We start from the raw sequence: 60,948 nt of genomic DNA on the forward strand, positions 1-60,948 counted from the left end.
TGTACTTTTTGAAACTTTTGCAGATTGTGCAATGGTGAAACTTGTACTCTCTATCTCTACCTCTTGTGTGATGTCCACATCACGGCGTCTTTCAGCTGGTCTGATACAGACCCCTTGGCTAATTTTTTTTAAACCTTTGTGCAATGGTAGCACTTGTACTCTCTATCTCTACCTTTTGTAATAACTGCTCAATGTATTGTGAGGTCCCCATCACGGCCTCGGTCAAATTTCTACTCTCAATCTCTATATATTCTATTATTATAATTTTTTTTAATTTTGTTGCCCTTCTTATGGTCTCTTTAAGCGTGTATCTGGTAGCCTGATATTGATTTTGGGGTCTGCACTTGGACATTTTGGAACATGAATGTATTATCATGCTCCACACAATTCTTCAGGTTTCAGCCTTACACAGAATAGTAATGAGTAATGAAACATGCTCTCTATATATACGCTGCTAGTTCAAACATCTTTCCCACACATCCCTTTATAAAGGGAAAATCAACATAATACCTCTGTTAGCATATTCCATATACTGCTCATATATGCAGCCCCTTGTAAGTGTGCGGAACCCCTGGGTACAAAATCTGTGTCTGACGGTGAAACCACTGGCCCTTCCCCTGTGTTACGTCCTTCCCAATCTGCTCTCCAGGAAGGAGGCACTGATCCCTCCTGTCCACAACCTGCAGTTGCACAGACACAACAGTCAGCAAGCACGTCTAATTTGTTGTCCCAGTGCAGCGTTCAGTTGTCCCTTGTCATCATATATGTCTGTTCACAAATCGTTAGTTAGATAGGGCATACAGTGGGTACGGAAAAGTATTCATAACAATTTAAAGTTTTCACTCTTTGTTTCATTGCAGCCATTTGGTAAATTCAAAAAAGTTCATGTTTTCTCACATTAATGTACTCTCTGCACCCCATCTTGACTGAAAAATACAGAAATGTAGACATTTTTGCAAATTTAATAAAAAAGAAAAAATGAAATATCACATGGTCATAAGTATTCAGACCCTTTGCTCAGACACTCATATTTAAGTCACATGCTGTCCATTTCCTTGTGATCCTCCTTGAGATGTTTCTACCCCTTCATTGGAGTCCAGCTGTGTTTAATTAAACTGATAGGACTTGATTTGGAAAGGCACACACCTGCCTATATCAGACCTCACAGCTAACAGTGCATGTCAGACCAAATAAGAATCGGTCAAAGGAACTGGCAAAGGAGCACAGAGACAGAATTGTTGCAAGTCACAGATCTGGCCAAGGTTACAACAGAATTTCTGCAGTACTCAAGGTTCCTAAGAGCACAGTGGCCTCCATAATCCTTAAATGGAAGAAGTTTGGGACAACAACAAGTCTTCCTAGACCTGGCTGTCCAGCCAAACTGAGCAATCGTGGGAGAGGAGCCTTGGTGAGAGAGGTAAAGAAGAACCCCAAGATCACTGCGGCTGAGCTCCAGAAGGGAGATGGGAGAAAGTTCCACAAAGTCAACTATCACTGCAGCCCTCCACCAGTCGGGCCTTTATGACAGAGTGGCCCGACGGAAGAATCTCCTCAGTGCAAGATATATGGAAGCCGTATAGAGACTGGTGTCTCTTTATTAAACTTTCGTTTCCCTTACATTTTCTAAATTCGGGTCCTTACAAACAAATGGTGGTGGGGTATGGGCCAGTTTATGTACATTTGAAGCAGGTCTAAGAGACTGGGATTATATGCTCCACAGACCTATTCAGGCCGCAGCTTTATACATATTGGAACATGGTAATTGCCACAAGGCCTTTACCTGAGCTCTGCAGCACTGCCTGTCTCACGAGTAATACACTCCACAGACCTCCACTCTCTCTGGGACATATCCTGGAATTAAAAGATTGTTGCTCAAAACCATGCAAAATGTTATGATAAGGTAATTCAGTACCACAATGGACATAGAGGTCAGAGCACATACAGTGACCTGACAATAACCCAAAAACATAGAACGAGCTCTGAGACGTGGGAACTCTGCTGACCGCAATTCCTAATCCTCTCCAACCACACTAGAGGCAGCCGTGGATTGCGCCTAACGCTCCCTATGCAACTCGGCACAGCCTGAGAAACTAGCTAGCCTGAAGATAGAAAATAAGCCTACCTTGCCTTAGAGAAATACCCCAAAGGAAAAGGCAGCCCCCACATATAATGACTGTGAGTTAAGATGAAAAGACAAACGTAGAGATGAAATAGATTTAGCAAAGTGAGGCCTGACTTTCTGAACAGAGCGAGGATAGGAAAGGTAACTTTGCGGTCAACACAAAACCCTACAAAAACCACGCAAAGGGGGCAAAAAGACCCTCCGTACCGAACTAACGGCACGGAGGTACACCCTCTGAGTCCCAGAGCTACCAGCAAGCAAGAAAACAATATTAAGCAAGCTGGACAGAAAAAATAGCAAACAAAATAGCAAAAGCGGAACTTAGCTATGCAGAGCAGCAGGCCACAGGAACGATCCAGGAGGAAACAGGTCCAATACTAGAACATTGACTGGAGGCCAGGATCAAAGCACTAGGTGGAGTTAAATAGAGCAGCACCTAACGACATCACCACATCACCTGAGGAAGGAAACTCAGAAGCCGCAGTACCACTCTCCTCCACCAACGGAAGCTCACAGAGAGAATCAGCCGAAGTACCACTTGTGACCACAGGAGGGAGCTCTGCCACAGAATTCACAACAGCAAAAGTTACATTCTGCCTGGTTGGGTAGTTTCTAGAAGGAGTACGTAGGCTTGTGCACATTGGTCAATGGCACTCCTGTCTCTTTCCCTTGAGGAGGCTGCTTCCAAGTAACATGAGGCTTGTACATGTTCCTGACATGGGTTTCAGGCCTGACAGACTGAGCACAATACAGGCCCTTGCTTGCATAGACTGTATTCTGAATTTTATTCTAATGCTTTTGTTGTCTGGTAGAATCCAATTTACTGACATTGATCATACAGCTCCCCCAACTCCTGTATTATATTCACCTTACAGCGGCTTCACCCGCTATGACAGTGGTTCCTTTGGGATCCATGGGCAAAAATGAACTGTGGCCCTTACAAAACTCAGGTATCACGGCACCTGCTGGCCCTCTGAAAATGTGAAGCAAGAGCCGCATAATGACATGGCGGTGTATGTGTTGGTGTACATGTAATTATGAAGGAAAAAATGTTTCTTAGCATTTTTCCCTTCAAAAAAAATTGGGTTGGTTTGGTAGGTCTTTTTAAAAATCCGTAAAACCAATAGTCTGACAACATTATTCCCAGATACCATATGTAAGTCAGAAAGACATGCAGGCATTTTCTCCATGATGTTCCCATTTAGTTTTAGCTCTTTCTCATCCATTTTAGCTATTTTCCCATGCCCTCAGACCTGTTTGTTTGGTCCAACAGAAAAATATTCGGCTTTCCCATTGACTTGTATTGGATTGGTTATTCAGTACGAATACACGGATATTAGAAATTATTTGTGACAATTTTCCAGAATCTAAATATTTCACTATTCGATCACCACTAGTTTCCTATGTTAAAGAATTTCAATCTATCTATAAAAAATTGATGCTGATGTTTCGTATGAGGTCTGTTTTTTTCTGCACATCCATAGACTTTAATGGGCAAGTCTGACCTGACAAATAAATAACATTGGTCCTAGTGCTCTCCGTGGCTTCTTGGATAACATTGGACTGAAAATAAACCTATATGAACCTACGCTAAGCATCATTCACACAGTTCGGTCTTTATAATAGTGTGTACACAGAAATTCTTGCGTGCAGCAAAGTATTCTGATAAAATGTCACTAGTCACATGGCGTTTTTGGGTAAGCAATATACTTATCAAAATGCAGCACTTTTTGGGTGAGTTTTCTGGAAAGGTTTTTCTATAGAACTTAAAGAGAATCAAGTTTTTGCCATGTAATCTGAGAGCAGAATATTGTAGGAAATGAGACCCTAATCCCAGTGATAGATCACTTACTAGGCCTCATTCAGACACCCGTGTTGTACGAGCGTGTTGTATTCGTTTTTGTCCACAGATACAACATATTCCCATTATAATCTACAGCGCTGTTCATGGATCCCACGATGGGGTTCTTGGCACCAGACCCTTCGGTTCTCGTCAGGGATGTCACGGTGGCTTGACCTGGTCCGTGCCCTTTGAGGGGCGTCCAATAAAAGGACAAACGGTTATAGGATAATGTTCGTGACGCCACCTGTGGTATTCAGTCAGGGTGACCGACGCTGCTTAGGGGTCCACTGGGGTGATGTTATGGCAGCTAGATGGTATACCTTCCCACAGGTGAAGTATGTCCCCAGGGCTTCCCAGAGTGTAGATGGTGGATGATGTAAAGCGCAGTGAATAACGAGGACACAAGGTTGCAGTCTCTTTATCTTTACTGAAGGCTTCAGCATCCACAGTCCAGGGTAGGGACCACAGGGTAGGCAGAGTCCGGCCGGTCTGAAGGCAAATCCAGAGACCCCTTATCCAGGTGGAATTCAATAGCCTTCCTCTAGCGCCTGAGTGTTGTAGTACCTCCCTGCTGAGCTCCTCGGTGAGGTCCTCACAACTATCATAGGTGTTAAGTCTCTTTCTCTCTGTCCCTCTGACGGATAGGACAAACCCGTATGACTGATGGCCTGAGGCTTTTTACAGGGACCCTAGAGACGCCCCAGCCCCCACAAGTTGCCACCGTGCCTCCTGGATATATGGTCGGGCAGCCAACGTGGAATCAACTGTCCTGCCAGTCTCTGAAGTAAAGCATAGATATCCTTACTCCCTCGGTGTTCTGGCTACCGGTACTGCGCTTCAGAAGGAGGCAGCCTGCTTCTAGCTGGTCTCCCCCTGATGTTCCTCTCCTTTTGCTATGACTTTGTTTCTCACTCACTGCAACACAATTCCTTTCAATGTCTCTTTCTTTGGATGCTGCCGCACGTGGGGCAGGCGCAGCTCCGTGAACCCTCGTTCTCCCACAGACCTCCGTCTGCTCTCCTCTCCTCCTTCTAATGTTCTGCTTCAGACTACCAGTTTTACCTAATTGTGAGGAGTGCCCTAATAGATAGAAGCATAGCTCCCCCTGGCGGCCTGGAGTGTGAAGTGTGTTTTGTGGTAGTGATACCTGAACAGAAGATCTCCTTCATTGCCTTCAGACGTAACATCACTCCCCCTAGTGGAAGAATAACATTACTGCAACGACCAGGACTCTGGGGCTCTGCATTCACATGTCCATGATTTTCACAGACTGTGTGTTGGTGCAAAACACAGGGAGACATTTCAGGTTTTTTTTGTTTACGGCAGCACAGATGAAAAGGCCCAATACAAGTCTATGGGTCCGTGAAAACCATGTACAGCACACAGATGGCTTCTGTGTATATGTCCTGTCTGTACTTAACCTTTCAAAGGATACGAGAAACCTTGTAATGTATTCATCCATGAAAAACATGGATGGCACACTGATGGTAAATACGGACACACTGATGGTGAAAATGAACACACCAATTACACACTGATGGTAAAAACAGACACACTGATTACACACTAATGTTAAAACTGGACACATGGATGACACTGATGTTAAAGCAAACCTGTCAGCAGGATTGTGCACAGTAACCTACAGTGTCAGGTCGACGCCGTTATACTGATTACAATGATACCTGGGTGATGAAATCCATCTTGTGGTTGTTTAATCTTGATTTTCAGTTTTGTGTTAATGATATTCTCATACCCTGAGGCCGGTTTCACACGTCAGTGGCTCCGGTACATGAGGTGACAGTTTCCTCACGTACCGGAGCCACTGACACATGTAGACACATTAAAATCAATGCATCTGTGCAGATGTCATTGATTTTTTGCGGACCGTGTCTCCGTGTGCCAAACACGGAGACATCAGTGTTCGTGGGAGCGCACGGATTACACGGACCCATTAAAGTCAATGGGTCCGTGTAAAACACGTACCGCACACGGACGTTGTCCGTGTGCAGTCCGTGTGCCGTGCAGGAGACCACGCTACGGTAAGCGCTGTCCCCCCCACTGGTGCTGAAGCCGCCATTGATATCTTCTCTGCAGCAGCGTTTGCTGTAGAGAAGATATGAATATTCTTTTTTTTTTAAGTTTCTCGTGTTTAAAATAAAGCTCCATGTCCCCACCCCCTCCCACTCCCTGTGCGCCCCCCCCCCCCCCCCGCTGTTCTTAAAATACTCACCCGGCTTGCTCCCTCGCTGGCGCTGCTTCCTGTCTTGGCCGCACCTTCTACTGTATGAGCGGTCACGTCGGGCCGCCAATTACATTCATGAATATGCGGCTCCACCTCCCATAGGGGTGGAGCCGCATATTCATTACTGTAAATTACTGTAAATGAGCGGCCCCACGTGACCGCATACAGTAGAAGGTGCGGCCAGGACAGGAACAGGCGCCAGCCAGCGAGGGAGCAAGCCGGGTGAGTATTTTAAGAACAGCGGGGGGTCGCACAGGGGGTGGGAGGGGGGTGGGGACATGGAGCTTTATTTTAAACACGAGAAACTTAAAAAAAAAAAGGAATATTCATATCTTCTCTACAGCAAACGCTGCTGCAGGGAAGATATCAATGGCGGCTTCAGCACCAGATGCTGGTGCGTGTGGTACCCAGTGGGCACACAGAAACGCACGGGCACACGGACACGGATAATTCCGATACCGGAATTATCTGGACGTGTGAGACTGCCCTAAGGCCGGGTTGGTGTATGTGGTGCTCCAATTATACAGTCATAGTGCAGACTGCTGACAGGTAACTGATCCCTCACTGACCTGCCCCCTAGTTTGCATAATGAATATCTGTGTACACTTTAAAAAAAAAAACCTTCTGCAGGCAGGTGGAGGATTTTTTATTCTTCGCCAGTAATATACGGTCAGCGCATGCGCAGTAGCAGCTATCGGATCACATCTATAGACACTGATAGCAGCTACTGCGCAGGTGCGGTAGGCGCCATTTTCAAATTGATTTTTTTTTCCTCCAAGCTGAATAAGATGAAGAAAATGCTTTCTTGGCACATAAAACATGCGATTATGCTGCGGCACAGGTGCCATGCCCGGCACCTGCCTGACGAAGGTTTTTTTTTGTTTTTTTTTACACAGATATTCATTATGCAAACTAGGGGGCAGGTCAGTGAGGGATCAGTGATCAGCACGACCATATCATTAACTCCAAATTGAAAATAAAGATTAAACAACAACCATAAGGCCCCGTTCAGTATGTCTGTGATCAGTATTTTACCTCACTATGTGTAAACTAAAATCAGGAGTGGAACAATCAGAGGAAAAGTATAATAGAAACATATGCACCACTTCTGTATTTATCACCCACTCCTGGTTTTGGCTTACAAATACTGAGGTAAAATACTGACCAAATACTGATAGTGTGACCGTGGCCTAAGATGGATTCCATCAACCAAGGTATCATTTTAATCAGTACAACGGCTACAACCTGGCTGTAGGGTACTGTGCACAATCCTGCTGACAGGTTCCCTTTAAAAATGGACACACTGATAGTTAAAGGAACACAAGGATGACACACTTTTTCCCCACACTAATGACACCAGTACTATTTTTTCATGTACATGTTTAAACACAGACGTGTGAATGAGGCTTTACCGTTTCAATAAAATCAGTGTTTTATCAGCAGGAGATGATCACTAAAGGACTAGGCCCTTCATATGTGTAAGAAGAGACACCAGACCGGGGGTACCTTTCTCGCGTTGGGGCCAGAACTGTCGGGACTGTCACCTTTGTTGTCTGGGGGAAAGCTTAGAGATCCAGACCGACCTTTACACTCGACAGAGTAGCTAGGACAACGGGAGGCAGACATGGCGGGAAGATGCAGCGCGCAGCAGGGAGAGTTTGGTGCTCCGTCCTCTGAGCACCGTGACAGCGCAGGTCCGCACTACATTGTCTGTGCTGCCACTTACAAGGACTGTTATCAGAGAACCGTATTCAACCCGTTGTCCCTCACTGCTCAAGGTACTCAACGCCATGGGCCAGTGAATAATGACCGCGTGCAGCCTAAGAGATACCGGTTGACTTACCGAGAACTTTACCCTTTCTCATCCGTATACTTCTGCTGAGCTCTGTCAAGCCCCGACAGTATTAGAGACTGCTCTTCACTCTGCAGCCCAGAATCCCATGCCAGACATCGATTACGCATCGACACTGCCAGGAAGCAGAGCATCAACGTCTGCAGGACGACACCGGATACATCACGTCCTGGCCGCGTTGCACCACCGTGGGAATCTAAGACTCTGCACTCGGGAAGCCGTCAGACTGATAAGTTTAATCTCAGTGAACAGTTGTTATACCTTTCGCCCTCATTACCTCCTTCAGCACACCGATTGTGCTAATATTACCTGGCCATACTTTGCCCCTTCCTGCGTGGAGTATACCGGAAAATACTAAAACCCTATGTGACATATTTGTCTATACCTATGCCTATGGTAGATTTTACCTATGCCTATGGTAGATTTTACCTATGCCTATGGTAGATTTTTTTAGTCATATTTGTCTGTATCTATGCCTATGTATTTGTCTATACCTATGGTAGATTTTTTTAGTCATATTTGTCTATACCAATGGTAGATTTTTTACAGTGTGCGGGAAATCAGCGATTCCGCAAAATTAATGAACATGTTTTTTTTTGCGGAAAAAAATCGCAACATTTGCACAAGTTTTGCGGATTTACATTGAAATGATTGGGAACCATATGTAAGCGTTTTTTTCACGTTTTTACTGAACGTGTGCACATAGCCTTACAACTCCCTTCTCTGTGTACCTGAACTGAGAGAGGGAGGGGGATATTTTGAATGAGATAATATTAAGGCTAGATTCTCATTTCGTTTTCGGGTGAGCGCTAACAGACAGCGTTGCACGGCGAAATTAACGCCGTGCAACGCGTCCGTTAGCGCTCCCATTGCCAGCAATGTTAAAGCGCATTGCTAGCGCGTGCCATTTTCGGCACGCGCTAGCGATGTGCCGTTCTTTTGTGGCGCGCCTCGGACGCTGCTTGCAGCTAGCGCTAGCGGGGACGTTTAACGCGACCCCTAAAAAGACATTGCGTTAGCGCAATCCGCTAGCGCTTAGCGCTAAACGGATTGCCGTAACGCAATGAGAACCTAGCCTAATATTGTTTACCTTGAGATAGTTTATAAACCCTCCTCTTACACATCCAGTACCCTAGCAACCACAGAATGCAGAGTAAGTGGACATGCTAGCTGGGGCATATCTGAAGTCAAGCTGCAACACCAGGCTCTCCCATCATCACTTTGGTAAGTATTACGAATAACGGTTTTGAGCTCCATTTTTTTAATTGGAATTAGTTCATATTAGTACAACAACGTTATCTTCCAAGTTTCATTAAGATCTTTTTAGGGATTCAGTCTTCATGCGCCATATTCTTCCATACCTATGCCTAGTGTGTTATCACGGTTGGAAATGGAAAAACGGTTTTGAGCTCCGTTGTTTTTATTGGAATTAGTTCATATTAGTACAACAACGTTATCTTCCAAGTTTCATTAGGATCTTTTTAGGGATTCAGTCTTTATGCGCCATATTCTTCCATACCTATGCCTAGTGTGTTATCACGGTTAGAAACGGAATAACGGTTTTAAGCTCCGTTTTTTTATTGGAATAAGTTCATATTAGTACAACAACGTTATCTTCCGAGTTTCATTAAGATCTTTTTAGGGATTCAGTCTTTATGCGCCATATTCTGCCATACCTATGCCTAGTGTGTTATCACGGTTAGAAACGGAAAAACGGTTTTGAGTTCCGTTTTTTTTATTGCAATTAGTTCACATTAGTACAACAACGTTATCTTCCAAGTTTCATTAAGATCTTTTTAGGGATTCAGTCTTTATGCGCCATATTCTGTCATACCTATGCCTACAGTGTTATCATGGTTGGAAACGGAAAAACGGTTTTGAGCTCCGTTTTTTTATTGGAATTAGTTCATATTAGTACAACAACGTTATCTTCCGAGTTTCATTAAGATCTTTTTAGGGATTCAGTCTTTATGCGCCATATTCTGCCATACCTATGCCTAGTGTGTTATCACGGTTGGAAACGGAATAACGGTTTTGAGCTCCGTTTTTTTTATTGGAATATGTTCATATTAGTACAACAACGTTATCTTCCAAGTTTCATTAAGATCTTTTTAGGGATTCAGTCTTTATGCGCCATTTTCTGCCATACCTATGCCTAGTGTGTTATCACGGTTGGAAACGGAAAAACGGTTTTGAGCTCCGTTTTTTTTATTGGAATTAGTTCATATTAGTACAACAACGTTATCTTCCGAGTTTCATTAAGATCTTTTCAGGGATTCAGTCTTTATGCGCCATTTTCTGCCATACCTATGCCTAGTGTGTTATCACGGTTAGAAACGGAATAACGGTTTTAAGCTCCATTTTTTTATTGGAATAAGTTCATATTAGTACAACAACGTTATCTTCCAAGTTTCATTAGGATATTTTTAGGGATTCAGTCTTTATGCGCCATATTCTGCCATACCTATGCCTAGTGTGTTATCACGGTTGGAAACGGAAAAACGGTTTTGAGTTCCGTTTTTTTTATTGCAATTAGTTCACATTAGTACAACAACGTTATCTTCCAAGTTTCATTAAGATCTTTTTAGGGATTCAGTCTTTATGCGCCATATTCTGTCATACCTATGCCTACAGTGTTATCATGGTTGGAAACGGAAAAACGGTTTTGAGCTCCGTTTTTTTATTGGAATTAGTTCATATTAGTACAACAACGTTATCTTCCAAGTTTCATTAGGATCTTTTTAGGGATTCAGTCTTTATGCGCCATATTCTGCCATACCTATGCCTAGTGTGTTATCACGGTTGGAAACGGAATAACGGTTTTGAGCTCCGTTTTTTTTATTGGAATATGTTCATATTAGTACAACAACGTTATCTTCCAAGTTTCATTAAGATCTTTTTAGGGATTCAGTCTTTATGCGCCATTTTCTGCCATACCTATGCCTAGTGTGTTATCACGGTTGGAAACGGAAAAACGGTTTTGAGCTCCGTTTTTTTTATTGGAATTAGTTCATATTAGTACAACAACGTTATCTTCCGAGTTTCATTAAGATCTTTTTAGGGATTCAGTCTTTATGCGCCATATTCTGCCATACCTATGCCTAGTGTGTTATCACGGTTGGAAACGGAAAAACGGTTTTGAGTTCCGTTTTTTTTATTGCAATTAGTTCACATTAGTACAACAACGTTATCTTCCAAGTTTCATTAAGATCTTTTTAGGGATTCAGTCTTTATGCGCCATATTCTGTCATACCTATGCCTACAGTGTTATCATGGTTGGAAACAGAATAACGGTTTTGAGCTCCGTTTTTTTTATTGGAATATGTTCATATTAGTACAACAACGTTATCTTCCAAGTTTCATTAAGATCTTTTTAGGGATTCAGTCTTTATGCGCCATTTTCTGCCATACCTATGCCTAGTGTGTTATCACGGTTGGAAACGGAAAAACGGTTTTGAGCTCCGTTTTTTTTATTGGAATTAGTTCATATTAGTACAACAACGTTATCTTCCAAGTTTCATTAAGATCTTTTTAGGGATTCAGTCTTTATGCGCCATTTTCTGCCATACCTATGCCTACAGTGTTATCATGGTTGGAAACGGAAAAACGGTTTTAAGCTCCGTTTTTTTATTGCAATTAGTTCATATTAGTACAACAACGTTATCTTCCAAGTTTCATTAAGATCTTTTTAGGGATTCAGTCTTTATGCGCCATATTCTGCCATACCTATGCCTAGTGTGTTATCACGTTTGGAAACGAAAAACGGTTTTGAGCTCCGTTTTTTTATTGCAATTAGTTCATATTAGTACAACAACGTTATCTTCCAAGTTTCATTAAGATCTTTTTAGGGATTCAGTCTTTATGCGCCATTTTCTGCCATACCTATGCCTACAGTGTTATCATGGTTGGAAACGGAAAAACGGTTTTGAGCTCCGTTTTTTTATTGGAATATGTTCATATTAGTACAGCAACATTATCTTCCAAGTTTCATTAAGATCTTTTTAGGGATTCAGTCTTTATGCGCCATATTCTGCCATACCTATGCCTAGTGTGTTATAATGGTTGGAAACGGAAAAACGGTTTTGAGCTCCGTTTTTTTTTATTGGAATATGTTCATATTAGTACAACAACGTTATCTTCCAAGTTTCATTAAGATCTTTTTAGGGATTCAGTCTTTATGCGTCATATTCTGCCATACCTATGCCTAGTGTGTTATCATGGTTGGAAACGGAATAACGGTTTTGAGCTCCGTTTTTTTTATTGGAATATGTTCATATTAGTACAACAACATAATCTTCCAAGTTTCATTAGGATCTTTTTAGGGATTCAGTCTTTATGCGCCATATTCTGCCATAACTATGACTAGTGTGTTATCAAGGTTGGAAACGGAAAAACGTTTTTGAGCTCCGTTTTTTTTATTGGAGTATGTTCATATTAGTACAACAACTTTATCTTCCAAGTTTCATTAGGATCTTTTCAGGGATTCAGTCTTTATGCGCCATATTCTGCCATAACTATGACTAGTGTGTTATCAAGGTTGGAAACGGAAAAACGTTTTTGAGCTCCGTTTTTTTTATTGGAGTATGTTCATATTAGTAGAACAACGTTATCTTCCAAGTTTCATTAGGATCTTTTTAGGGATTCAGTCTTTATGCGCCATATTCTGCCATACCTATGCCTAGTGTGTTATCATGGTTGGAAACGGAATAACGGTTTTGAGCTCCGTTTTTTTTATTGGAATTTGTTCATATTAGTACAACAACGTTATCTTCCAAGTTTCATTAGGATCTTTTTAGGGATTCAGTCTTTATGCGCCATATTCTGCCATACCTATGCCTAGTGTGTTATCATGGTTGGAAACGGAATAACGGTTTTGAGCTCCGTTTTTTTTGTTGGAATTTGTTCATATTAGTACAACAACGTTATCTTCCAAGTTTCATTAGGATCTTTTTAGGGATTCAGTCTTTATGCGCCATATTCTGTCATACCTATGCCTAGTGTGTTATCATGGTTGGAAACGGAATAACGGTTTTGAGCTCCGTTTTTTTTATTGGAATTTGTTCATATTAGTACAACAACGTTATCTTCCAAGTTTCATTAGGATCTTTTTTGGGATTCAGTCTTTATGCGCCATATTCTGCCATGCCTATGCATATGGTAGTTTTTTTTCTAAAGTTGAATTTTTTGAATCTATTTTTCCTTTCCACTTCACTCTATTTAAAAATAAAATAGCGGAGGTTAAACTTTAATTGCATTTTCAACAAGGCAAACCCATACATTTCTATATATATACTGGACCCGTTGAAGCACATACCGTGCGAAACGGCCGTCGTCCACACTCCACCTCCGCACCCTCCTGCAGACCTGATGTCCTAACGGATGTTTTATATATTTTTCTCCAATAAAGAGCATGATTACACAGCTTCAAAAGGGTGAGTGCTGCACTGTGGTCTTTTCTTGTTTCATTTAATTTACTGTGGATTGCTTATCAGTGCAGAGCACCGCACACCCAGAGCAGTCGTGCCACCTGTGTGTTTTTCGGATATCCTTCAAAGAGTCAAGGTCCATACTGATTTGTGCTTCTCTAGTGCCGTCCACTGTTCATTCTGTGTCTTGGTTGTAAAATTTCTATATAGTAACTTTAAATTTGAAATAAACACTGAATCCCTAAGAAGAACTTGATGCAACTTTGAAAATAAGTTTGTCATTAATATGAACTTTTTCCAGCAAGAAAAACAAAGCTTAAAAATGTAATTCTGTTTTCAACAATGTTAATTCATACATTCCTATATAATAACTTTACATTTCAAATAAACAGTGAATCCCTAAGTTTATCTTTATCGAAAATTTTTGCCTTAGGCCGGCGTCACACTAGCGTGTTTTACGGACGTATGAGCGGTGCAGAAAATATGGATTGCACACGGTACAATGATTCTCTGTGGCCCAGCTCCTATCTGCCGTATTTTACTGATCCGTATTATACGGTCTTCTACGGCCGTAGAAAATCGCAGCATGCTGCGTTTGTCACCGTATTGCGCAAATAAAACGCCAATGAAAGTCTATGGAAGCCCCAAAAATACGGATTACACACGGACCAGCAGTGTGACTTGCGAGAAATACGCAGCGCTGTTAGAGAGAAAAGCCGGAAATTCAGTGCGGTGTACAGTAAAATCACACGGACACCTTACAATAGAATAGGTAGAATAAACGTGTACACATAGAATAGGGGTATATATATATATGTCAGTGAGACACATATATGTATATATATTATTACTTCATACAGCGCTAGATAGCTTTAAAGCCGGTAATTCAATTACCGGATTTTGCTATCTCCTTCCTAAACCCGACATGATATGAGACATGGTTTACATACAGTAAACCATCTCATATCCCCATTTGTTTTGCATATTCCACACTACTAATGTTAGTAGTGTGTATATGCAAAATTTGGCCGTTCTAGCTATTAAATTAAAGGGTTAAATGGCGGAAAAAATTGGTGTGGGCTCCCGCGCAATTTTCTCCGCCAGAGTAGTAAAGCCAGTGACTGAGGGCAGATATTAATAGCCTGGAGAGGGTCCACGGTTATTGCCCCCCCCCCCCCGGCTAAAAACACCTGCCCCCAGCCACCCCAGAAAAGGCACATCTGGAAGATGCGCCTATTCTGGCACTTGGCCACTCTCTTCCCATTCCCATGTAGCGGTGGGATATGGGGTAATGAAGGGTTAATGCCACCTTGCTATTGTAAGGTGATATTAAGCCAAATTAATAATGGAGAGGCGTCAATTATGACACCTATCCATTATTAATCCAATAGTAGTAAAGGGTTAAAAAAAACACAAACACATTATTAAAAATTATTTTAATGAAAAAAATCACAAAGGTTGTTGTAATATTTTATTCTACGCTCAATCCACTCACTGGAGACCCTCGATCTGTAACAAAAAAAATAAACCAACAATATCCATACCTTCCGAAGATCTGTAACGTCCAACGATGTAAATCCATCTGAAGGGGTTAAAATATTTTGCAGCCACGAGCTCTGCTAATGCAGCGTTGTTCGTGGCTGCAAAACCCCGGAGAATGAAGGTAAAGTAGGTCAATGACCTATATTTACCTTCATTTGCGGTGAGGCGCCCTCTGCTGGTTGTCCTCATATGAACTCGAGCCTGGGAGCTTTCTAGGAAAGTTCCCACAATCTAGGGACAACCAGCAGAGGGCGCCTCACCACAAATGAAGGTAAATATAGGTCATTGACCTACTTTACCTTCATTCTCCGGGGTTTTGCAGCCACGAACAACGCTGCATTAGCAGAGCTCGTGGCTGCAAAATATTTTAACCTCTTCAGATGGATTTACATCGTTGAACGTTACAGATCATCGGAAGGTATGGATATTGTTGGTTTATTTTATTTTTTTTGTTACAGATCGAGGGTCTTCAGTGAGTGGATTGAGCGTAGAATAAAATATTACAACAACCTTTGTGATTTTTTCATTAAAATAATTTTTAATAATGTGTGTTTTTTTTAAACCCTTTACTAGTATTGGATTAATAATGGATAGGTGTCATAATTGACACCTCTCCATTATTAATTTGGCTTAATGTCACCTTACAATAGCAAGGTGGCATTAACCCTTCATTACCCCATATCCCACCGCTACACGGGAATGGGAAGAGAGTGGCCAAGTGCCAGAATAGGCGCATCTTCCAGATGTGCCTTTTCTGGGGTGGCTGGGGGCAGGTGTTTTTAGCCAGGGGGGGGGGGGGCGGCAATAACCATGGACCCTCTCCAGGCTATTAATATCTGCCCTCAGTCACTGGCTTTACTACTCTGGCGGAGAAAATTGCGCGGGAGCCCACGCCAATTTTTTCTGACATTTAAACCTTTAATTTAATAGCTAGAACGGCCAAATTTTGCATATACACACTACTAACATTAGTAGTGTGCAATATGCAAAAAAAATAGGGATATGAGATGGTTTACTGTATGTAAACCAGGTCTCATATCATGTCGGGTTTAGGAAGGAGATAGCAAAAGCCGGTAATTCAATTACCGGCTTTAAAGCTATCTCGCGCTGTATGAAAGATTAATATATATACATATATGTGTCTACTGACATATATATATATATATATATATATATATATATATACAGTATATATGTATTTTTTTTTTTTTTTTTACACATGGATACCTTGTATAGCCGTATGTCGGTTTTGCAAGCCTGCGAGAAAACCACGCAGTACGGATGCCATACGGATTACATACGGAGGATGCCATGCGCAAAACACGCTGACACACCCTGCCTACGGAGGAGCTACGGACCACTATTTTGGGGACTTTTCAGCGTATTACGGCCGTAATATACGGACTGTATTATCTTAAGCTGAGTGTGACGCCGGCCTAAAGCTCTGTTTTTCTTGCTGGAAAAAGTTCATATTAATGACAAAATTATTTTCAAAGTTTCATCAAGATCTTCTTAGGGATTCAGTGTTTATTTCAAATTTAAAGTTACCATATAGAAATGTATGGGTTTGCCTTGTTGAAAACGCAATTAAAGTTTAACCTCCGCTAATTTATTTTTAAATAGAGTGAAGTGGAAAGGAAAAATAGATTCAAAAAATTCAACTTTAGAAAAAAAACTACCATATGCATAGGTATGGCAGAATATGGCGCATAAAGACTGAATCCCTAAAAAGATCCTAATGAAACTTGGGAGATAACGTTGTTGTACTAATATGAACATATTCCAATAAAAAAAACGGAGCTCAAAACCGTTTTTCCGTTTCCAACCGTGATAACACTGTAGGCATAGGTATGGCAGAATATGGCGCATAAAGACTGAATCCCTAAAAAGATCTTAATGAAACTTGGAATATAACGTTGTTGTACTAATATGAACATATTCCAATAAAAAAAACGGAGCTCAAAACCGTTATTCCGTTTCCAAAAAATGTAACCCCTACATTCATGTATTGCAACTTTATGTCAAATAAATACATATGTAAATAAATTGGTTACTCTGCTTCAAATGGAGTGAAGTGGAAAGGAAAACTAAATTAAGAAAATGAAACGGTAAAAAAAAAATCTAAAATAGGCCATAGGTATAGATGAATAGACTAAAATATCTACCATAGGCATAGGTTAATTTGGCACATAGGGTTTTAGTATGCACCGAGCATTCCCCTGTTTCAGCAAAGTTAACCTTAACCCTTGCTCTGCCTCCTGTCTGTTACTGCATCCCCCAACCTGCTCACATATGAACACTAATTCCTTTCCTTGTGTAAAGATCCGCAAATAATGTAACTATACCGGAAATACATTACTCCGGTCATTGGGTTCATTCTCCACTAACAATGCCAAGTGTTCTGAACCATTAGCATGTGATATGCATGGAGGAGAACATTGCTTCATACTCTCCCTGAGTCAGCGATTCTCATGCTAGTGTGTGGACCAAGCCAAGTGATTAACCCTTTCCCACAAGCATTTCTCATGTGATCCTTGCTTATTGCTGCACACGAGGAATGCATCATTTGGTGCTTGCACTGCCACTGGGTGCAGATAATGGGAACAGCAGCTGACAGGGAGGTCAGGCATGGAGGACTCCTCAGAGCACAGCTTCTTCTGTCTGGTGTCTGTAGGACGTAGTGTTCAGGACTCTGCTCGTTTCCACTGTAGCATCAGTTTTCTTGACTTTTAAAATCTTGCGTGACCAAAATGACATTTCACTGCTGAGTGCTGGCATATATAATAAAATATCCCTTGGATATTGTTGCCAGAGCCTTCTAATAAATGCAATGGGCCAAAGTCAGTGGCGTAATTAGAGTCTTATGGGCTCCAGGGCAAAATTTAGACCTGCCCCACACCATTACACACACACTAGCATGTAGGTCAAATGCGTGGACCCCAATGGAGTTGATCGTGTTTGTGTATAAATGTGACAGAAAATCACTGCTACAAGATAATTTTCTAAATAATACAGTTTTGGCAAGGCGCTTCCGAGGACGTACCTCCAATTGCAAATAAACACGAGCCCGGCCTCATCTCTGACCGTGATCGTTACGCCACTGGTCATAGTAAACAACCTCTAATCTGACATGTCCTAAAGTTTAGATTTCCCCATTTTCTGATAAGTGCACACTGTTACCCTAACTGATGTCAGAAGTGTTCCATGTGCTTAAGGTGAAACAGCAGAAGGCTCATTGGATATACCGGTAGTATTTATAGTGTTTCAAGCTATTATCGAAAGCCATCTAAAGTGGTCAGAGTAGGTTGGCAGACTCAAGACTTAAAGGGACACTGTCACCTGAATTTGGAGGGAACACTCTTCAGCCATGGAGGCGGGGTTTTTGGGTGTTTGATTCACCCTTTCCTTACTAGTGTGTACTATGGAGGACAGAGAATGAACTTCAATCTAATATTGCAGCCAGCATGCAGCCAGCGGGTAAGGAAAGGGTGAATCAAACACCCAAAAACCCCGCCTCCATGGCTGAAGATTGTTCCCTCCAAATTCAGGTGACAGTGTCCCTTTAAAGAGAACCTTACACCCAATACATGCTACCCAATCCATGGGCACCATGTATCAGACACTGGCTGTATGAACAAAGCCTATATGTGTAACTCGGAAACACTATGGTACGGACTGGGCACCATGCATCAGACACTGGCTGTATGAACACAGCCTGGTATGTGTGACTCGGACATGCTATGGTACGGACTGGGCACCATGCATCAGACACTGGCTGTATGAACACAGCCTGATATGTGTAACTCGGAAACACTATGGTACGGACTGGGCACCATGCATCAGGCACTGACTGTATGAACACAGCCTGGTATGTGTAACTCGGACATGCTATGGCACGGACTAGGCAGCATGCATCAGGCACTGACTGTATGAACACAGCCTGATATGTGTAACTCTGAAACACTATGGTACGGACTTGGCACCAGGCATCAGACACTGGCTGTATGAACACAGCCTGATATGTGTAACTCTGACATGCTATGGCACGGACTAGGCAGCATGCATCAGGCACTGACTGTATGAACACAGCCTGATATGTGTAACTCGGAAACACTATGGTACGGACTGGGCACCATGCATCAGACACTGGCTGTATGAACACAGCCTGATATGTGTAACTAAGAAACACTATGGTATGGACTTGGCACCATGCATCAGACACTGGCTGTATGAACACAGCCTGGTATGTGTAACTCGGAAACACTATGGTACGGACTGGGCACCATGCATCAGACACTGGCTGTATGAACACAGCCTGATATGTGTAACTTGGACATGCTATGGCACGGACTAGGCAGCATGCATCAGGCACTGACTGTATGAACACAGCCTGGTATGTGTAACTCGGAAACACTATGGTACGGACTGGGCACCATGCATCAGGCACTGACTGTATGAACACAGCCTGGTATGTGTAACTCGGAAACACTATGGTACGGACTGGGCACCATGCATCAGACACTGGCTGTATGAACACAGCCTGATATGTGTAACTTGGACATGCTATGGCACGGACTAGGCAGCATGCATCAGGCACTGACTGTATGAACACAGCCTGATATGTGTAACTCTGAAACACTATGGTACGGACTTGGCACCAGGCATCAGGCACTGACTGTATGAACACAGCCTGGTATGTGTAACTCGGAAACACTATGGTACGGACTTGGCACCAGGCATCAGACACTGGCTGTATGAACACAGCCTGATATGTGTAACTCGGACATGCTATGGCACGGACTAGGCAGCATGCATCAGGCACTGACTGTATGAACACAGCCTGGTATGTGTAACTCTGAAACACTATGGTACGGACTTGGCACCAGGCATCAGACACTGGCTGTATGAACACAGCCTGATATGTGTAACTCGGACATTCTATGGCACGGACTAGGCAGCATGCATCAGGCACTGACTGTATGAACACAGCCTGATATGTGTAACTCGGAAACACTATGGTACGGACTGGGCACCATGCATCAGGCACTGACTGTATGAACACAGCCTGATATGTGTAACTCTGAAACACTAAGGTACGGACTTGGCACCAGGCATCAGACACTGGCTGTATGAACACAGCCTGATATGTGTAACTCGGACATTCTATGGCACGGACTAGGCAGCATGCATCAGGCACTGACTGTATGAACACAGCCTGATATGTGTAACTCTGAAACACTATGGTACGGACTTGGCACCAGGCATCAGGCACTGACTGTATGAACACAGCCTGATATGTGTAACTCGGAAACACTATGGTACGGACAGGGCACCATGCGTCAGACACTGACTGTATGAACACAGCCTGATATGTGTAACTCGGACATGCTATGGCACGGACTAGGCAGCATGCATCAGGCACTGACTGTATGAACACAGCCTGGTATGTGTAACTCTGAAACACTATGGTACGGACTTGGCACCAGGCATCAGACACTGGCTGTATGAACACAGCCTGATATGTGTAACTCGGACATGCTATGGCACGGACTAGGCAGCATGCATCAGGCACTGACTGTATGAACACAGCCTGGTATGTGTAACTCTGAAACACTATGGTACGGACTTGGCACCAGGCATCAGACACTGGCTGTATGAACACAGCCTGATATGTGTAACTCGGACATGCTATGGCACGGACTAGGCAGCATGCATCAGGCACTGACTGTATGAACACAGCCTGGTATGTGTAACTCTGAAACACTATGGTACGGACTTGGCACCAGGCATCAGACACTGACTGTATGAACACAGCCTGGTATGTGTAACTCGGAAACACTATGGTACGGACTTGGCACCAGGCATCAGACACTGGCTGTATGAACACAGCCTGATATGTGTAACTCGGACATGCTATGGCACGGACTAGGCAGCATGCATCAGGCACTGACTGTATGAACACAGCCTGGTATGTGTAACTCGGAAACACTATGGTACGGACTGGGCACCATGCATCAGACACTGGCTGTATGAACACAGCCTGATATGTGTAACTTGGACATGCTATGGCACGGACTAGGCAGCATGCATCAGGCACTGACTGTATGAACACAGCCTGATATGTGTAACTCTGAAACACTATGGTACGGACTTGGCACCAGGCATCAGGCACTGACTGTATGAACACAGCCTGGTATGTGTAACTCGGAAACACTATGGTACGGACTTGGCACCAGGCATCAGACACTGGCTGTATGAACACAGCCTGATATGTGTAACTCGGACATGCTATGGCACGGACTAGGCAGCATGCATCAGGCACTGACTGTATGAACACAAGCCTGGTATGTGTAACTCTGAAACACTATGGTACGGACTTGGCACCAGGCATCAGACACTGGCTGTATGAACACAGCCTGATATGTGTAACTCGGACATTCTTTGGCACGGACTAGGCAGCATGCATCAGGCACTGACTGTATGAACACAGCCTGATATGTGTAACTCTGAAACACTATGGTACGGACTTGGCACCAGGCATCAGGCACTGACTGTATGAACACAGCCTGATATGTGTAACTCGGAAACACTATGGTACGGACAGGGCACCATGCATCAGACACTGACTGTATGAACACAGCCTGATATGTGTAACTCGGAAACACTATGGTACGGACTTGGCACCAGGCATCAGACACTGACTGTATGAACACAACCTGGTATGTGTATCTCGGAAACACTATGGTACGGACTTGGCACCAGGCATCAGACACTGGCTGTATGAACACAGCCTGATATGTGTAACTCGGACATTCTATGGCACGGACTAGGCAGCATGCATCAGGCACTGACTGTATGAACACAGCCTGATATGTGTAACTCGGAAACACTATGGTACGGACTGGGCACCATGCATCAGGCACTGACTGTATGAACACAGCCTGATATGTGTAACTCTGAAACACTATGGTACGGACTTGGCACCAGGCATCAGACACTGGCTGTATGAACACAGCCTGATATGTGTAACTCGGACATTCTATGGCACGGACTAGGCAGCATGCATCAGGCACTGACTGTATGAACACAGCCTGATATGTGTAACTCTGAAACACTATGGTACGGACTTGGCACCAGGCATCAGGCACTGACTGTATGAACACAGCCTGATATGTGTAACTCGGAAACACTATGGTACGGACAGGGCACCATGCATCAGACACTGACTGTATGAACACAGCCTGATATGTGTAACTCGGACATGCTATGGCACGGACTAGGCAGCATGCATCAGGCACTGACTGTATGAACACAGCCTGGTATGTGTAACTCTGAAACACTATGGTACGGACTTGGCACCAGGCATCAGACACTGGCTGTATGAACACAGCCTGATATGTGTAACTCGGACATGCTATGGCACGGACTAGGCAGCATGCATCAGGCACTGACTGTATGAACACAGCCTGGTATGTGTAACTCTGAAACACTATGGTACGGACTTGGCACCAGGCATCAGACACTGACTGTATGAACACAGCCTGGTATGTGTAACTCGGAAACACTATGGTACGGACTTGGCACCAGGCATCAGACACTGGCTGTATGAGCACAGCCTGATATGTGTAACTCGGACATGCTATGGCACGGACTAGGCAGCATGCATCAGGCACTGACTGTATGAACACAGCCTGGTATGTGTAACTCGGACATGCTATGGCACGGACTAGGCAGCATGCATCAGGCACTGACTGTATGAACACAGCCTGATATGTGTAACTCTGAAACACTATGGTACGGACTTGGCACCAGGCATCAGGCACTGACTGTATGAACACAGCCTGGTATGTGTAACTCGGAAACACTATGGTACGGACTTGGCACCAGGCATCAGACACTGGCTGTATGAACACAGCCTGATATGTGTAACTCGGACATGCTATGGCACGGACTAGGCAGCATGCATCAGGCACTGACTGTATGAACACAAGCCTGGTATGTGTAACTCTGAAACACTATGGTACGGACTTGGCACCAGGCATCAGACACTGGCTGTATGAACACAGCCTGATATGTGTAACTCGGACATTCTATGGCACGGACTAGGCAGCATGCATCAGGCACTGACTGTATGAACACAGCCTGATATGTGTAACTCTGAAACACTATGGTACGGACTTGGCACCAGGCATCAGGCACTGACTGTATGAACACAGCCTGATATGTGTAACTCGGAAACACTATGGTACGGACAGGGCACCATGCATCAGACACTGACTGTATGAACACAGCCTGGTATGTGTAACTCGGAAACACTATGGTACGGACTTGGCACCAGGCATCAGACACTGACTGTATGAACACAGCCTGGTATGTGTAACTCGGAAACACTATGGTACGGACTTGGCACCAGGCATCAGACACTGGCTGTATGAACACAGCCTGATATGTGTAACTCGGACATGCTATGGCACGGACTAGGCAGCATGCATCAGGCACTGACTGTATGAACACAGCCTGGTATGTGTAACTCTGAAACACTATGGTACGGACTTGGCACCAGGCATCAGACACTGGCTGTATGAACACAGCCTGATATGTGTAACTCGGACATTCTATGGCACGGACTAGGCAGCATGCATCAGGCACTGACTGTATGAACACAGCCTGATATGTGTAACTCTGAAACACTATGGTACGGACTTGGCACCAGGCATCAGGCACTGACTGTATGAACACAGCCTGGTATGTGTAACTCGGAAACACTATGGTACGGACTAGGCAGCATGCATCAGGCACTGACTGTATGAACACAGCCTGGTACGTGTGACGCGGACATTCTATGGCACGGACTAGGCAGCATGCATCAGGCACTGACTGTATGAACACAGCCTGATATGTGTAACTCTGAAACACTATGGTACGGACTTGGCACCAGGCATCAGGCACTGACTGTATGAACACAGCCTGATATGTGTAACTCGGAAACACTATGGTACGGACAGGGCACCATGCATCAGACACTGACTGTATGAACACAGCCTGATATGTGTAACTCGGACATGCTATGGCACGGACTAGGCAGCATGCATCAGGCACTGACTGTATGAACACAGCCTGGTATGTGTAACTCTGAAACACTATGGTACGGACTTGGCACCAGGCATCAGACACTGGCTGTATGAACACAGCCTGATATGTGTAACTCGGACATGCTATGGCACGGACTAGGCAGCATGCATCAGGCACTGACTGTATGAACACAGCCTGGTATGTGTAACTCTGAAACACTATGGTACGGACTTGGCACCAGGCATCAGACACTGACTGTATGAACACAGCCTGGTATGTGTAACTCGGAAACACTATGGTACGGACTTGGCACCAGGCATCAGACACTGGCTGTATGAACACAGCCTGATATGTGTAACTCGGACATGCTATGGCACGGACTAGGCAGCATGCATCAGGCACTGACTGTATGAACACAGCCTGGTATGTGTAACTCGGAAACACTATGGTACGGACTGGGCACCATGCATCAGACACTGGCTGTATGAACACAGCCTGATATGTGTAACTTGGACATGCTATGGCACGGACTAGGCAGCATGCATCAGGCACTGACTGTATGAACACAGCCTGATATGTGTAACTCTGAAACACTATGGTACGGACTTGGCACCAGGCATCAGGCACTGACTGTATGAACACAGCCTGGTATGTGTAACTCGGAAACACTATGGTACGGACTTGGCACCAGGCATCAGACACTGGCTGTATGAACACAGCCTGATATGTGTAACTCGGACATGCTATGGCACGGACTAGGCAGCATGCATCAGGCACTGACTGTATGAACACAAGCCTGGTATGTGTAACTCTGAAACACTATGGTACGGACTTGGCACCAGGCATCAGACACTGGCTGTATGAACACAGCCTGATATGTGTAACTCGGACATTCTATGGCACGGACTAGGCAGCATGCATCAGGCACTGACTGTATGAACACAGCCTGATATGTGTAACTCTGAAACACTATGGTACGGACTTGGCACCAGGCATCAGGCACTGACTGTATGAACACAGCCTGATATGTGTAACTCGGAAACACTATGGTACGGACAGGGCACCATGCATCAGACACTGACTGTATGAACACAGCCTGGTATGTGTAACTCGGAAACACTATGGTACGGACTTGGCACCAGGCATCAGACACTGACTGTATGAACACAGCCTGGTATGTGTAACTCGGAAACACTATGGTACGGACTTGGCACCAGGCATCAGACACTGGCTGTATGAACACAGCCTGATATGTGTAACTCGGACATGCTATGGCACGGACTAGGCAGCATGCATCAGGCACTGACTGTATGAACACAGCCTGGTATGTGTAACTCTGAAACACTATGGTACGGACTTGGCACCAGGCATCAGACACTGGCTGTATGAACACAGCCTGATATGTGTAACTCGGACATTCTATGGCACGGACTAGGCAGCATGCATCAGGCACTGACTGTATGAACACAGCCTGATATGTGTAACTCTGAAACACTATGGTACGGACTTGGCACCAGGCATCAGGCACTGACTGTATGAACACAGCCTGGTATGTGTAACTCGGAAACACTATGGTACGGACTAGGCAGCATGCATCAGGCACTGACTGTATGAACACAGCCTGGTACGTGTGACGCGGACATGCTATGGCACGGACTAGGCAGCATGCATCAGGCACTGACTGTATGAACACAGAATGGTATGTGTAACAAACACTGTAAATCAGACTGGGCAGCATGTATCAGGTGTTCTTTTTAAAAGGGATCATGTGAGCATTTTTTTTTTTTAAAGGGAACCAGTCATGTAAAAAAAACCAAGCCTCTATTAACCTGCAGACATACAGTAGGGTTAATCTGCAGGTTATAGTGTTCTGGAGCCATGCATCTGCCACAATGAAAGCCCAGCTACTGGAGGAAATAAACTTACCGTAATTCCTCTTGGCAGCCACTGGCTGGGCTTTCAGTGCAGTGGCCACACAACTTCAAAATGCTATTAACCTGCAGATTAACCCTATATCTGAAAATTAATAGCGTTTTTTTTCACATGACAGGTTCCCTTCAAATATGATAATAGTATGGCTTTGTAGGTGCTTGTCCTTCAATAACAATCCCTTTTTTTGTAGAGATCAGGTGTGCCAGTCATGAGATATGGAGCCTTGAAGCTGTATGCAAATCCAGCTGGAGGTGCCCTATTCTAGATTTTGCATTTATTGGAGGATACACATTTAAACAGGGATACTACCACTATATGTAAGAACATTCTGACAGTTTGTTCTAGTGGGAACATTTTGGCAAACTATCTTTGCTTATAAGGACCAGTTGTGGTCAGCCAGACATTTACCTTCCAGAGAATTGCTTTCATGTGATACAAGGACGGATGGAGTTCGCTAGAATGCTCATACAGAGTGGTCCTTCGTTCTGGCTCACAGAAGGTTGGTTGGTCCACCCCCTCCGTTATATCCATGTACCCCATTGTTTTCTTCTTCAGTAGATGCTTCCATTGGCTTTTTCAGTGCCGCTAATGGTCATGATGATTCTTTACTGTATGGATAGGAATAATTTGGAAGACTCTAAAATAGCAACAGGAGCATTCTAAAACCATCTTTATTTGCAGGGACAGACAGACTGCCTGTGGATTTGTAAGCCTCATTCATAAAAATAATTGTAGCGGGAAGGGCTGATCATGAAATGAAAACGGACAGCGGTGAATGTAATCATTAGGACCTCTGCTCCACCTGAAATCTCTACAACTTGGCCGTACATCTGTGGCACTAGTCACTCGTAAGTTCCCACACCCAGCCTTCAGGTGTTTTACACGATTCAGTCCTCTTACGTTCATTAATCATGCACTCCGAGAGATTGTTCAGAACTTCCTTTATGAATAAGAAATACAAATACATGAAGGTAAATATGATTAGCTGCTCTTCTGGTGTTTTCTCACACAAGCCAAGTACTCTTGAACGTCATCTGGAGAGCCGAGAACCAGTGGCACCCTCTGATGGATGGATTCTGGCTTAACATCCAGCACTGGCTGACTTCCAGTGGTTGCCATTCCTCCTGCTTGCTCAATAATAAAGGCCATTGGATTACACTCGTACAGCAGGCGTAACTGCGGGACACAAAAGCGTAATGTCAGCAGAATGTTACGGACAGGAAATGTATGCTGTGGATTCAACGAAATATAATTTCTTTCCAAAGATGCTCAAATATGAGAACTTATAGGTCTTTAATACCTTATTTTGAGGTTAATATAATCTTGCAGTTACATTTAACTTCCATGACTATTAAAGGGAATATCAACTACTGAACAACCCTTTCTTAATAGCTTCAGTCTGCTGCACAACATTAAAAAGTAAATATTTACTTTCTACAATGGTGACCACTGCAGCCAATCAATGGCTACTGATTGTCTGCAGTTTACTCTTTTCCATCCCAGTGGTCTTCCACTGAATAGAGAACGCTGCAGCATGGACTCAGTAGGGAGATGGGCAGAGTGGCGCTAGTCTGGGGAGGTAAGCATGCACATTTTTTTTAATTTTATGCTGAAGACTTGAGTTACTAAAAAGGATAGCTAAATTTAAAGGGGCTGGCCACTACTGAACAGCCCCTGGTAAGAAACTTCAGTTGATTCAGTGGAAGGCAAATGGTATAACAAACAATGTCTAATAGTTTACTACTACTTCAAGGAGAGTTGAGGAAAACGATTTGCGGGATCTCCGGATGCTGGTTTGAGGATGCCAGATGTCGAAATGAGGACTGCCCTAGTCCAGCTGCCAATGAGGACTGGTTGCTGGACCATGTAAGCATAAATATTTTTTCTGGAAACTACTTTTGAGCATTGTTTTGCATTTTTTTCCTTTTTAATATAAACATTATATACACTCCTCAGAATTGAAATTGCTACACCAAGAAGAAAAAGTTTTGGAATTATGGAAACCAGAACATGGATAGAAATGTTGACGATAAGCAAATAGTTAAATGGAAACAAAATTTTCTAAAACATCTCAATTTACATAGTATTGAGTATGAGTACCACACTCAGAAATATACACATACTTATATACCTTGGCATGCTATTAATGAGGTTATTAGTGGTTGAGGAACGTTCTGCTACACTCATTGCACTTGGGGAAATCATCAAGATCTGCTGCTGACAGCTCCTTTTGCAATTGCTGACCAATGACGTCCCAGGTGTGCTCAATGGGAGAAAACTCCAGAGTCCATGGTAGCAAATTTAGGACATAGAAGCTGTTCAAAGTAGGGCAAGCAACAGGAGGCTCCTGGGAAATTTGGAGGATTGTCTGTACCACTATATCCATGACCAAATCATTGTAATGCTGAGCTGTTAGTTTACCTTGAATGAAGATCAGAAGGGTCTGGCTACAATACATTATGCCACCCCACACCATAATCCTGGGACTCATGAAGGCCTGTTCATGACTAGAGTTTATCCCGACTTCCTGGATTGCGCCGGCTGACCAGCTGATCGGCACCGCAGCTGTGTGTCACGGCTGTGTCACTGTCACAGCACATGCATGGAGAGCCCACCAAACAGGCTCTCCATGCATGTGCTGTGACTGTCACACAGCCGCGACATGTATCTGCATGACTGTCATGCAGCTGTGGAGCCAATCAACAGGCGCACTCCATGTATCGGAGTTCCCTCTGCAGCTTATTCGGTAAGCGCTATAGCTTGCTGAATGAGCGGGGAACCGAAGAAATTCGCTAAATTCTATTCATGATGTTCCCTATGTGGTCTCCAGACGAATCTCTGGCCATCAGTGCATACAAGACAAAAATGGGACTCATCGCTGAAGAGGATAAACCAACACTGCAGCTTCCAGTCTCCATCTGCAGACCACGTAGGCAGTGGCACTAGGATAGTGGTAGCCAGACCTCTCTAGTCTTTATTTCAGGTTCACTAATAGGTTTGGGTTACATTTATTTGGTGGAAGAAGTAATGGTACAGCGATGTCTCCACAATGTTGCATGAGCCATTGAGCAGCCTGCTAGTCTAAAACGCGGACTTCAGCGTCTCTAGACTTGTCATCCATTGAACACTTCTGGGAAGCCAGTAGTTGAGAAATGCAGACCTCAGACAACTATTAATAACCTTATCGATAGCATGCCAAAGGTATAAGTACATGTATTTCTACGTGTGGCGCTCATACTTGATACTGAATTAATCAAGATGTTTTGAAAATTTCATTTCCATTTTTTTCATCATTTGCATATCAGCAACATGTCTATCCATCCTGTGATTTCCATAATTCCATGACTTTTCCTTTTTGGTGTTGCAGTTTCAGTGTTGAGGAATATACAGTACAGACCAAAAGTTTGGACACACCTTCTCATTTAAAGATTTTTCTGTATTTTCATGAGTATGAAAATTGTAAAGTCACACTGAAGGCATCAAAACTATGAATTAACACATGTGGAATTATATACTTAACAAAAAAGTGTGAAACAACTGAAAATATGACGTATATTCTAGGTTCTTCAAAGTAGCCACTTTTTGCTTTGTTGACTGCTTTGCACACTCTTGGCATTCTCTTGATAAGAACATTATTCTTCAATGGAGTATGTATATTTTGAGATGTTGGACAGGAAATGACATCACAAGTCTTTTTTTTTGTTGTTAAATAATAGATGTTTATTTAGCTTACAAAAACGCATACAAATCCGCATGAAAAAAATGCATGAAATCCGCATCAAAAATGCATCAAATGCGCATGGATTTTTACCTGCATTTTCTGCCAAGAGATGCAGAATCTGAGCAGATAGTTCCACAGACAAATCTGCAACATGTGCATATAGCCTTACACAACCCATATAATTGACATGTAGTGTAAAAGTACGATTTTACATTTTGCTTGTATGTCCATTAAGTCCACAGCAGCATAAATGCCCTATAACTTTGAATTATGCCAGCCTTTATACTGGGCACTCAATTAGCAGTTACCTCTCCATTCACTCCCTCCTAGACCCTTCACAGTCCGGTTTCTGCCCCCTACATTCGACAGAAACTGCACGCATCAAAGTGACCAACGACCGTCTGACAGCAAAACATAACGGTGACCACTCTCTGATCATTCTTCTCAACCTTTCTGCAGATTTTGACACTGTTGACCACCCTCTCTTACTCTCTAGGCTCCAGTCACTTGGCATTAAGGACACTGCTCTCTCCTGGTTCTCCTCCAAACTTTCTGACCACTCCTTCAGTGTTCTGTTCTCTGGCTCCACTTCATCTCCTCTTCCTCTCGCTGTCGGGGTACCTCAGGGCTCAGTCCTTGGCCCCCTTCTCTTCTCCCTCTACAAAGCCCCAATTGGACAGACCATCAGCAGATTTGGCTTTCAGTACCATCTTTATGCCGATGACACACAACTATACATGTCATCCCCTGGCCTTACTCCTGCTGTACAACAGAACGCCACTGACTGTCTGTCTGCAGTCTCTGACATCATGTCTGCTCTCTATCTGAAACTCAACCTCTCCAAAACTGAACTTCTTCTGCTCCCGCCATCTACTAACCTCCCTAAACCTGACGTTTCCCTCTCCGTGGGTGGCACCATAATAACACCCGGCAGCAGGCGCGCTGTCTGGGTGTTATGTTTGACTCCGATCTCTCCTTCACATCCCATATACAATCTCTTGCCCGCTCATGCTGCTTACACCTAAAGAACATCTCTAGAATCCGCCCTTTTCTCACTATAGAAACAACAAAAACCCTCACTGTCGCCCTGATCCACTCCCGCCTGGACTACTGCAATGCTCTATTAATTAGCCTCCCCCTTACTCAACTTTCCCCTCTTCAGTCTATCCTTAATGAGGCAGCCAGGGTTGTCAATCTGGCTAATCGTTACTCGGACGCATCCGCTCTTCGCCAGTCATTACACTGGCTGCCCATTCATTACAGGATACAATTCAAAGTACTTGTTCTCACCCACAAAGCTCTCCACAGTGCGGCACCCCCTTACATCTCCTCCCTCATTTCTGTCTATCGGCCTAACCGACCTCTTCGCTCTGCAAATGACTTTCGACTAACCTCTGCCCTAATCCATACCTCCCACTCCCGACTCCAAGACTTCTCCCGTGCTGCGCCAATCCTCTGGAATGCTCTACCCCAAGAAATTAGGACCATCCACAATTTGCATAGTTTTAGGCGCTCACTTAAAACACATTTGTTCCGAGCGGCCTACCACTTTATTTTTATTTTATGATGGTGTGTGTGTGTGGCCTATTCACTATCTCCATCTATCCCCCAGCCCCTGAAGATGGCTGGACCATCATTGTAAATACATCATTGTAAATACACACCTGTACTTTGTATCTCCCCCACCTCATTGTAGATTGTAAGCTCTCACAAGCAGGGTCGTCTTATTGTGCTTTAATTATTGTATTGTTAACGTTGTTACTTATGACTGTTGTGTTTGAAACTGTTAAAGTGTAAATTGCTGCGGAATATGTTGGCGCTATATAAATAAAGATTATTATTATTATTATTATTATTATTAGCAGTATACCAAGTGTTTAAACTTTACCCATGTCTTACCGTAGGATCATGCCTGATTTGCTGTATGCCTTTTCTTCCTGTTATGTACAATATCTAACTAGCTTTCTCATATTGGCAGAATTTAGATTCCGAAAAACTTCTCAAACCAACATGAAGCTAAACGTCAGAGACTTCCTCTGTGGAAAAGCCAGCATTACAAATCGCACATAAAAACACAGTCATATGACATGATGGGAGGGCCAAGAATAAGCACACACGCTGCAGAAGCAAGAAGCTGACTGTGTGCCGAGTCCCTTGTATCAGGTGAACTGCGTTGTCTGAGTTCAGTAAACAGGAACATTATGTGATAACGCTGTGAAGTCAAGGAGAGGGTGGATGAAGAAAACAAGCACCTCTTCTTAGAAGCAGCCTGAAATAATAATGTATGGAACTTGGAGTGTGACAAAGGTCAGGCCACAGCTTCAGGTGCATCATGGACTGGGGAATATATGCCAAAAGCCTTAATATATCCTCCTATGTTTTCTTGTGTCCAACTCATCTACGCTGGCCAGGTCCATCAACATGGTGGTGTATGGCGGCCCACCAGCCTTTTACAACAAAGGAGATGTACAGGTGTACAACGTGTGGCTAGCATGAGGGTGCAAAAACCGGGTAACTAAAAAACACCGGCTACCACAATGGGGTAATACATGGGTTACCAACTTTACCAGTTAATAGTTCATTCATGTGGTTTGGGTTCATCCAGCTTAGAATAAAAAGTGCCCTGGTTCTACTACTGTAGCCTCATAGGGAACATAAAAAGGGGTTGTCTTGGACTTTTACATTAATGGCCTAATCTTAGGCCGGGGTCACACCACCGTATTTTCACTCATCACAGAAAATCAGGTTGATTATGCTAATCATACACTGATCAGAATGTGAGCATAGTGAGATCTGATTTTCCCGGGTGTGGAGAAGATCTTCTCCATTCTGTCAGTGAGTGAAAACTGGAGCACACCCAGATGTCATCCGAGCGTGGTCCAATTGACTTTCATGATAGAGTGCGATTAGATTTATAGCTGCAAATTGTGAATGCCGAGATTTTTTTCCTCAGACATACTTGGTCAGAGAAAAAAAAAACAAAACAGACATTTGTACGGCCCAATAGAATAACATTGGTCCAGTCTCGATCCAGTGTTTTGTCTGATCTTGCTCGAACTGAAAATACAGTAGTCTGCAAAAGCCTTTAGGATATCTGATTCCTGGTGCAGTTGTTGGACAGGAAGTGCTCAGTTGCACAGCTGAACAGCACAGCTAGTGGCCAAGGCCGGGTACTGCACATCCTATTTGATTCAAAGCATGTGAAAGGACAAGTACACTTTAAAGATATGATGTGTCTATAGGCACCTGAGATCTACATCTGGAACGAATAGAAAGTAGGAAACTCCACGTCTGAACAAGCTCCATACAAGTCCCAGAAGCGCACTGTATCATTAGATTGCTACATCCGAGACCAATAAATGGTTGTAAGACTGCTTTCACACATCAGTTTTTTGCCATCAGTCGCAATCCGTCGAATTTTGAAAAGAACTGATCCGCCACAGATTGTGAAAAACTGATGCTATGGATCCATTTTTTCATCGGATCCTAAAAAAATCGGAGCATGCTCAGTTTAAGAAAACGGAATCCGTTGCTGGAATCCGTCATTTGACGGATCCGGCGCCCATAGGCTTCCATTCTAGCAAACTCCGGACGGCGCTGGATCCATCGCTGTCCCTTTTTTTATGACGGACACAAAAAACGTTACTTTTTCCATTGTCTCCGGCCGCCGGACAGACAATTTTCGATGGTTCCGCGAACGACAGATGAAACGTGAGGCCATCCGTCGCTAATACAAGTCTATGAGAAAAAAACTGATCCGGCGGCATCAGTTTTTCCAAAATTCGACGGATTGCGACTGATGGCAAAAAACTGATGTGTGAAAGCAGCCTAAGCAGGAATAATTTCACCATCTAGTTTTTATGGGTTTCAGGTAAGGTCTTATTCTAGCAGGGAGCAGAGTGTGTGTCAGGGATTCCCTCTGCACACAACGAAACGGCTCCTCTATGTAATGTCACAAGTTCCCCATTATTAATACTTACAGAATGATGACCTGATCTTAGGACCGGTTATTAATAACAGATTGGTAGAGGTCCGACACTTGGCCACGCCACCAACCAGCGGTTATCAGGTCCCTGGCGTAACTTGAAACTCATGGGCCCCGGTGCAAAAGCTCCAAAGGGGCCCCCAAATATTTTAAATCTTTAATAGCAATAGTCTTTTTCTATAGGCCAAATGGACTTTTAGGGCCCCCTCGGCTCCAGGACCCGGGTGCGATTGCAACCCCTGCACCGTTGTAGTTACACCCCTGGTCTCTACAAATGGGATGTACACGCTGTGCTAGCACGGTTCAGCATGGCGTCGTACACGGTGTAGTGGTGCTCTCCTGTACTGGAGTGAATGGAAGCTGAGCTGCGATACCTGAGAACGTGTAACTATCCTAACTGCGCAAGTCCGAGACTTCCCCTTTAATATTAGTTCACACATTTACGTAACAGGTGCAATTTACTATAAGTCACGATTCAAGAAGGAAATGATACCAGATTATAGTTTGTCAGAATAGGCACCCTGCTTGGTCAAATGATGAGCACAGAGAATATTTGAGAACACGTGTCTGACCACAAGCGAGGGATGTACTATTTTATGCTGCTTTGTCGCAACTCTGTTCCCTAGGTCTTACACTTATTAGTTGTTGTCAGCTGTCCTGGGGAGGATGACTACAATCACTGACTCATGACATGTGCACAAGTAAAGGAACCTTTGCTATTACTCAATACATTTCATAAAATTCCAATTGCAAAAAATGGAATATTGGCAGAAATGTCACAGATAACTATCCAGAACCATAGAAAACTCAGTAGCATGGCCGTGCACGACAATAAAAATGATGAGGTCATAGTTTTGTAAGTATACGTATTTTTTGTATTTTTTTTTTGTTAAACTTACTTAGTCATAGTGATACCTGTGCTGGTGAGTGCTGGAGCTGCTGGTTACCAACATAAATTTAGTCCCCAACTTGATCATTGCTTTGATCAATACTGAAGGAGTGAGCTCATGTCAGAAATCGTCACAGAACAGTATATCTTAGTCCAGGCAGTACCACCTCCCTTGGTATGCTATTAGGTGGGTAAAGGTGGACTACAGAACTAATGATTTGGGCAGGTACAGACGAGAGAATTGGGACAATTATGCAAATCACACTCCGATGTGTGTAATAGTAGGATCTGATTCTCTCGGATGGGGAGAAGTTGGAGAAAAAAAAACACATTTCTCCATATTTTACATTCTATCTGTCCAGGGAAATCAGAGAGCACTCAGATGTCATCCGAGTGCAGTCCGATGTTTTCTACAGACTCATTGACTTGCATGGCCACGTGCAATCCAAATATCAGATCAAAATTGGGCATGCAGCGTTTTTTTTCCCTTGGACTGGCTCAGTTTGTGGAAACAATCTGAAGTGTGCACGGCCCCATAGACTAACATTGGTCAGAGTGCAGACGGAAAATATGGTCATCTGCATCTGCCCTTTTATTAAGCAGTTGCAAAAATAATCCACATTTAACCAGCAGCATGTAATTGTAGAATTAGGAAACATGGAAATATAGATGGTAATAGATTATGGAAATTATGAAAGGCTGAAATAAGCAATTTTAGCATACTTATGGAGGTCTATGAGGGGCGCATTACACTATATGAAGGACTATGGGCTGTGCGGTATATTATATGCAGGACTATGGGATGCATTATACTATAGGTAGGATTATGGGTTGTGCATTATACTATATGGAGGACTATGGGGAGTGCATTATAATTTTGCCATGGGGCCCCATGACTTCTATATATGACCCTGGTGAGTATAATTTTTTTTTTTTTTACATATTAAAGAACAGCAGCAAAACGGGGGACATACATCAGGATGGGGCCAGGATGAGGGACATACATACCAGGATGAGGGGAGCATATATATGTATTTTCATATTGTGAGGCAGTGACTCATGTCACAGGTAGGGGTTGCTGTGTCTTCTCCCCAGGTTGTGCATGCAGTCGGATGAAGTCCATTGGTGTGCATGGGAGTCACGGATTTCCTATCAGGGTTTTCCATGTGGCTGAAGGTCACTGGTTTGTGTGTTAAAAAGCCCTGCAGTAATAGGTATATGGGTGTGTCAGGTGTGTGAGGTGCACGTCAGTATCAGTCTGGTGTGTGCTGGTGTGCAGAGCAGAGGCTTGCAGAGCACTGGCTGAGTGCATGGAGGCACAGGCCAGCGGAGCCAGCACTCAGGGCAGCTGAATAGCCTGGCACCCGAAGTGTATACAGTGATGCAAGTCGTCTATGACACTGGTCTCGGATGTGGACAGTCCTGTGACCGGAGGTGGATGTCCTGTGCCCGAAAGAGTCGGATGTGGACAGTCCTGTGCCCGGAGGTGGCTGTCCTGTGCCCAAAAGAGGACTAGCATGTGTAACGATTGCAAACAGGTGGATATGGTGCCCGGCTGCTATCCGGAAGATATCCTAGGCTGTGCGTGGCTGTGTGAGTAAAGAGACTGTAAGAGACTGATACAGTGATGCAAGACACCCACTGGAACTAGTCGGAGGGGGCTGGCGTGTGTAGTGTCTGCAACATATGAGGCTGTGTATATGGAGACTGTAATATGGCGTGCGGTCGCCCAGGGAAACTGGACAAGAGATGTCTGGCCTGTTTAGGGACTGTAAGTTTAAAGCCATATGATATGTATTACTATGAACTGGTGTGAACTGAACACTGATAATATACACTGACATTATATGCATTTGTGTGAATTGGACTTTAATGCTGTGAGGAAACACATTTAAAGAGACTTTTGTGTTGAAAATTTGTGGGTCACTGCCTCTTCACTACATATGATGCTACTACAATCTTACAATATCTATTCAGGATGGGGAGGGGCCCAATCCAAATCTTTCACTGAAGTCCATCAGACTCTCGTGACGCCACTGTACATCACCTATGAGCCATCTATAACCAAAAAATTCAATAATCCAAATTTTGGTTTACATTTAGTGAATTACCTTTCCTTTTGGGCTCTTCTCATTTGCAGGATACATGAAAATTCCACCATATACGAGGGTTCTGTGAACATCAGCAACCATTGAGCCAACATATCTGGAGCTGTACGGAGCGCTGCCATCCTGAACAAGAGAGAAGGACAGTTTATCTACTCACTCCTTGACTGTTTATTCTAGCTAAATTCGGCATTTCGGGCTTCATGTGTGGACTCATAGTCATGTATTTTATATACTATTTGTTATGAACATCACCTTAAAAGGACTGTCAGCACAGAACGACTGTTGAAACCAAGTACAGGTGCTCGGTGCTTCACTGCGGGGCCTGTCATTTATATATACACCTTTCTACCTCCTTTCTTTCCTTCAGTCTCCACCTCCCTCTTCTTTGATAGACATCTCTGGCTTCATAGAGCTAGAGAAGTGCGGAGACAGATGGAAAACAAGCAGCTGGGAAGGTGTAGTTAAGGAGCGGACATATCGCCTGTGCAGCTGTGTAAAGCGGCCAGGGTGGCAGTCGTGGCAACAGGCTGTAGTGCTTCCACACCCTGGTGCCCCACAAATGAAATACAATGTCCCTTCTGCTTTATGTGCAGCAGTACACTCACATTTAGGCCGGGGTCACACTTGCGAGTGTGATGCGAGAAACTTGCGCGAGTCTCTGGCATCAATACCTGTCACTGCCGCCGGCACTCGGGACCGGAGTGTGTGAGTATGCAGCTGAATGCTCGGGTCCAGAGTGATGGCGGCATTACCGGGTATTGATGTGAGAGACTCGCGCAAGTTTCTCGCATCACACTCGCAAGTGAGACCCCGGCCTTACTGTCAGGGTCCCCTCGGCATCTTTCACTCCAGCTCCGCATCCACAAGCTCCACCAATCATCTCAGAGACAATGTCCTTTTTCAACAGTTCAACTTTCCTTAGCAGTAGGGTATCCGTCTCAAATGCAGCACAGTGTACAGAGTGGCATCTCACGCTCTTCCTGCCTTCCCGGCAACCTCTGTTGCTTCTGGCTATCCCAGCCTCGCTTCCTGCAATCCCTGCCTTGTCGGACAATTTCTGTCCCATCCGTGCCTTTAGGCCCACCAGCCTTCTGCCATTCCCCTGGTCCGGCTTCGAGTTATAGAGTAGCGGGCTCGCTGTCTCATATCTGCAGCAAATGCGCATCGTTTGGGTCTATCTGCCGGTTTGATAGCGTGCAACAGCCGCAATTTGTACACCGTAAAACTTCTTGCTTACGTGTAATTGTCGAGCACACGCACGCACAGATTTTTTAGGGCTCCTTAAAGTAGCTATCCCATATAGCCTCTACAGACTTATCACTGACTGATGGCCTACCAGAAAGGGGTTTCTCCACCAAACTGCCGGTTTCCTTTAACTGCTTATCCCACCAAGTAATGTTATTCCTATGTGGTGGCGCTTCATTATAAACGCACCAATATTCACGTAGCACTTTGGTCACGGATTCGAATTACAATCTTTATATCCATAAAAGGAGGGAGGCAATGCGATTACAGCCAAGTAGATATTAGTATGAAATTCCATGGCTTTCAGAGAAAGCATAGCTTAAAAAAACGGCCAGGGATCATGTGAAGAGACCTGACGAGCCCTGAGGCCATGCCATAGTCAGGAGTCTCCCCATTCTACGCAGCTGGCTTTTTAAATAATATTTTTATTGAAACACCATAGCGTTTGAGAGTTAAACATACATGACTACAATTGTGCAGCTAAGCTCTGATTTATGCTGCCAGTGGGTTGTGCAGGAAGAAACTAAGGAAAGGTTTCCTCTAGAGTTTCTCGCTACACAATGGAGTATCAGATTTTTTGTTTTTTTAATAGATTACTGTCTTTTATTAAAGAGTTCAGGCACATAAAATAGGAAATCAGTCCATCAACAGAATATAGACAGTTTTACAACAGTTTGTAGCCCATGCACTGTAAAACTGTAGACCATCAGGATAGAAAGAAGTTATATTAGTTTTTCAGCTGAATAGAAGAAAATTACAAATACCTCGTTTATAATAAGAGTAATTAATCAAAGAGAATACATTTTGTAATTGAATAAAATACTCTTTTATAATAAAGGATCCGGAAATCCTCATGCTTTCGATTTCTAACTTTAATCCTTAAGAGCATCAATTTGCATAGTCCCATAACTTTCACTTTGTGAAATGAGAAGTCGGCACGAGCCTGGCAGACAGCCTAGGGTTCCCTCTATGACATAATAGAGATCAACTAGCAATCTGGAATTTCCCTTTGATACTACTGTTAGAAAGCACAGAATACACAGCTGTAGTGATGGGTGAACTCGTGGATGTTCGAGTCCAGCGAGTTCGGCCAAACATCTAAAAAAATAGTTCAGTTTGGGCACCAGAACGGTACACAAATCCGAACCTGGACCCCATTCAGATGAATGTGGGTCCCGAACATCCATTGTTTGCCACGCTGCCATCTGTGTGACCGAGCGGCAAACATGGGCTCTGTTCAGCAGTAACATCACTACCTCCAGTCAGAGGGTAGCGGTTCCCATGCTGTCAGATGACAGCGTGAGCCGGCAGCTGTGACCAGTGGTAAAAAGGTTACCGACGGTCACAGGCATCGGCTGATGAGAGAGTACTGCTCTCATCAGTGTACGCCTGCTGTAGCTGATAAAAGTGCCTGTGCAATAAATAAATTAAAAAAAATGATGTGGGGCCTCTTCTATTTTTGATAACCAGCACAGGCAAAACTGACAGATGCGGGCTGCAGGCCTCAGCTGACAGCTTTATAATAACTCAAAAATAGAGGGGTCCAACAGCATCTTCTTAATTATTTAAATAAATAATGTAAAAAACATTTTTGTGTTCTGTGAGGCAGTGAGGGGATCATATGTGAGGGATGGTATGTGTCCCCCAGGATTGCACATAGAAGCGTATTGAGGCCGCTGGAGTGCACTGCGGTCACAGACATAGCTGTGGTTGCAGTGCAGAATAAAAGTAAGCGTGGACTTGGTCAAGCTATTTGGCCAAGGCAGTTTTAGGAAAACCCGGCAGGGGCTTTTTTTATTTTTTGAGCGAATACAGGATGGCAGTGGCGCGGTTCACTCTCTCCTACCTGGTCTTACAAGTGGCCCATGGCCACAGATTCCATTTAAATACCCTGTAGCAAAGGTTTGGGTGTATCAGTGTTTGTTTGCAAGTTGCAGAGCAGGTGGCTCTGCAACATCTGGCTTGTGTGAAGCGAACACAGAGTCAAGGGAGCAAAACGCCTGGCACCCCTCAGCATGACACGGTGGTGCAGTCGCCCATGGCAACAGGTCTCGGATACGGACTGTTTTGACGCCCTGGCTGCAATCTGGAGGATACCATTTGCGTTGAATTTTACTGGGTCACTGACTCATTACTGCACGGTGTTAACACTGCCGCACTACAGTTCCCTCCCAGTTTTTGACAACAAGCCAAGCTAAAGCAGACAGCTGGAGGCTGGTATTCTCAGACTGGTAAGTGGCCATTGATATTGCACCCCCAGCCTAAAAATAGTAGCCTGCAGCAGCTCCAGAAAAGGCACATCTATTAGATACTTTGCCCGGCTCTTCCCACTTGCCCAGGTGCTGTGGCAAGTGGTTGAATAGGTTTGGGGTTGATGTCAGCTGTTTTATCTCCACCAACATCAAGCACAGAGGTTAGTAATGGAGAGGCATCAATAAGACTCCCCCATTACTAACCCCACAGCATGGGAACAGCAGCGCTCTGACCAGCGGTAACTAACTTACCGCTGTTCAGAGGCACTGGTGTTTCTCACACTGTCACACAGAGATGACAGCGTGGGAAAGTCATTGTTTGAACTGTTGAACCCGAACAGTAACATGGACTTCCTGGAGAAGTCTGTGTTAGGGGTCCATGCACGGACACTAGGTGTTCGGCACGGTCCCCAAACTTCACTGTTTGAGTTCGCAAATCTCTACACAGCTGCAATCAAAATTATTCAACCCCATTGCAATATAGGTTTATTAGAAACAAAATCAATTTAAAAAGGTAAAAACAACAGATATAAAAAATGGTTTCTCCAAATTCAGCACAAAATGCTACTTTTAATGACTACTGCAGTCTGCAGAGTAACTCTACCCCCTGAATAAAATCCCTCATAAGAGCACATACTGTCTATGCACATCAGTTGTTATCATGGAACTTATCAAAGAGCTTCATCAGTTGCCATCACTGGCTGTTGCTACATGACTTAAGGTACCGTTACACTAAACGACTTACCAACGATCACGACCAGCGATATGACCTGGCCGTGATCGTTGGTAAGTCGTTGTGTGGTCGCTGGGGAGCTGTCACCCAGACAGCTCTCTCCAGCGACCAACGATCAGGGGAACGACTTCGGCATCGTTGAAACTGTCTTCAACAATGCCGAAGTCCCCCTGCAGTACCCGGGTAACCAGGGTAAACATCAGGTTACTAAGTGCAGGGCCGCGCTTAGTACCCCGATATTTACCCTGGTTACCATTGTAAAAGTGAAAAAAAAAACCACTACACACTCACATTCCGATGTCTGTCACGTCCCCCGCCGTCAGCTTCCCGCACTGACTGTGTCAGCGCCGGCCGTAAAGCAGAGCACAGCGGTGACGTCACCGCTGTGCTCTGCTTTACGGCCAGCGCTGACAGTCAGTGCAGGGCAGCTGACGGCGGGGGACGTGACAGACATCGGAATGTGAGCATGTACTGTTTTTTTTTTAACTTTTACAATGGTAACCAGGGTAAATATCGGGTTCTAAGCGCGGCCCTGCGCTTAGTAACCCGATATTTACCCTGGTTGCAAGTGAACACATCGCTGGATCGGCGTCACACACGCCGATCCAGCAATGACAGCGGGTGATCAGCGACCAAAAAAAAGGTACTGATCATTCCCCAACAACCAACGATCTCCCAGCAGGGGCCTGATCGTTGGTCGCTGTCACACATAACGAGATCGTTAGCGGGATCGTTGCTACATCACAAAAAGCGTGACGTTGCAATGATATCGTTAACGAAATCGTTATGTGTGAAGGTACCTTTAGAGTGATGATGGAGAAAAAAGGCCACAGCAGCCTTTATTGATTATGGAGCGTCCGCTAGGACCGTGGGGTACTCAGGCCGGGTCCGGTGGTCGTTAAAGGGGTAGTCATGGTGGCAGTGACCCGGTCCATGGCCCTGGACGTGCAAGCTAAAGGGAAGGTGTTTAAAGGGGTTGTTTTGACTAATGTTCATGACGCCACCTGTGGTATTTGGTCAGGGATGACAAACGCTGCTTAAAGGGGTTCACTGGGGTTGATGGTACTGCAGCAGGGATGGTATGGCTTCCCACAGGTGAAGCTTAGTCCCCAGGGCTCCCGGTGTAGTGGGTAAAGATGACAGACAGTGTAGTGCCGGAAATAATTGGAGGACACAAGGTTGCAGTCTCTTTACCTTTTACTGGTAGTATGCAGTCACAGTCCAGGGTACCGGCAACTGGCCAGCCTGGAAGCGATTCGGAATCCCCCTATCCAGGTGGGGTTGGAAGCCTTCCTTGCTGCGTTGTGGTATAAGTCCCTTGCTGCCTAAGGCTTAACACAAGGTCCTCTCTTTCTCTCTCTGTCCTTTTAGTTGGACATTACACACATGGCAGGCAACTCAAGCCTTTTTACAGGTGTCCCTTCTAGTGGTGACTCCGGGCTCTATATGCTGCTGTGCCTTCTGGTGTAGTGGTGGACAGGCAACTTGAAATATCCTGCCCGCCTGTTTCTGCTGTGGGGCATACACTTTCCCCCACAACCTCGGAATGCCGACCTCCGGTTTCTAGCTCTAGTTTCTAGCCCACTCGCAGCTCCGCTCCCAGTATATTTCCTCTCCTTTGCCTCTGCTCCCCTCACCGTACACTACTCCTCCCCTATAACTTTTGCCAAGTGAAAACCTAATGCCCCTTGTGTGACCTGTCCTTTTAACCCGCACCCCCTTTCCCCCCTCCCTCTTCATGCCTACGTGCTATAACTATCTTTAACCATTTCCCCATCTCCTAATTTCAATCTCATGTCATGATAGGGCTTCTACTAGCTGCGCCCATTCCAGCCCTATCTTTCCTGAGGACCCCGATAAACAAAAACGCTCAAGTTACTGTAAAAAAAACCTGCAGCGAGATTTGTTGATAGAACACTGAGGTTTCAGCTTGCACAGTAAGGCATATACTAAACACTGAAGGTTTTCATACCCAGACACCAAGACGTACACCTCTACAGACCCAAAAGCACAAGAAAGGTCAGCTCCATTATGATCAAAATCATATAAATAAGCTACAGAAGTTTGAAGATTATGTTTTCTGGGACTATTCGGTTCCATGGATCAGCAGTAAATGCGTAGGAGAAAGAATGAAATATCACTGAAAAGAAGACTATGCCTCCAGTGAAGCATCACAGTGGCTTGGTGATGCTGTGGGACTGCTTTGCTTTCTCTGGCACTGGAAACCTGCTGTGTGTTAAGGGCAAGATGGATTCTAATTAAGAAATCTTAGCAGAAAATATCATGCCTTCTGTGAGGAAGCTGAAACTTGGATGTCACTGAACCTTCCAACAGTACAATAATAATAATATTTATTTTTATATAGCGCTAACATATTCCACAGTGCTTTATAGTTTGCACACATTACCATCGCTGTCCCCAATGGGGCTCACAATCTAAATTCCGTATCAGTATGTCTTTGGAATGTGAGAGGAAACTGGAGTACCCGGAGGAAAACCACACAAACACGGGGAGAACATACAAACTCTTTGCAGATGGTGTCCTTGGTGGGGTTTGAACCCAGTACTCCAGCGCTGCAAGGCTGTAGTGCTAACCACTGCGCCACCGTGCTGCCCATGACAATCATCTCAAAGCAAACCCAAAGTCCACTAAGGGTTGGTTTCAGAAGAAGTCCTCCAAGATCCAAGACTGATTGTCACAGTCACCTTAATCCATAGAATCTCTTGGATGGAATTTGAGGAAGGCGCACAACCCACAAATCCAAGAATAAATATTAGGGAATTTGTATGTTCCCCCTGTGTTTGCTTCGGTTTCTTCCAGTACTCTGGTTTCCTTCTACACTCCAAAAGGCATACTGAAAGGGACAGGGATAGGGGACAGAGATGAGGTCTGTAAACACGGTGAAAATTAATGGCGCAATGTAAGTGAGTAAAATAAATAAATATGTACATACACTTGCCAGTTCAAGTGAACTCTATGCAAAAATGCGAGACAGACTTATTTATGACATCACGGCTTATTGATCAGTACTGGATTACTTAGATAGTGCAGACTTTTATAAATTGAAATATGGATATAAAGAAGTAACTCTCTTACTGGAGGAAACTTCTTGTTCTGTATGTACTCTGTAATGGCAGGGTCAAAGTATTTTGCATATCCCTCATTGAGACTGTAAATTTTTCCTTTCTTCTTTAGTTTAACATTCCTGTCAACCAAAACAAATTCTCCAAGTGCCTGCAATAAAAAAACAATGAATAATCAAACCCAATATAATCATCATCACTTACTTTATGTCCTATGTCCATATCGACATTTTGCCATACTTACAGGATCTAGCATGAAGCAGTCCACTCCCTGGCCTGTAGAGAGCGCTACAAGGGTTGCACTTCCATACAAAGCATAGCCAGCTGCTACAATGTTTCGGCCAGGCTGTAGAGCATCCTCCTCACAAGGTTCTGTGTCTGTTGTCTGAGAAATAAGCCAGACATATAGGCAAAGTATGAGCACTACCTTCATGTACAATACCACTGAAGTAAAGACACTGAGAAATACAGAATACGTCTGAAGATATGTAAACGGGAACCTGACAGCAACTTTTACCAACAAGTTGTTTATATGATTCTTAAAGGGCTAAACATAAACCAGTCAATGCCTTCATGACCACAAATTGCTTCTCTAGAAGGCAGAAATTGCAAATTTTGGAGTCGTGTCTGGAAGTGCAGAAGGGCGTGACGATGAATTTACAAGTTTTCAGTTTCCACTGTATAATCAGGACCAGCAGCGCCCTCCTCTGGCTGATTGACATATCATTGACTCTGATACATGGGCCGCTGAGCTGTCAATTAGCCAGGGGAGGGTGCTGCTTGTTCGGAAACTGTGTGGAGGCTGAGAAGTTGTAGGTGCATCCTCAATCCCCAATGCACTTCCAAACTGAGCTTCAAAATATTATTTCTCTATAGTGGAGCAGCACATTGGAGTCAAAGAGCTCAGCTGTTTTACAGCGGGTACAGAAAGTATTCAGACCCCTTTACATTTCTCACTCTTCGTTTCATTGCAGCCATTTGGTAAATTCAAAAAAGTTCATTTTTTTCTCATTAATGTACACTCTGCACCCCATCTTGACTGAAAAAAATACAGAAATGTAGTAATTTTTGCAAATTTAATAAAAAAGAAACCCTGAAATATCACATGGTCATAAGTATTCAGACCCTTTGCTCAGTATTGAGTAGAAGCACCCTTTTGAGCTAGTACAGCTATGAGTCTTCTTGGGAATTATGTATTTTACGGAACATTGAGAGAATAAGGAAGAACAGCTAATCGGCATGTGACTAAGGCCACGTTCACACGTTCATTATTTAGTCAGTATTTGCAAGGCTAATTCTGTAGCTGAGCAATCATAGTAAAAGTATAAAAGAAACAAGCGCATCACTTCTGCATTTTCACCCATTCCTGGTTTTGGCTTACAGTCCTGCTCATTGTTATTGACACCCATAAAGTTTAAGTACATGATGTGGAATATCTCCTGAAAAAAAGAATCAAGCGTAACAGTTTTTTTATATAGGGCATTCGTGTTAGATACAAAAGAGCAAATGATGAATAATAATTTAAAAGAAAAAACAATGAGAGGGAAAATAGAAAAACCTAAAGCTTGCTGCGACACTGGTATTGGCACCCTTTACATTAAATTAGTATGGAAACACATTTTCATTCGCCTGTGGTAAATCACAAATGAGAATCACCTGTGATTAATTGCCGGTGCCATGTGACATGTTACATGAATTATAGCCAATGAATGAGGACTTCATCATGGTAGGCCCTGTTCCCTTTGTCACAATGGCGAAGACAAAAGGAGCTGTCTGAGGACATCAGAACCGCTATTAGCAAATAAGACTTCCAAAGGGTATAAGGCCATCTCCAAATGCCTTGGTATCCCAGCTTGAACAGTGTGCCATGTTATTAAGAAGTCTAACAAGCATGATACCATCAAGAACCTTCATGGACATGGGGGAAAGAGGAAAATTGACAAGAGATGTCTCCGAAGGTTGGTGTGAATTGTGGAAAAACACTATGTCAAACATCCAAATACTTGAAGGCCAACCTGGAACAGTCTTGGGTCATGGTTTTAACAAGTACTATACGCCACACAATAAATCATGCAGAGCTTTATGTGTGAAGGCCAAGGAAGAAACCATTGCTGAAGAAAAGACATAAAAAGGAACGATTGATCTCTGCCAAAAGAGTATTTTGACAAACCACATTCCTTCTGGGCAAATGTTCTTTGGACAGACAAAACAAAAATAGAGATTTTTGGCAATGCAAAACAACAGTTTGTTTACACATGTCACAATGAAGCATATAAGGAAAAGAACACCCTACCAACAGGTAAGCATGGTGGAGGATCCATAATGCCATGGGGTTGCTTTTCTGCGTCTGATACTGGAGGCCTTGTCCATATCACAGGAATCATGAAATCAGAATTATCAAAAGATTTTAGAGCGAAATGTTCTACCCAATGTAAAAAAATCCTGAGGATATAACTATGGTACATTTCCATTTTATTTCTGAAGATATTGTACAGTCTAATAATGCTGAGCAGCACCCTACAAATACTGATGTAAACACTGACCAAATACTGAATGTGTGAAGGTGGCCTTAGTGTGCAAAACACATATGAGCCATCATAAACAACTACTTAAATCGCTTAAGCCATGTATAGGAGGGGGCGCCAAATGGAATTTTTGCATCAGGTCCAGGAAAATCTACATTCGCTGCTGCACAAAGTAAGGGCTTCAAAGTATGGCATCTAGGGACATGAACTATTCCATGCGAGCAGTCATACTAGTGGTCTTATGCTATTAAGCTAGACATTGTCCTCTTTCCCACATAATGATAGCCAAAGTCCAATCACCTTAAGCGAATACATAAGCTCACCTTTCGGTAAATAGCAAATATTGTTCCAATCGATGCCAAGCAGTCTATGTTGGAAGAACCATCAAGAGGATCAAAACACACAACATATTTACCCTGAAAGAAGCAATAATATTAATAGATGGTCATTTCTTGGCCAAAATATAGGTACAGATGCATCACTGGAGCTGGGAAAATATAACAAGATAAATAAAATCGTGTTAAACTGGAATCTATCATGTGATGCAGAGGAAACAAAATTCCAAGAGCAATTTAATATATATATTTTTTTTAATTCACCATGTTCACTATACAGTAAAACGGACCTGGCAATAGGATTCACCATGTCAGTACAATTACGCAGGCACCAGTCATATAAGTGGTCAAAAAAACCAAACATTTGATTGTGTCGTCAATTTCCGAGACATGAAAATAAAGCTTTCAATTTTCGGGATAAAGTGCTGTGTGATAGCTTATTTTTTTAGTCCTTTTTATAAATACCATTTTCGGGTAGATATGATGTTTTGATCGCAATATTTCTGCTTATGGCGGCTTTATTCTCATTACGCCATTTACTGATTGATATAGGTACAACAGGTATATAACCACAGGCACAGGTAACAACAGGTGGGCAACCCTGGTAGTAACGCCAAACAGAGCATATATGTAAATACGCAACAGTACTATATCTGACAACTGTGTGACCATGTACAATCAAGCAGAAAAATAGAGATAGTATAACGATACAAGAGTATAAAGAAACCAATGATATAGTATCATTGGGTGTAGTGGGTCCCCAGGAGTGCTCCTTGGTAACTATACTATATCATTGGTTTCTTTATACTCTTGTATCGTTATACTATCTCTATTTTTCTGCTTGATTGTACATGGTCACACAGTTGTCAGATATAGTACTGTTGCGTATTTACATATATGCTCTGTTTGGCGTTACTACCAGGGTTGCCCACCTGTTGTTACCTGTGCCTGTGGTTATATACCTGTTGTACTTATATTATTGTTTTTAACATGTTTAATAAAGATTATGTGGATTTTATTGGCCGTATGTGAAGGTATTCTTTTTTGGTGATTTATCGGGCATTTGCTTCATGGCCTTATATATAGGATATACTTAGGTGCATTTACTGATTGAACAATTTATTTTGTATTTTTATAGACTTTGGAATATTACGAATGCAGCAATACCAAATATGTGGATTTTTCATTTTCTTTAATTGTATTATTTTTAATGGGATGAAAGGGGGGAGATTTGAACTCCTTTTTTTTTTTCTTAAATAGTCCCCTTAGGGACTGTGATAGCAGGAATCACAATCTCCTATGAACATTATCAAGGATCGTCATGACAAATACAGATGTCTTCAGTGGACATCCGGCCGCCACAACAACCTATCGGAATCCCGTGATCATGTTATAGGCCAACCAATGGGATCAACAGCAGAATTTTTAAATAAATGTAATGCCCAGCTCAAAGAAAGGGAGGCCACACTCTTGCATGTTCATTTTGTTTCTAGCTTAGGTTTTGCCAGTTTAATAGCCAATGTGAACATGCTCCTGCACAATGCATGTCTCCCGTTTTATACTCCCGTTCATTTATTTTCGTTTCGATATAAAATTAGTCACAATGTTTTGAAAATGTTGTTTTCATTTTTTATCATTTGCATATCATAAACATCGATCCTGTGATTACAATAATTCCACGGCTTCTTGGTGCTGCAATTTCACGGTTGAGGATTGTAGTTGAAAGGCGCCTTCAGAGTACATTAGTCATGTTACGCAGCAGCGCCACCTGTTGGTAAATGAAAATATGACATACCAGTACATTTAAATTAAAGGGAATCTATCATCAGGTTTTTTGCTACCCCATATACCAGAGCAGTATAATGTAGAGGCAGAGACCTTGATTCCAGCGATGTATCACTAACTTTACTGGTTGCTGCAGTTTTAATATAATCCACATTTTTTCTGCTTACAGATCTAGTAGTTCTCTGAATAATGCCGCCCACACCACTGATTGGCAGATTTGTGTGTAAACTGTAAATTGTCAGAAAGCTGCCAATCAGTGGTGGGGTCAGGATTACACAGAGCTCATGAATATGGAGGACTATATAGAAACAGGTTTACTAGTCCTGTAGTGATAATATGCCACTCATAAAGCAGTGATTTCATTAAAAAACAGCAAGCAGCCCAGTAAGTGACACATCGCTTGAATCAGGGTCTCTATCACTGCATCATGCACAAAAGCCTGGGACAGATTCTCTTTAACTTTTAACATCAGACACAGAAAGCTGTGGATCTCCATTTTGTATTACTAGATTTTACAATTTTATCTAATTCCTGTAAAGGACTATAAAATAAATGCCCATAGATCTAAACCTTATGATTTTATAGTGTATTTACACGACACCAAGCACGGCTTTCTGACTGTCATCGTGATAAGCCAACAGTGTCCTTGTAGATAATTACTCAAAGCTATTTCAATTTTAGAACAAACACAAATCATTAACCAAAGAGTCGAGTCATGAATAAAGCCTGGAAAGGTGTACTTTGCTGTATTTGTAGAAAGTATTGTGCTTGCTCTTTATGCAGCGTGTAACTGCAATGATGTCAAGGTAAATGATTCCTAACAACCCAGCTTCTTCCTCCGATGTCCTGTGTTATCTGCTCAGAAATTACAAACGAATTACGTGCATTGGAAAACAATTCAACAGTTAGAAATACCCATCTCACAGTAAGATGTGTGTGTCAGTGTAAAAAGAAGGAAAAACAAACACATATTATATATATATATATATATATATATATATATATATATATATATATATATATATAAAAAAATATATATATATATACATACAGCATATACAGTTAGGGCCAGAAATATTTGGACAGTGACACAAGTTTTGTTATTTTAGCTGTTTACAAAAACATGTTCAGAAATACAATTATATATATAATATGGGCTGAAAGTGCACACTCCCAGCTGCAATATGATAGTTTCCACATCCAAATCGGAGAAAGGGTTTAGGAATCATAGCTCTGTAATGCATAGCGTCCTCTTTTTCAAGGGACCAAAAGTAATTGGACAGTGGACTCTAAGGGCTGCAATTAACTCTGAAGGCGTCTCCCTCGTTAACCTGTAATCAATGAAGTAGTTAAAAGGTCAGGGGTGGATTCCAGGTGTGTGGTTTTGCATTTGGAAGCTGTTGCTGTGAGCAGACAACATGCGGTCAAAGGAACTCTCAATTGAGGTGAAGCAGAACATCCTGAGGCTGAAAAAAAAGAAAAAATCCATCAGAGAGATAGCAGACATGCTTGGAGTAGCAAAATCAACAGTTGGGTACATTCTGAGAAAAAAGGAATTGACTGGTGAGCTTGGGAACTCAAAAAGGCCTGGGCGTCCACGGATGACAACAGTGGTGGATGATCGCCGCATACTTAATTTGGTGAAGAAGAACCCGTTCACAACATCAACTGAAGTCCAGAACACTCTCAGTGAAGTAGGTGTATCTGTCTCTAAGTCAACAGTAAAGAGAAGACTCCATGACAGTAAATACAAAGGGTTCACATCTAGATGCAAACCATTCATCAATACCAAAAATAGACAGGCCAGAGTTAAATTTGCAGAAAAACACCTCAAGAAGCCAGCTCAGTTCTGGAAAAGTATTCTATGGACAGATGAGACAAAGATCAACCTGTACCAGAATGATGGGAAGAAAAAAGTTTGGAGAAGAAAGGGAACGGCACATGATCCAAGGCACACCACATCCTCTGTAAAACATGGTGGAGGCAACGTGATGGCATGGGCATGCATGGCTTTCAATGGCACTGGGTCACTTGTGTTTATTGATGAGTGATGACATAAGAGCAGACAAGAGTAGCCGGATGAATTCTGAAGTGTACCGGGATATACTTTCAGCCCAGATTCAGCCAAATGCTGCAAAGTTGATTGGACGGCGCTTCATAGTACAGATGGACAATGACCCCAAGCATACAGCCAAAGCTACCCAGGAGTTCATGAGTGCCAAAAAGTGGAACATTCTGCAATGGCCAAGTCAATCTCCAGATCTAAACCCAATTGAGCATGCATTTCACTTGCTCAAATCCAGACTTAAGACGGAAAGACCCACAAACAAGCAAGACCTGAAGGCTGCGGCTGTAAAGGCCTGGCAAAGCATTAAGAAGGAGGAAACCCAGCGTTTGGTGATGTCCATGGGTTCCAGACTTAAGGCAGTGATTGCCTCCAAAGGATTTGCAACAAAATATTGAAAATAAAAATATTTTGTTTGGGTTATGTTTATTTGTCCAATTACTTTTGACCTCCTAAAATGTGGAGTGTTTGTAAAGAAATGTGTACAATTCCTACATTTTCTATCAGATATTTTTGTTCAACCCTTCAAATTAAACGTTACAATCTGCACTTGAATTCTGTTGTAGAGGTTTCATTTCAAATCCAATGTGGTGGCATGCAGAGCCCAACTCGCGAAAATTGTGTCACTGTCCAAATATTTCTGGCCCTAACTGTACATATATATATTACTTTTTTTGAATATTGTATGTGCATTCGACTATTCAATGTCTTAAACTCTACTTGTAAAAGCATCTATTGAAACCGGCTTGATGGGTGTAGGCAATGTGACATCCGCTACCATGTTTGTTAGACATAAATACTGTATCCATATATCCTTATACAAAGCAGCTTTCCAGGATATTATCATTAAAGTGGTGGTCCAAAGTCCAAATTAATTTTCCTCCTAAATCCCTATGTACTTAATGCCATAATCTAAACTACTTTCTAATGCATTTGAATAAAAAAATTCCCTAACTACACTACTTTTTTCTTTTTCTTTTCTTCTTACACTTCCCCGCGCTGTGCACTGTGCACCAAGACAGACACCAAGTTTGGTGGAGGGCACCACTCACCTATAAACTGGGATCTACCATAACATACCAAACCTTCTACAAGTTACATGTAAGAAAAAAAAAAAAGAAGTATGTATACCCAAGGTGATCACCAAAAATATATTTTATTAAACACGGCTACAGGTGAAAAGATTTAAAAAGGTCAAACGCGGCCATAATACAAAAACACTGAGTAATTGCGTATTTGTGATTGGCTGGCACCATTTCTTTGAAGCCGGAATGCATGTGCTATCCTCATTATTGTATGTGCCGTTATGCAACTTCCAGTTCCTTACACGTTTTTTGACTGAGCGGCGTGTGCGCGAGATCGGGAATGGCTGCCGTCAGCTGATTTTTATTTCAGGTATTGAGTAATGATATTTAAAGTGAGTAAGCCGCAGACAATACTGCAACATCTTCCCCTGATGAAGCCACAAACAACACTGCGACATCTTCTACTGATGAAGCCTCACACAACACTAACATCTGCCCCTTAAGCCACACACAACACTGCGACATCTTCTCCTAAAAAAGCCACACACAACACTGCGACATTTGCCCCTGATGAAGCCACACACAACAATGCGACATCTGACCTTGATGAAGCCACACACAACACTAACATCTGCCCTGAAGCCACACATAACACTAACATCTGCCCCTGAAGCCACACACAACACTAACATCAGCCCCTAATGAAGCCGCACACAACAATGCGACATCTGCCCCTGAAGCTACACACACAACACTAACATCTGCCCTGAAGTCACACACAACACTAACATCTGCCCCTGATGAAGCCACACACAACACTGTGACATCTCCTAAAAAAGCCACACACAACACTGGAACATCTGCCCCTGATGAAGCCGCACACAACAATGCGACATCTACCCCTGATAAAGCTGCAGTGGTAGTGGCGATACCCCTACTGTCTCACCTTTTTGAAATATTGATCTGTATTTTGAAACTTATTATAGTGGAGAAAAAGTTTTGGTGTTATCATTCATATTCTCTGAAAAAAAGGCCAAGAAAGCAAAGATTCTGCAGGGGTATGTAAAGTTTTGAGCACAACTGTATTGTTGAATTTCAACTCATGTGATATTGTTGCATATAACCATTTACCCTACCTTGAAATTGTAAAATTTCCCCTAAAAAAAATTATTGAAACAAAATAGTTTTGGTTTATGCATTAAATAGGTAGGGATTTAGGAGGAAAATTAATTTGAACTTCAAACCACCCTATAAGAAAAAAAAAAGAAAGGGTGACAAAAAACATAACATACACATTATATACGGTATATGTGTGTAGTATGTATTATTATCCTGTCATCCTATTTTAAAATACAAAGCAAAGGATAAAGTAAATGAGAAAAATTGTTTTATATATTTCCCTAGAGATTCACAAACAGTTAAGAGAACCAAATTTTCCCCAAATTTTTCATGTTGAACTGGACACAGGATTTAATAGTGGCTGCAGAGAGTTATAAAAAGTTGTTTTTTTTAAATCATTTCTCCTGTCCATTGCAGAGCTATTAGCAATCAAATATCTGGCACCTACTGAGTTACCTTTTGTTAAGGTCAAACAGGTGTTAGTGGTCACTGATGCCCTGCACTTATGCCTCCTGTATGACAATGACCAATCATAAACAGGCAGCAACATAGACGTGCAGAAGGATCTGTGAAGAGGTCATCAGGGTCACACCACCTGAGTCCACATGTCCTGGCAGCCAGAGTGTGCAGACTAAATAAGCACTGAAGATATATTACAGGACAGAAAAGTGAAGCCATTAACTCCAGTCTACTGAGTCTTGTTTTGGTGAGTTTGGATCAATGCTATGAGAACATAGCTTTAGAAAATGTAATCGAACTGTCTACAGCCAGCACATGTACATATATGCATGTACTGTACATTTATACATTCACACACATCTTATGCTGAAAATAGTCACTGCACATCACAATGCCATGATTACTGACCCTCATATCCTTTGGCGTAATGATGATTTCCTTGTTTTCCTCAGAAACCATAGCACACGTGGAATATGAGGATTTCAGCATGTTAATCACAAGATCATTAGACAGAACATCCAATTTCTTCACTTCATCGCCAGTTACATTTACACTTCCAGCAATCCCAAACCTGAATGTGACAGAAGATCAAGCAAGGCAGAGAGAAGATATTAAAACCTGGTCTTAAAAATACATTAATACAAAAAGGCAGAGACAGAACTTGAATTTTCTGGGATTATGTAGAATATCTGTGATGCGATTCCCTCATCTAGGAGGATATGACAAAGGTCAACAATAACTTAAATCTTAAAAGAGATTTTCCCACAAACAAAACTTCATTTTAATCAATAGATCTTGGAATACTAATATTTTTCACAATTGGATGTGATTAAATAAAATGTTCCTGTGCTGAGACAATCTTATACATGTGCCCCTGCTGTGTACTGTGTGATGGCCGTGTCTGACCGTGCAGGAACATGGTCTGATCATAACACATCTCCTGGACAGAAAGTGATAAAAAGTATACAGATATTACAGCACGGGATCACAGCTGATGGAAAAAGCCAAGGTGGTCAAGGGGTTAAGCAGTTTTTGAGTTTATGTTTTTTGCTCCCTGTCTTCCCAGAGCCATAACTTTGTTATTGGAATTGCACTTTTTATGCAATTTCACTGCACATTGAATTTTTATTCCCGTTTTCCAGTACACTATATGGCAAAACCAATGGTGTCGTTCAAAAGTACAACTCGTCCCACAAAAAACAAGCCCTCACATGGCCATATTGACTGAAAAATAAAGTTATGGCTTTGGGAAGAAAGGGAGCAAAAACAGAAACGCAAAAAACGGAAAAACTCAAAGTGGTGAAGGGGTTAGTTTGCATTTTATTGCTTGAAATAATTATTTGATCACCTACCAACCAGCAAGAATTCTGGCTCTCACAGACCTGTTCGTTTTTCTTTAAGAAGCCCTCCTACTCTGCACACTGCAATGTCTTAGCCAGTCTCCAGAGCTGAACACAATAGAAAATCTTTGGAGGGAGCTGAAAATCAATGCTGCCCAGTGACAGCCCTGAAACCTGAAAGATCTGGAGAAGATCTGTATGGAGGAGTGGGGCAAAACCATGCTGCAGTGTGTGCAAACTTGGTCAAGAAATACAGGAAACATCTGAACTCTAATTGTAAACAAAGGTTTCTGTACCAAAGATTAAGTTCTAGTTTTCTATTGTATCAAATACTTATTTCCTGCAATAAAATGCTAATTATGTAAAAATCTTAAAAAAATAAAAAATCCAGAAAATCACATTGTAAGATTCTGTCTCTCACAGTTGAAGTGTACCTAAAATTAAAAATTACAGACCTCTCTATTGTTTGTAGGTGGGAAATCTTGCAAAATTGGCAGTGTATCAAATACCTATTTTTTTCCCCACTGTAGATACGTGTGTTTGTAGCATCCACATATATAAATCCCTAGTATTGAAAGGTAGGAGACAAAAAAAGCGCAAATAGTGTCTTATCCCCAGGATTGTTTCCAATCAATTATGAGAGAACTGCTCACTTGGTGGTACACAGTAAAAGCGTGTAGTTGTCAGCTGCTGCAGATCCACAGGTCGGCGCTGCAACCTCTCAGAACCGTTATAATAGATGAATGCGGATAAAATCCGCGCTGCTGCGACTAATGATGGATCCAGATATAGTTATAAGATGTTCGGGTGGTTTATTCAACGCGTTTCGAAGCTCATGGCTTCTTCTTCAGGAGATTTCCACAGAAGAACCTTCCTGAAGAAGAAGCCATGAGCTTCGAAACGCGTTGAATAAACCACCCGAACATCTTATAACTATATCTGGATCCATCATTTGTTGCAGCAGCGTGGATTTTATCCCCATTCATCTATTATAACCATATATAAATCCCGGCAGATGAGGGTTGATAGATATGCCTGAGAATGCTGATGGTGGTCAGTAGGTTCGGACTGGGACCGAAATTCAGCCCTGGCATTTGAAATCACACAGGCCCATGGTGTCACTGTCCTCAAGCACCAGATGGGATATATTACTAATATTAAAATGGATGGAGGAAAGCAAGATTTACTACAAAGACCAATATGTCTAATGATACCTAGAGCCTACTGTGCTTTGTCATAACTCTTAACAGAATCGGTGTTTTCAAGACATCCATACTGTTAACAACGTAGCAGACAAGGCAGCCCACGACCAGACAGGCTCTTCTGGCATTTGCTAGAATTGCCAGATGGCCAGTCTGGCCCTGGTGGTCAGACTGCAAGTGGAAAGGCCCCTGCTGATCTTGGTATGGCACAGGTTGCAAATTACAGTTTGTTTCTTTTTTATCATTTGCACTTTCTTCTAAAAAGCACCAGGCTGTGGAACACTTAACCCTTAGCCAGGGAGCTTTCTGCGTGTGGTTGCTCGGGGGAACACTTGTCCCCCTTCTCCCTCTAGCCACCCCACTGCCTCTTCCTGCCTGTTGCGGTGCTGCAGATGCCTACCCCTTTGCGCTGCTGTCCTCGGTCGGCACCTTCCCATGTTGGGTCAGTGACTTCATCGTCCATCACCTCGTCTGCCACTTCCACACTAGTCCTCTTGACTTGATAACTTAGCAACATATCCGTTGGTGTCCGTGTCTCATCTTCTCATCATCAACTCCGGTCTGGTGTCTCTCATCTTCCTCTTGAAAATACCCATTAGATTATCTATGGGGTTAAGGTCAGGTGAGTTGGCTGGCCAATCAAGCACAGTGATACTGTTTTTAAACCAGATATTGGTACTTTTGGCAGTGTGGACAGGTTAATCTCCAAAAAGCTTGTCGGAATAGGGAAGCTTGAAGTGCTTTAAAATTTACTGGTAGACAGTTGTGCTGACTTTGGTCTTGATAAAACACAGTTGACCTACACCGGCAGATGACATGGCTCCCCAAACCATCACTGATTGTGGAAACTTCACACTAGACCTCCAGCAGCTTGGATTGTGTGCCTCTCCACTCTTCCTCCAGACTCTGGGATCTTGATTTCGAATGAAATGCAAAATTTACTTTCATCTGAAAACAACACCTTGGATGACTGAGCAACAGTCCAGTTCTTTTTCTCCTTGGCCCAGGTAAAAAGCTTCTGGTGTTGTCTATTGGACATGAGATCGTTGACACAAGGAATGCGACACTTGTAGCCCATGTCCTGGATATGTCTATGTGTGGTGGCTCTTGAAGCAACAACTCCAGCAACAGTCAACTCCTTATGGCTTACCCTCCTTGTGGAATGTGTCAAGTCAGCAGTCTTCCCCATGATTGTGGAGCCTACTAAAACAGACTAAGGGACCTTTTGGTATGTTTCCATGGAACGAATTGGCAGTGCTTTGGACGCAGCGCCGTCCAAAGCGTTGCTGGCTTTTATACGCATGGTGATTCACTGCATCCTATACATAGACTGAGTAATTTATCTTGCGGAGACTGAGCGTCTCCGCAAGATAAATAGACATGCTGCGGTCTATAAGGATGCGCTGCATGTGCGTGTACAGGTCTGCCACCTGCGTCTTTGAACGCATAGCGGAGATGGGATTTCATAAATGCAGTAACATCTGTCTGCTGCAGATTGGATGCTGTGGCTGTACACAGCGCCAATCCGTAGCAAATACTGACTGTGGAACCATACCCTTTTAAACGCTTAGGAAGCCTTTGCAGGTGTTTTTGGTTAATTATTCTAATTTACTGAGATAATGACTTTTGGGTTTTCATTGGCTGTAAGCCATAATCATGAACAGTAACAGAAATAAACACTTGAAATAGATCACTCTGTTTGCAATGATTCTATGCAATTTATGAGTTTCACTTTTTGTATTGAAGAACTGAAATAAATTAACTTTTTGATGATATTCTAATTTTTTAAGAAGTACCTATACTACCCAGCCTCATCTCATCTGCTCATCGCCGATTGGAAGCTCCTCCATAAGAATTAAAATGGGTGTCTCATGGTGACACGAACCCTTCCTTTTATTATTGCCATGGGTCTTTTTGCGGTCTCTGTTACAAAGAGTTAATTTCAGTAAGCTGTTTATGACAGGAGCAGGTTGTTCTAGTTTAAACCAGTTTTTCAGTGGTTCTTTTATCTCTATTTTCATTGGTTTAAATAAAAAGAGCGGGAAGAATTGTTTCTATAAATACCTGAGCAGCTGGTCATTCTACAGAAGCTGCCAAAGAGTGAAGCACTCGCCCACCCTTCTCTTTTTATGATCATTGTATATGTTTTGTTGTGAAGTTTTGTTAGTGGGAATATTGCCCAGCCCTGTTAGGTGGATTGTGTCAATTTTTTGTGGATTAAATATTTGGTGTTATTTATTTATTTATAATATTACGGTTATTTATTAAAATCATTTATGTAACTCTTAATAAAGCTTCACGGCCAATTTTTAGTCCAAAGAATATTATTGTGTCTTGCGGTTTTTATTGGTTAGCTAAAGTGGGTTTTGTGTCACAAGGAACAAAATCGACCTAACCAACTCTTTCTATCGTCTTCCTTACAAATGAACACTGGTTCTGTTAGCCCCCGACCTGTAAGATAAAGGGGGGCGCATGGGAATTATAGGAAATTAAACTTAAAGGCTATTTAATATGTCTTTTTCACTACTGTTATTTCTCTGTTTGGAGCTGCAAGGGTTAATGAAAATGGCAGGAGAAGATTGTGCAGGTTACTGGGCAGAATTTAGTAACCTGAAGACAGCTTTTCCCGCAATTTATGGACCAATGGACATGGAGATTGCCACAAGGAAGGAGGTCAGGCTGGTACTTAATGCCTGACAGAGTAGATCGCTGGCATTTCTGACAGGATCCTGAACAATCTTCCCCACCCTTTCAACCCCTTTTCTTGTTTGTCCTACTGTCGCTGTGCTTTATTGAAGGGAGGTAACACTTAGCCATGGGGCTAGCGTCTCCGCAAGATTAATAGACATGCTGCAGTCTGGAAAGTCGCGCCACATGTCCGTCTCCACAGGTATCTGTGCATACACAGTGGACATGGGATTTCTTGAAATCTCATCCACTGTGCTGTAACATCTGGCCGCTGCGGGTTGGACGCTACACAAGTACGCAGCGACCAACCCGCAGCGTTTACGGATTGTGGGAACATACCCTGAGGCTTTACACACTGCAGAAATTAATTGGCTAAATAGATTAAGATCATATTTATAAAACATCCTGCCACATGCATTATGTGAGGGGACACACGCTGATATATACACTCATGGATTCAAAGAGAATTAGCGATAGAAAATATGGAAAGCTCCAATCAAAGGAACATGGAGGCAAGGTAGAATCCATCATGTGCAGGAGACCTTACACGGCAGACGTAGCAGAAATTTCTGAAATTGTCTCATGCATAGCTATAGATTTTGCTAAAATATTGATGAGCCTGAAGCCACACCTTTCAATAACAGAAGTATAGGACAGATTTTCGGGAATCTGAGGGTGGTGGTGGCAAATCTAGGAGTGAAACAGTGCACAGTGTCTCTTGGCCACACAAAGGGTGCATAGCGCCGGAATCAGACAATAGCTGCACGACTGCAGCCAGGTATGTTTTACTCTGAAACGCTCCAGCGGGTGGATAGGGAAGACTGCAGAGCCTGCCCATTGCAACTGCGGCTCATTTGCATAACAATTCAACATTGCACCGGAAGTCTCATTAAGTATTTTTGATTTGGTGCAGAAAATTATCTGCAGCATGTCAATTCTCTGCGTTTTTGACCATTGATTGATAGCCTAAACGTATGGATGCATTACAGTGTCAAGACAGAAATTGCATTAGTTTGGGGTAAAGAAAAAAACTAAAATAGCCTGATGACAGGTTCCCGTTAACAAATACCAAGCATTTTTCTATATAAAAGAACATGAAAAATGACATTAAAATCTGACCTAACCCTGTATGTGAATCCAGCCTTTCTACTGTGACTGCTCAATCTTTAGACAAGCTTTCTGCATTGTAAAGCCTACATTTGATGATATACGCATATATACTTATATATTTGTTCTAGTTGCATTCTGTCCTTGGAAGCAAAATAGCAAATAACAAGAGCCGACATCACAACTACAAACGCAGTTTAGTTTAGACAGATTCCCATGTCGTTACACAAGGTCATACTTCGAATTAGAAAAGACTCACATATGAGCAATGCCAGCTTTCCTCACGGCAGAAGAAATGGCTTTTATAGCAGTCAGCATGGAATTAAGAAGTTGCGTCAGTTCTCCAGTACCCTTTGCTTGTCTGCCCCTTTCCATGACAAATCGAGTAAGGGTTAACATGTCTGTCTCAAATGGGCTTCTGTCCGACATGTTGATGAAAATTAGCGTGCTTTGTCCACAAAATAAATTGGTAAACTCAAATGGTGCTTGTTGCCTTCCTGCAGCTGCTCCAGATAGCCACACTCAAAATACTTCACCAGTTGGTCTTCAGGAACACGTGACCCTGTGGGATTAAATGTCATAGCAGCCACCCACAGGCTGTCTGTGAGCCGAGGCATGGCCTACTTGGAATTTTCATGCTAGGTAGGGATAAGCCACCTCATATATTGTGTATAATTATCAGAAATTAGCAATATAAGGCCACGTTCAGTATTTAATGGTCAGTATTTTACATCAGTATCTGTAAGCCAAAAACCAGGAGTGGGTGGTTTTTGGGTATATTTGGTGGAAAATGAAACGTTACATCATTGCATTTTTTTTAGTCTTATGTTATTTTGATTTGTCTGGTTGCATGCTTATTCTATTTTTACTCAGAAGTACACCAACTCTATACATTTAATATGCTATGCAAGTAAAAAGTGATATATATCTTGAAGAAATTAACAGTATTGACAGTATTTGGTCAGTATTTTACATCAGTATTTGCAAGCCAAAACCAGGAGTGGGTTAAAAATGTAGAAGTGGTGCACGTGTTTCATGAAGACGCTTGCACCTTATCATGAAATAGGACTAAAGCACTCCCCCCTCATCAAGACCATGCTGGTCAGGATGAATAGGGCCCAGAGTTGTTTGAGGAGTTTTTTTTATTGATTGGGTCAAAAAGTCCCTGAAAAATTATTTTTTTTTGGATTATGGAGGTTTGTCTTATAATCTGCTCAAATTGGTATGTCGGCATTAAAATCTCATCTCTCA

The 60,948-nt window shown here is 42.9% G+C and overlaps 1 protein-coding gene across 1 annotated transcript; it reads right to left on the minus strand.

The window, feature by feature from the left end:
- Positions 1-26,955: 26,955 nt before the first annotated feature.
- Positions 26,956-60,261, minus strand: LOC138674006 (fructose-1,6-bisphosphatase isozyme 2). The gene is made up of 7 exons (XM_069761994.1): positions 59,957-60,261; positions 53,769-53,931; positions 46,896-46,988; positions 44,292-44,432; positions 44,061-44,198; positions 36,738-36,857; positions 26,956-27,207 (listed from the first exon to the last, which is right to left on the minus strand). The coding sequence occupies exons 1-7, from the start codon at positions 60,124-60,126 to the stop codon at positions 27,013-27,015; spliced, it is 1,020 nt and encodes a 339-aa protein (XP_069618095.1). The 5' UTR covers positions 60,127-60,261; the 3' UTR covers positions 26,956-27,012.
- Positions 60,262-60,948: the final 687 nt, after the last annotated feature.

The sequence above is a fragment of the Ranitomeya imitator genome, chromosome 1, assembly GCF_032444005.1.
Source record: "Ranitomeya imitator isolate aRanImi1 chromosome 1, aRanImi1.pri, whole genome shotgun sequence".
NCBI classification, from domain to species: domain Eukaryota; kingdom Metazoa; phylum Chordata; class Amphibia; order Anura; family Dendrobatidae; genus Ranitomeya; species Ranitomeya imitator.

Coding starts and splice junctions, on each gene's coding strand:
- LOC138674006 (XM_069761994.1), bottom strand. CDS start 60,126: ATGTCGGACAGAAGCCCATTTGAGACAGACATGTTAACCCTTACTCGA. Junction 44,433..46,895: donor TATTTGCTATTTACCGAAAG/GTGAGCTTATGT, acceptor CTTATTTCTCAG/ACAACAGACACAGAACCTTG. Junction 36,858..44,060: donor AGAACAAGAAGTTTCCTCCA/GTAAGAGAGTTA, acceptor TCTCTTGTTCAG/GATGGCAGCGCTCCGTACAG.